Source organism: Lepidochelys olivacea (assembly GCF_965140295.1).
Source record: "Lepidochelys olivacea isolate rLepOli2 genome assembly, chromosome: 3".
NCBI lineage: Eukaryota > Metazoa > Chordata > Testudines > Cheloniidae > Lepidochelys > Lepidochelys olivacea.
Genome location: NC_140413.1, coordinates 161,275,354 through 161,347,126, shown reverse-complemented (window position 1 = coordinate 161,347,126; position 71,773 = coordinate 161,275,354). Strand labels below are relative to the sequence as shown.

The window sequence follows — 71,773 nt, the reverse complement described above, 5'->3', positions numbered from 1 at the left end:
TCATTATTATGCTGGACCAATATTCTTTACATCAGGTAAATGCTGCAGAGAGAGTTCATGAAACGTTACCTGTGGCTAAGTGGATCAAGCATTTTAACAAAGATTAACATTAAAAATTCAGTTTTCTACTGAAAAGACAAAATATGGAAGTAGGAAGTTGCAGCTCAGCTCAATAGATTTATACATTGCAACTGCTCCTAGGGGCAGCAACTGAAAATCATTCTGCTGGATCACACATATTACCAGAAACATAAGTTACTGCCACCCTTTATGCCTGGCACCCTGAAAGGTGGTTCTCAGCTCTTTTTGGGGGGGACTGACATTCTGCTCCTGAAAACTTTCAGTCCTGTCTGCACTTTTTCAGTATGACTGAGATTTTCTTTTTATGCTGAACAGCACAGATAGAAAAATGTAAGGAGTTAAAATCTGAAGCCTAGCAGCCAAGCCTAACACAGGCACATGGTAAACTTTCTGATCCTTAGGCCACAGTGCTGGACCTCGTTAAAAACTACTGGCGTATTCTGCAATAATGGCACCATATGGCAATCACCACCACATATGTGGTGTGTAGATAGATACTGCATACCTACGCTCATACGCCAAGCTTAGTTCCCAGAGTCATTTACATTTTATTAACTTAAGAGTGTGTCAACAAAATCCTTAAGGAACATAATTACACCCAGCTCTTATATTGTGCTTTCCATCAGTTGATATCAAAGCACTTTACAAAGATGATCAGTATCATTATCCCCATTTTACAGATGGGGAAACTGAGGCACAGAAAGGTTAAAATGACTTATCAAAGACAAAGTCAGCCAGGAGTAGAACCCCGGTCTTCTGAGGCCCACTCCAGTGCTCTATCCAGTAGGCAATACTGCCTCCCACATAAGATTTGCTATAAGATCATTTCACCAAGCCTGGTAGCCTGCCTTCAACAGTGGCCACTACGTGACGTTTCAGAGGAAAGCAAGTATTCCCCATAATGCATTTAGGCCCCAATCCAGTGCCTACTGGACTCCATAGAAAGACTTCTGTTGACTGCAATGGGTACTGGCCCTTTGCCATTTGTGCAATGTGATGCACAACACGGAATTCTTGAGATGCCTGGATGTTTTGTATTTTAGTGCCTCTGGACTGGAAAGCTGGGGAGCTGTATGTTTTCTTATCAGACAGGAACATATTCCCCATCCTCCTGTACATGACTTCAGATTACAGAGGTTCACTGGAAAAGCAGCAGTACAGTCATTAACTAAGTACATATTGCACAGTGTACTTAGCATATTGCTTTGCCTCTCCTGGAATTGACACCTCCTCATCAATTATTGGGAGTGGACTACCTCTACCCTGATCAAACTGGCCCTATCAACACTGGTTCTCCACTTGTGAGGTAACTCCCTTCTCTTCCTGTGTCAGTATATAATGCCTGCATCTGTAATGTTCATTCCATGCATCTGAAGAAGTGGGTTTTTACCCACGAAAGCTTATGCCCATATAAATCTGTTAGTCTTTAAGGTGCCACCGGACTCCTTGTTGTTTTTATTGCATGGGGTGTGCTTTTTCAAGCAAAGCTCCCACAAGAAGCTATTGGCTTACCTAAGGAGGAATTATAGCAAAGCTTTATGTCATAACATTCAAATCCCTCCTTAGCTCTCCAGCCGTAGTTCCCTCCTTTAACAATGATGTCAACTTCTTCAAACCTGTTCTGTCCAACATCACCACAGAATATTCTTCCTCGTCCCTTGTGAGTGACTGGGTCCCCTCTGTCAACAGCACAGCGCCACATATTCCTGACCCCGTATGCATAGACCTCAGGGAGAGCCTTGGGGTCAGAGACAAAGGGGTTATCTGGTGGGATGCGATAATGCTTTCCATCTGGACTTTTTCCATTCACATCTATCCGTAAAACTTTTCCTAGTAATGTACTCCTGAAAGTAAGGCAAGGCATGAACAATAGGTTAAGGAGACTGTCAGGTAAATCAAGGTTCATAAATGTTAATCTCAGAGTTGGTGGGAAAATGGGAACATTGTGAAAATTTTCATGAAAAATTTGTCCCTTTTTTCATCAAAAAATATTTAAAATTTTAAAAAATTTCAACCAGCTCTAATAAATATTGTAATGAACTGGATTAGGGGAGTGGAGGGAGTACACAAGCATCACTGCCCTCTCCTGAAGGGCATCAGAACTGCTTGGCTGTGTGCGATAGGCCCTCTGCTGCACCCAGCTAATGGAGTTTTTTCTTTAGCTCACAAAGAATCTGTGTTTTTCTGGCGAAGGGAGATATCAGGTCTCTCTTTGCTTTCCCTGTGAAGTTCCACGTGGCCACAGTGTGACAGCCAGGAAGCCCCATTACAATATTCTTCAATCAACACAAAAACTACCGCCATAAATGATACTCATTAGCACCCTTGTCTCAGCAGAGGGGCAAAAGAATGGATGGACCGTGGTAGCAAAACCAACCCTTAGATGTGGTTCCTGGTTTACAATGACTAGTACAACAAAAATGCTGCTTGATCAGTCCATTCTCTTGTTTTGTTAAAAGTCCAAGTTCTGTCTCATCATGCATTAAGCCAATGCATTGCACTAGCATGAGAGATGCATAAACCTGTCCTCCAGCTTACTTGTTCTGAGCATTCCCAAATTTTCCAAAAGGGTCCCCAGCTTTCCCTCCGTCCCCGACGAACAGATATAGATAGCCATCCATGCCAAAGAGGAGCTGCCCCCCGTTATGATTTGCAGCTGGTTCTTCAAGTTCCAAAAGACTCCTAAAAAGAAAGAAAAGAGAAATAACCACAGATGTAGCCCCTGGACAAGATTCAGTGTCTTGTTGGGTTAGAGAAACATGTTACTATTCAGTCCGCACAATAAGTGGAACCCCTTATCTGCAGAACATATCCTTCCAAGATATCTTACTGTTCCCAGGCTAAGCAAGGACCTTTCACGTCCATTGATAATCACATCCCTCCATTTATGGGTATGTCTACATTTGAGGTGTGATTCCCACCTTGCGTGGACATAAAAGGAGCATTGCCTCCATGGCAGCACAGGTGGCCTCTCGGGCTAGCCATCTCGAGTACAATCCTGCCTGCCCTGGGTATATGGCTAACCCAAGCTGCCGCCTGTGTGGCTGGGGACACATTGCTATTTTCAGGCACTAGCTTGAGCAGAGCTAATGCGGGTAAGTCTACGTGAGCTGGAAATGACACCTCCCAGCTCAAATGTAGAGACATACCCTAAGTCTATGATAAGTGCATAACCAGCAGGTGGGCACTGATTGTTCCCATTGATTTCATCTTGCCCTTTCAGCAAATGGTAAATTCAAATAACTCAGTGGATCTTGTTCTTTTCTTACTGTAAAGGCAGAGCTCTCAGAAAGTTTGACAGTCCAGAGGCACTTTTCAGCCATAATAAACTGTGAAATCTATATTTACAACTGGATTTTTAAAATCTAATTTTGTTGGGTGCATTTTCTAGCACTTGATGATGAAGGTGTCAGGGGTCTGTTAGTGCCCAGGGAAATGGGCCAGACATCAAGGCCTTGGGGCGGAAGTTCTCTGCTGATCCACAGAACACGTACAGCATGGCTGCACCCATGCTATGCCACCATTGTACTTTCATCTTAACACAGACGAGCCACCTCTAGAAGTGAAAGGACACTTCAGTCCCCAGTGTCCATTCAATCCTTGACCTCTCTCCTCACACTGCCAACAAGGACACTAACAAGTGCCTCAGTTTTCCCATCTGTAAAATGTGGACAATAGTACTTCCTTCAGAGGGTTCTTCGGAAACTTATTTCCTTTGGAAATTGCTTTGGGTTCCCTCTAGGAAAGGCATTATAGAAATGCCAAAACTTCATTAGTATTATTTATTAGAAGCAGAGTGCCCATTGTGCTGGGGGTTTCTGTAATATGGACACTTGCCACTGGGACTAGGAATGAGATCCATCAGCTTTATTTCACCTGAGCTGCTCTGCAGCTATCAGCCACTAACCGTATGGAATGGTTTCAGTCAGGTGACCTAACACCATTAGACTTTTTTAACCTGCTACTGGTGGGGGCTTAAAAATGTGATGTCATCTGTGCCCCTTGTGGCACAGAATCTACCACCAGCTGGGGCGCAACCAGAATTTTCCTAAGGAGGGGGCCTAGAGCTCTCCCTCCCCTGCACTCAGCCCCAGCTCTCTGTCCCACACTCTCCCCCTGTACCCAGTCCAACCCATCCACACCGCCTCTGCACCCAGCTCTGAGCTCCCTACCTGACACCCAGCTTCGTGGTCTCCACACCCCACACTCAGTCCGAGCTCTTACCCAGAGAGGTGATCAAGCTGAAGAGTAACATCCCCAGCAGGGCACAGGCTAATCCCCTCCTCCTGCTGCATCTCTGCTTCCCCAAGAAGCACCAAAAAAGCCCAGATCCAGTCCTCCCACCCTCCTGGGCACTGGGAGTTTCCACTCCCCCTGCTCTACTTCTCCTTAGGAGCTGGGCGTGCCCAGTGCTCGTGGGCACCAGATGGACTGCAGAGGTGGGGGGCCAAGCAGGCACAACACTACTCAGCTTTGGCCTGACCATCCCAAAGTGACTGAGCCAAATTTCCAGCTCCAGTCAGGGGCCCGGGGGGGGCCCTGGGTCCCCCCCAGCTCTCCCTTAATTGCACCCCTGACCACCAACCACCAGCACAGAAATAAAATACCAGTGCTCATTCAAAAACACAAATCTTCCAATACATTTCAAAGTTTATTCTGGGTGAAAACTGTTTCTTGCCTTTTAAATGTTCACTGTGAGAAACAGGCACTGGGTTTTTGTTTTATATCTGTCTTTCAGCAAGACTGTGAAGCTCACAAGTGACAAAATTATTACTAAATCCTTTTCTATGAGTGAAAGGGACAGAATCAGCCTCCCCAGAAAAGATGTTCTCGTTCTGAGCAGTTTAACTTTTATTAGAGGTGAGACCAAGCTGGTGCCACTAAGAACTTCTGTAGTTCCTTTAGCCCTGTGATGGGTGTATGATATTTATGTTATCATTGCAATAAAATGCCTTTGCAGTGGGCAATAAAAACACAGCCTATTTAATATTATTGTTTGTAAAGCAATTTCAGAGCAGGAGTTAATTCTCTACAGGGGTCACAGTTTGAAAAGTTGGTGTGTTTGAGGCTGCCACTGTACTGCTACATTTCACAGGGCACGGACAGGAGGCAGTGTGTCTAAAGGTTAGAGAAGGAGAATTTGGTGCTATTTTCCATTCTGGTGTGGGCTCACCGTGTGACGTTGAACCAGCACTCACAACACTTTCTGTCTCTGTTTAGCAATCTCCTTAATGGGCCCAGCCAAACACCTGGATCTGCGCAACTTAGAATGGTCATGAGCTCAGTATTCAGATCCAGATGTTGCAGTTGGGCAGGTTCCTGTGTGGTCATATGAGAAATTGATACAGTCAAAATGGCTCTGAATAAGCTTTACCTTTCTGAGCGTGGATCAGCTTTGTTGACATCAGACGTTAAAACTTTGAATTCACTGATCCGGATCTTCTCCGCTTTCTTCTTGTCCATGTATGAATAATAGATGTAAAATTTTCTGTTGTGTTTGTGCTTGGGGTGAAAAGCCATCCCTAGGAAACCCCTCTCATCCCCTATCCATGGGGTAGCTAGCACTATTTTCTTAATATCTAGAAAGGGCTCCTCCAGTCGGCTCCCATCGGGCAAGTAGACCCAGATGATCCCCACCTGTTCAGCTACAAACATGCGGTGGGTGTTGTCATTAGCATGGAGCATCAGTACCGGATTCCTCAGCCCATTAGCAATCTCTGTCAGGCACAGCTGAAGGCAGCCCTTGCGGTCCTCCACTACTGACCCCAGGTTGCGATTGAGGTCTGTGTTTTTCAGCACATTGGGGTAGCAATAGTCTTGGTCCTGTATGTTAAGGAGGTTACAGAAGCGGGTTTTGTTCCTCTCACAGCATTCTTGAATGTGTTTATCATTAGTCAGCAGTGTAATAGCAGAGCGGCAATTGAAATGGAACTCAGAGCAGTAGTCAAAGCAAAGTCCTGGGAGGTTCCTAAGAGGTGTCTGGGGGTTTTCTGCATCATAGAGATGTGCAGCATATGGGGAGCACTCCTATGAAAATAAATACAAACTAATTACATGTCTGTCTGTGTATACAGATTCCTGATGCACTGAGTAGCCTTCATCCAAGCAAATAGGTCAGTAACATGCAAATAATTAGTAAGACAAAATAGCCCCAATTAAACAATCTTGGAAGAATATTTCCACTGCATTTTTCAGAGATATTTAAGGTCTTGATTCAACAAAGCATTTAAGAAAAGCCTTAAGCATGTGTGGAGTCCCATTTAAGTCAGTGCATAACCTTGAATTATGATCAAATTTAGCATGAACTGGGATTTAAAACTTTTGGGTTCTATTCCAGGATCCCCCACTGACTCTCTGTGTGATCACAGACAAATCATTGAGGTCACCATTTTCACTCTTGCATGCCTAAAGATTGCATGCCTTAATCAGATTTTTAGATGTGCAAGATTTAGGTTAAGTGCCTAACATTAGGCAACCAAGTTTGAACATTTGGGTGCTCACAGCTCTGTGCCTCATTTTCCCCATCTGTATAATGGAGGTATTAACACTTACCTACCCAATCTTGCAAAATTCCACTAGTCTTTCACCCAGCTGGGTTTCTGTGTTACACCCTTCAGGAAATAATGTTTCTATTAATACTTGACCTGTATATTTGTTGGTGCAAGCTCTATAGAAACTAAAATACAATCAGTTAAATCCTGATGCTCCTCTCACCCTGGTTTTGCGCTGGTGTCATTCCATCGGCTTCAGGAGTTCACTCTGCTGTACCTGTGTGAGGTGTTCAGGAGGCTAAGAACTATGGCAACTGCTATAGTATCCAAATGCGCTTACATGTGAGCATAGCCACTGACTTTTCCCAGCGCTGGTGGGTGCTCCATGCCCCTGCCCTCGGCCCCACCCTGACTCCACCCCTGCCACACCCCCTCCCTGCCCCTATTGGACTTCTTCCCCAAATCCCTGCCCCGGCCCTGCCTCTTTCCCAAGCACACCGCTTGCCTGCTCCTCCCCCCTCCCTCCCAACGCTTGCCCGCGCGAAACAGCTGTTTTGTGGTGGCAAGTGCTGGGAGCTAGGGGGAGAAGTGGGGATGCGGCGCACTCAGGGGAGGAGGCGGAGATGGAGATGAGCTGGGGTGTGGGGGCAGGGCGGGGAGGTTGGCTGCTGGTGGGAGCAGAGCACCCACCAATTTTTCCCCATGGGTGCTCCAGCCCCAGAGCACCCACAGAGTCAGCGCCTATGCATGTGGGGGAGATATGCATTTCTCACTGGAGCAAGAAGCAACCTTAGTACCTCTAATCTTAATGAACTCCCTCCAGCCTCTACTCCTTATCACTGTAGTGCAAGGTCTTCTGCAGTTTAAGGTATTGAACAAAGTGTACCCTCTAAGTAGGGGACATTCTTTTCCAGCCATTCACTTAGTAGCCTTTGCTGTTTCTAAACTATTCACATTTCCAACTCATTGTCAGTGTTGCAAGGAATGCAGACAACCGCCATTGTTTTGGCTAAATGTCTGAGGTGAAGGCATTCCTTGGGGTCTATGTAAAACCACCATGATTAAGCAATCTCATACTAATCACTAGTCATTTCCCATCTCTGTGGAAGGAGGGGACAGTGGGGGATGAGGAAAGGGAATGAATTATTATTTCAATTAATTAATAGAGCTGAAGATCCTCATATCCAGATGTCACTTGTCTATCATTTTCCCTTCACGACAAATGACTGATTTCTCACTAAGTGTAACAAATTGTAATTGTGAGCATAACACAATTACATTAATTGTGACAAATCTGGGGCCATTTAGCATATCACAGTTGTCTCACTCATGTCACACAGACCTTCCTGGAGACAGTGGGGATAGAACTCTAATGCTTCTGCTTCAAAAAGCACAGGCCCTTACCACTTGAACTAAAGGAGAATCTCTATTAGCTATTAACAGACAGGCCCTGTGACACTCACATCTCATTCACAAATCATGAGTCAGCCCCCACCTCAATCATGATACTGGCTTAAGGGTTGGGAGGGGAGTTACAAAAAGAATAAATATTGTGTCCTTTGTAGTCATATTCTGGTTTTGAGCCTTTAGGATTCCTCCTAGCACATGCCAAGTTACTGTGCCTCATCTGTATACAAACCTTAAAACATGCCAATTATGACATTAGCTAGCACATGCTAATATCACATCTTTCAATCCTAGTCTAAACAAGGTTTTATTCACCTTTCCCCTGCACCAGCCAGCTGAACAGGGAAACCTTACATCCTCTCAAAGGATGATGAAGCTGCCATTCTAGTGTGTGCTACCAGGGATTGCCTCCTGGGGCATCAGCTGCCACACAACCTCCACATACCTTTTTTCAGTGCTCTTTCTTAAGGACATCAAGGGCAGGTCTTGACCAGGGCTTCACATGGACTGTATGGACCAGATCCTCAGGTGGCATATCTCAGACTAGCTACCCTTTTACAGCCTCTGAGAATCTAGCCCTAAGTGTTTTCAATCAGTCAATCAAATAATTAGCAAATATGGCCCAGACTGTCAGCGGGTGTAAATCGGAGCAGCTCCAGTGATGTCAGTGGAGTCATGTCACTTTATACAAGTTGATGAGTTGATCTTTTGCTTTCACTTCAGCTAAAATTATAAAGAGAAATGCAGGTGATCTAGGTTGTGACAGAGGCAAAGCTGTTCAGAAAAATACTTTTTAAACCACTCCTTACAAGAGTGCTCTCTGTCTGTATATATGTAAACAGATATCGATAAGGTGCCAGGAGATGGCACTCAGGAACGTGTAGCATGGCTCCTGGGTTTTGTAGGACCAATAAAAGGTGTTGTGCACTACAAATAGCTTCCTCTTTGCAGTGCATTACATCAGCTCTTAACACCAACTTGCTACCAAAGCAGGCCTGTTTGTTCTCCACTATTTCTAGCATAGAATGGATGCATTGGCTTCCACGCACCTGACTGAAAGGGCTTTGGCCATGTCTCTACTACAAGTGATACAATGGCATAGCTATGGTGCCATAGCTGTGCTGCTCTAGCCCCGTAGTGTAGATGCAGACTATACTGATGCAAACATTTTTTCCATCGCTGTAGGAACTTCACCTTGGGGAGGCAGACGCATTCTTCCATCGACTTAGCTGTGTGCAAGATTGGATCCTGACATTGTAAGCGTCTCAGAGTCTGTTTTGTATCGTGTGCAGCACTCATCATGTGTTAACATTTAACAATCATTACTAATTATTAATATGTCCTTGATTTGGTGGAATGATGATCTGTCCTTACTACTTATTGGATCAAAGAGCTAGGGCTGACTTCACTTGAGGGGAAAAAAGCATTATGCAGAAGAACCTTGCTGACTGTGCTAATCCAATAAACAGTTGAATCTCAGGAAGTAGCCTAGCCTGTTCCCAGTGTGTTGACATTAACAGCAATAGAAGCAGAGGCAGGTCATTAAAAACTAGCAGTCACTAATCACTTTTCATCAAAGAGTTAATAGATAAGTCATTATTTTAGGATCTCAAGTTACTGAGACAATTATTTTTAAAAATATACACCAATATTTTTATAATATGCTATGAAATATGATTACAATGAATTCACACTAAGCTACACATATCAGGACTTATGATCAAAGTATAAAGATGCAACAGTCTTAATTGTTATTATTATCGTGTGTGCTTATTTTCTAACCGTCACATACAGGAAATCCTCCACAGGCCACTCAGTCATTAAACGTTAGTGTGAATTATCTCTGCCATGGCCAGATTCAATTTTTTCTTAGTTTATTGGTTGTAAGTGACTGATGAAATGTTGCTGTTGTTTTTCTGAAAGCTGGTTTCTCCAAGGTGACTCCAGACTCTTACCAATGAGACTATAAAAGTGGAAGTATTTAGTAAACATGGATAATATTTGAAAGCTAAGAAGGATTAGCTGGAAGAATTTTATACCTTTGTGATAAGCAAAAATATGTTTTTTGGCTGCTTTGTGTTGGCATACAGTAAATCATGACCAGCATGATTAGCATACCTGTTAAAAAGTCAAGTCCTTTCTGCCCACAAATCATTGTACACACAGGAACCCAAGAGCAGCTTTTACTACTGAACTGCCTGCTTCCATGAGCCAGATGGGCAGTGGGAAGAAAAGTAGAGGGGAAAGGCAACAGCTGAAGCTTCCGGATCTTTCAGCTGCATGAATCTTCTAGCTGTTTCTTAATGTTGTTCTACTTTAATAACCACAGCGTTTGCAGTGTACTAGGCAGGAGCACAATCTAAACACATCCGTCATGAGACCTGGGAATGCAAACACTGTGCTTCATGTCCTGTATAATCTGCCATCCAAGTCACCCTATATTTATGAGCAGAATGAAAAATAAATATTGATCTTTTTAATCCTCCCTTAGTTACAAAGGGGCTAGTATTGTCCCCCTCCCAACAGCGGGATACACTCCTCCTTCATTTCATCAGCACTTACAGCTATCAAAAAATAGTAATTCATTATTAACTATTGTTCCTGATGTTGTCACGTGCAGTTACAGAACATCTATCCCTGTGGTAACTGGCCACACTTTGATCCCAATGCAAACTATGCAATAACCATTGTCTAGTAACATTACCCCCACTGTCCCCTCTCCCCCAAATCCACACATCCCCACAGCATCACAAATGTAAAAGGGATGACAAGGAGAAATCACCTTTTAATGAAAACCTATAGCACATGAGCGTGCACACATGCACAAACATACTGTAAACTTCAGGTTGAAACCCTCTGCCCTACCTGACACAGGATATCCTTGATATATCCTCCACACAGCTGGTGGCCCTGGGGATCAATGTAATCCATGATCTCCCAGTATTTAGCTGCAATGCTGTTGTCCTTATCCTGGTCACAGCAGCCAAAGGTCTCATAGGCAGAGCAGAACTCCAGGTGGAAAGGGGGCTGGAAAGGGGGTCCGTAGTCCAGGCACTGGGGGTGCCCCCAGAGCATGCCTGCTTGGCACAGCAAGGAGACAGAGAGGCAAAAGAAAAAGTTGGGGGACAAGTTGGTAACTCCAAACCTGCTGCTGTGTGGCCAAACATTAACCTTCTCCAATGGAGGTTTCTTGAGGTCAGATGTATAGGAATCCTGGCCATCTTTAAGATAAGGCCCATTCATCCTCTGAGCTTTACAAATTGCCAGCTGCAGAACTCAGTGTTTGCTAAGGTTTTTGCTTGCTCACTCGCCCTCTCCCAAGCTCTCTCTCTCTCTCCCCCTCTGAAGTTTACTATTTGTGGGCTGAGGAGAAACCCTGAAGGCTGTTTCTTTGGTATTTCACACGGCACATTGCAAGAATCTTTCCCCTCCCCTCTGCACATTTCTCATGCCCCCAAGAGCACTCACAGATCTAGTCCCTACAACTTAGTTTAAACAGGTTCCAAAATCATTCATTGAATATGTATAACAGGTAAACAGTACAATGCATGATCCAAATATATCCAACCTGATCTGCTCTCCCTATTTAGAATGCAAAGCATGCTGCAGCTGTGAAAATATTAGGGAAGGAAAATGAATGAATCACTTTCAGTCAGTACCTACCCTCTATTTAATTTTCAAGAGCTGGGTCAAACCTGGATCAGATTCTACAGGGATGGAAGCAGGGGGTCTTCCACCCTGTTTAAGATTCACTTAATAATCCCATCTTGAATTAATATTGAGTGTATGTGAGGATAAAAATCTTTACAGGGATGCTATTGCCATGTGAGGCATTCTACAAATTCAGAGCTAGAGTTAAACTTAAAAGAAATCCAAACATGTGAAGGTAGGAAATACAAAGTAAGGCACACAAACAACTTTAACTCTACCCTGTAATGATGCCATGTAACAACCACACTTTTAGGACTGTGTGAGCTCAGATTAGTTTAAATTGTTTTTTAAAGACCCATTAGATTTTTGCATTTTTCCCTCCCAGTGTCCACTGCTAGACTGTGGCCTTTTGAGACTATACTTCTTAAAAAAAACTAGTTCTCATAGCCACCGAGGATGTGCTAGGTTCTGTGTGCTGTGCTCACTGCTGATGACTCAAGTCATTTGTCCCAGACTCCAGTGCACGAGCAAACATGGCAAACAGATTGAGGCTACCTCAGCCACACTCCAGCTTTGTCATAGCTTCTCCTGCAAAGTTTTCCTTGCTCATTTGCTGCCAATCAGAAATTGGTACAGTAATATTCATGCAGCATATCTGCTTTGTAACAATAACAAATCCATGGCCTCTCAGAACTCAATTGCCACTATGCTAGATGCCACAGCCCACTCAGAACATCAGACCAACACCATGCAAATGTACTGTTTCAAACTACAGGCCCCTATCACTTGAGGTAAAAGAGAATCTCTCTTAACCTATTAGCAGTGTAGGGCCAATGACACAGGGCTGAGCAGTTCTGATTCCACCCCAGACAGCAGTGTTTACATGTATGTCCACACCCACCCACCAGTTCATTACAATGCAAAGCTGGCTGAAAAAAAATAAACATTTGTGGAAAATATTTAAAGTTGTTTCCATGACCTATCACATAACATGGGGAAGTGTTAGTAGAGAGCAGGAGAGTTCCCATATCTCAGCCGGGGACAGTTTTTTTAGAGATGGCGCCAGCTGAAATGACACCCCCTTCCAAAGAGCCCATTGAAGTTGGTAAAGTGCTTTGAGCTTCTTAGGTAGAAGATGCTGATGGAGGACAGAGTATTATCAACAGACCAGGTCGAAATTTTTGTCATCAGAAATTTTTTTTTATGAAAAATGGCTTTTCAAATGCTAATGTTTTGTAGATTTTCATATAATTTAAGATGCTTTGATTTTTCTTCAAAATTAAAAATTTAATTTCAAATTGAAATGAAAAATTGAACTGATTCTTTGGGTAAACCCTCAAATATCTACATCCCGGAACAAATGTTTGTGGAGCATCCAGGTTAGCTTTTACAAAGGGGTTAACTCCCTCAAGTCCATTGGCAACCAACCAACTCAAGTGAAAATCTCTTGTAGTTGTACTTCATGGCCCCAGTTGTTCTTCTACATAGAAAAACTCGTGCAGGGGACAGGAAACTCCAAAAAGTTCCCTTGAGAACAGATCATCTTTGGGAGGCAATTTATGCCCTGCAGAATAGGCGGGAGTTCAGACCCCCACAGATCTCGGGGAATCCACCTCAGCTTCCTGTGTTAAGGTCTTTGGTTCCGTGCTGCCCTGACCCACTGCAGCTCTTCCACAATTTGCTGTGACTCTCCCTGAGCCTCCACTGACCTCTGCCTCTGTGTGAAGGAAGAGTTCTTGGTCTCTGCCCTTGGGATATCTTCAACTTCCTCCCTTCAAAAAACCCCATTTACTATCTGCTTCCACAATCTGTTTTCGTGTGTCTCACCCTGAAAATATTGTAACTCTGGCCGTACAGCCAAAGTTTGTTGTCTGCACAGTACCTCTGCAAAGTGACAAATGTAAGCACCAGATGAAACAATGCACAGCTGCACTGTGATGGTCACTGATACCATATCCGTACTAGGTAACTATTCAGCCCAGAGATGTTAAATAGTGACAAACTTTTGTTGCTACCACAGGTTGGAGAGCTTTGACTGCATCAGCCAGCTGCTCAGTACCCACAATCTACCAGCTTTGGTTAGGCTGCCAACAAACTGCAAGTACAGCAGAACCAGAAGATTCAATGCTGGCATGGACTAAAGCAGGGGTTCTCAAACTGGGGGTCGGGACCCCTCAGGGGGTCACGAGGTTATTACGGGCAAGCTGTCAGCCTCCACCCCAAAGCCCGCTTTTCCTCCAGCATTTATAATGGTGTTAAATATATAAAAATGTGTTTTTAATTTATAAAATGCCTCAGTGGCTTGCTATGTGAAAGGGGTCACCAGTACAAAAGTTTGAGAACCACTGGACTAAAGTACCTTCAACAGATTTAAATACTCAAGGCTCAGTTTTCAGCCAGGCCTCACCCTGGCCTGCCCTTCCCTAACATACCTATTATCTTTGTGTAGCACCAGTCACTGCAACATCACGATGTTGCTTTTGCATCTACAAATAATTTCATCCTCATTTTTGCATCCACAGTGAACTGCAGGCACAAATATTAATGGACACCTAATTATTCAATTTGCAGGTGCCAACACAACTGTCTCTGAAAATCAGGCCCTACAAGGGGTTTTCGGTGGCTTTTGTTCTTTTAGTGCTACTGGGTTCTTCGATGTGTGGTATCCTTCCTCCTCACGCACTCTCCTCTTTCTAAGTGGCAAGAGCATTTCAATTCAAGCCCATCTCTGCCGTTATGCAAGAAGTGCTGCATCCAGCCTCACAAATTCAAATGCTACAGAGTCAGCTGTGTAGAAAATTGCAACTACTGAGTTACTTGATATCTCTACTTGTAGACAAGAGCATTCCCTGTCTCTCCTTTGAGTAGGGAAAAGCTAGTATGGCTTTACGCAAGTTTGGGCTGAGAGAATGAGAATGTTGGGTGCTCAGAGACTGCACAATACACCACAGAGAACACTAGTAAGCAAATCCTCACCCCCATGGCCCAACCACCAAAGACTTTTTAAACTAGGCTTTTTTTCTTAACCAAAAAAAAGGCGAACGTTGTCTGAAGGCAACAAAACAGGACCAAAAGCAGATGCACCAACTGTTTATATTATGAAAATGAGACTCTGGTAATGAAAAGCATTAAAAGGAAAACCGCAACTGTGGAATCAGATCTTAGCTGGGATTTCTTCAGATTTATTGAATATCTTTCTTTGTTTAGTGCTCACAATGTGCTGAGAGCTGCACCAGATGTCAAAAATAAAGACAGGCTCTGCCTTAGACCGTTTACAATGTGACAGACGGACACTCAGAAGATGGCTACACTGAGGCCCCATCGACACTGGCAAGTTTGTGCGCAGTAAAGCGGCTTTGAGCGCTGTAACTCCCACGGTGTACACACTGCCAAGCCACTTAGTGCTCAGAAACTGCCCCGCTGTAGTGCTCTAAAAAACCACCCCGACGAGAGGCATACAGCTTTCTGCGCCGGGGCTACAGCGCTGCAGTACCAGCGTAGACACCATGGTGATTACAGCACTGCGATTGGCCTCCGGGAGGTGTCCCACAATGCCTGTTCTCACCTCTCTGGTCATCAGTTTGAACTCTACTGCCCTGCCCTTGGGTGACCATCCGTCATCTCCACCCCGTAGAAACCTTTGCAAATTTGAAAGTCCCCTTCCCGTTTGCTCGGTGATGCGTGCAGTGGTCTCAGCGCATCTTTCCAGGTGGCCAGGCCTGCTCCACGCATCAGGCGATCCCCCGCTTGGAGCAGTGCCGAGCTGCTGAACCTCAACGGCATCTGGGGAGAGGAAGCTGTGCAGTCCCAGCTGCACTCCAGCCATTGGAATTATGATACCTATGGACAGAATTCATGACGCATGACAGAAACGGGCCATGACCGGGACACACTGCAGTGCAGGGTCAAAGTGAAGGAGCTGTGGAACACCTACCACAAGGCGCAGGAGACAAACCGCTGCTCCGGTGCTGCGCCCATGAGCTGCCGGTTCTACAAAGAGTGGATGTGATACTCGGTGGCAGCCCCACCTCCACTGCGAAGGCCCCTGTGGATACTTCATTGGTTCACGTGCCAGTCGAGAGTGGATCAAGCCAGGAGGAGGAAATCTTGGACAAAGAGGGGGAGGGGGACCGAGAGGCAGAGGATGTCTCGGAGGCCAGAGATGCTTGCAGTCAGGAGCTCTTTTCTACCCAGGAGAAGCCTAGCCAGTCACAGCAGTTGGATCTTAGCAAGAGCAAACAGGAGAGGAGGCCTCTGGTAAGTGGATCTGATGTTGGGAATTCCTGAAGCAAGTTGTTGGGGGCAGGATGGTTGCAGAAAGCAGGCTTGTCTCCCGCCGCATGCCTATTCTGTGCGGCGGAACAGGCTGTTGATAGACTCCCTCACTTCAAGGGAATCTCCCTCAGAGATTTCCGGGGAACTCTCATGGAGATACTGGGCAATCCGCTGCCACTGGTTCCTTGGCAGAGCTGCTTTGTTTCTTCCCCCATTAATGGTAACTTTCCCGTGCCACTGTGCCATCACAGGGAGGTGGGAGAATGAGCTGCATAGGGGCCAGGGCGGAAACTGCAGGCTTGGAGAAGACCCTCCCTTGATTCCCTGCTTACCCTCAGTGCGATATCTTCCATAATGATCACAACCTGTGGAAAGTGTGGGGACAGGAATGATTATCAAGCCACCCCCTACAGTGCTGGCTCTCCCCAAGAGCCACGTGCGCAGTGTACATCAGGATCCGGGAAGAGTGATTCACCCTGCCCCTGTGGCTACTTACCATTTTGGGGGTCTTGTGGCTCATATGTGCTTGCCTGGGGTCAGCCAGTTAGTGACAGGTGTGTGAGTACTGGCTGTGTTTTAAAACACTGTCAGCATTGTCTGTGTTGCAAACAATACTGCTTCTGTAAAATGCTTTTAAACTTCACAGAGATGACCTTGGGAGGCCAGCCTCCCTTATCAGTGGCACAATGGCTGAGCAGAATTAGAAAGCATCCAAGAAGAACTAAGGAGGACTTTCTGTGTGAGGTAATGATGCACTCCGCCCCTGAGAAACAAGAATTGAAGGAGTGGCAGGACAGCAAAAAGAGGGACTGAAAGGAAGATGCAGCACGCCAGAATAAAGCCATGGAGTGGCTCTTAAATGTTATAGAGCACCAAGTGGACATACTCTTCAAACCGAGCAGCTCCACACCCACCCTCCCCAGCAGCCGCTGTCACAAAATTCTTGCCCATGTGCCCCCACCAACCCAGCCAACACACTCTTATTAACCTCCTGGCTCCAGGCTCTACCCACAGTATTCCAGTCTTCCCTCCTCACAGTCCAGCACTGTGGACTCCCACTACCCACTGCACTCAACACCCGTCTCTCTGCAGTTTGGCCCTGCTGAAGTACAGCACCTGCTGCATTGTACTCCAAAGGAGAAGGTTGGGTATGATCCCTGGACATATACAAGTCTTTAGCTGTCCTGGGACCCCTCCTCCTCCTCTGGAGACCTTCCCTTCCCCATCCCTGCTGATGTATTTTTGTCGTTTGACTCTCTCCTCTGGTTGTTGTCTCTTAATAAAAGAATTGTGTTGGTTTGAAAGCAATCTTTATTCTATTAAGTGAAAGCAAAATACAATTATATTAAGGCCCCTTCTTGCATCATGTGAACCAATCACCTCCTAGCATTACAAGCACTGCAATCCCAAGCATAGCAACAAATATTAGTGGCTTTCAGCCTCAAATTGCTGCCTCAAGGCATCCCTGATCCTTATGGCCCTGCACTGCGCCCCTCTAATAGCCCTGATCTCTGGCTGTTCAAACTCAGCCTCCAGGCGCTGAGCCTCTGTGGTCCAGCCCTCAGTGAATCTTTCACCCTTCCCTTCACAAATATTACGGAGCGTACAGCACGCGGCTATAAGCATAGGAATATTGTCATGGGCCGGGTCCAGCTTCCCATACAGGCATCGCCAATGGGCTTTTAAACGGCCAACTGCACACTCAACAGTCATTCTGCACTTGCTCAGCCTGTTGTTGAACCGCTCCTTGCTGCTGTCAAGTTGCCCTGTGTATGGCTTCATAAGCCATGGCATTAAGGGGTAGGCGGGGTATTCCAGGATCACAGTGGGCATTTTGACTTCCCCTACAGTGATCTTCTGGTCTGGGAAGAAAGTATGTGCAGCTTTTAGAGTAACAGCCGTGTTAGTCTGTATTCGCAAAAAGAAAAGGAGTACTTGTGGCACCTTAGAGACTAACCAATTTATTTGAGCATGAGCTTTCGTGAGCTACAGCTCACTTCATCGGATGCATACCGTGGAAACTGCAGTAGACTTTATATATACACAGAGAATATGAAACAATATCTCCTCCCACCCCACTGTCCTGCTGGTAATAGCTTATCTAAAGTGATCATCAGGTGGGCCATTTCCAGCACAAATCCAGGTTTTCTCACCCTCCACCCCCCCACACAAATTCACTCTCCTGCTGGTGATAGCCCATCCAAAGTGACAACTCTTTACACAATGTGCATGATAATCAAGTTGGGCTATTTCCTGCACAAATCCAGGTTTTCTCACATCCCCCCCACCCCCATACACACACAAACTCACTCTCCTGCTGGTAATAGCTCATCCAAACTGACCACTCTCCAAGTTTAAATCCAAGTTAAACCAGAACATCTGGGGGGGGGGTAGGAAAAAACAAGAGGAAACAGGCTACCTTGCATAATGACTTAGCCACTCCCAGTCTCTATTTAAGCCTAAATTAATAGTATCCAATTTGCAAATGAATTCCAATTCAGCAGTTTCTCGCTGGAGTCTGGATTTGAAGTTTTTTTGTTTTAAGATAGCGACCTTCATGTCTGTGATTGCGTGACCAGAGAGATTGAAGTGTTTCATAGATTCATAGATTCATAGATATTTAGGTCAGAAGGGACCATTATGATCATCTAGTCTGACCTCCTGCACAATGCAGGCCACAGAATTTCACCCACCACTCCTAAAAAAGACCTCACACCTATATCTGTGCTATTGAAGTCCTCAAATTGTAGTTTGAAGACCTCAAGGAGCAGAGAATCCTCCAGCAAGTGACCCGTGCCCCATGCTACAGAGGAAGGCGAAAAACCTCCGACTGGTTTATGAATGTTATAATTCTTGACATCTGATTTGTGTCCATTTATTCTTTTACGTAGAGACTGTCCAGTTTGACCAATGTACATGGCAGAGGGGCATTGCTGGCACATGATGGCATATATCACATTGGTGGATGTGCAGGTGAACGAGCCTCTGATAGTGTGGCTGATGTTATTAGGCCCTGTGATGGTGTCCCCTGAATAGATATGTGGACACAGTTGGCAACGGGCTTTGTTGCAAGGATAAATTCCTGGGTTAGTGGTTCTGTTGTGTGGTATGTGGTTGTTGGTGAGTATTTGCTTCAGGTTGCGGGGCTGTCTGTAGGCAAGGACTGGCCTGTCTCCCAAGATTTGTGAGAGTGCTGGGTCATCCTTTAGGATAGGTTGTAGATCCTTAATAATGCGTTGGAGGGGTTTTAGTTGGGGGCTGAAGGTGACGGCTAGTGGCGTTCTGTTATTTTCTTTGTTAGGCCTGTCCTGTAGTAGGTAACTTCTGGGAACTCTTCTGGCTCTATCAATCTGTTTCTTTACTTCTGCAGGTGGGTATTGTAGTTGTAAGAAATCTTGACAGAGATCTTGTAGGTGTTTGTCTCTGTCTGAGGGGTTGGAGCAAATGCGGTTGTATCGCAGAGCTTGGCTGTAGACGATGGATCGTGTGGTGTGGTCAGGGTGAAAGCTGGAGGCATGCAGGTAGGAATAGCGGTCAGTAGGTTTCCGGTATAGGGTGGTGTTTATGTGACCATTGTTTATTAGCACTGTAGTGTCCAGGAAGTGGATCTCTTGTGTGGACTGGACCAGGCTGAGGTTGGTGGTGGGATGGAAAAGAGGCCAGTGTTCCGAAAGATGCCTGCATCATGCACCTTTCCAGACCAGCCTGCGTTAATGTCCGTGAAACTTCCATGGTGATCCACAAGCGCCTGGAAAACCATTGAGAAATACCCCTTGTGATTAATGTACTCAGTGGCTAGGTGGTCTGGTGCCAGAATTGGAATGTGCATGCCACCTAGTGCCCCTCTGCAGTTAGGGAAGCCCATTTGTGCAAAGCCATCCACATTGTCACGCACGTTACCCAGAGTTATGGTCTTTCAGAGCAGGATGCAATTAATGGCCCTGCACATGTCCATTAACATGAGTCCAATGGTCAACTTTCCCACTCCAAACTGGTTAGCGACCGATCAGTAGTAGTCTGGAGTAGCCAGCTTCCACAGTGCAATTGCCACATGCTTCTCCAGTGACAGGGCAGCTCTCATTCTCATGTCCTTACGCTGCAGGGCTGGAGCGAGTTCACCTCACAGTCCCATGAATGTGGCTTTCCTCATGCAAAAGTTCTGCAGCCACTGCTCATCATCCCAGACATGCATCATGATGTGATCTCACCACTCAGTGCTTGTTTCCAGACAGACAAACACAAGCTCAGCACACAGCAAGTAACCCCCAAACACAAACATACACTACAGACAGCCATTTACCAAGGGTCCCGTATTTGTTCCTCCTTCACCTGGAGAACTCGCTCTCGAAACTCCCTGTTAGCGGTCCCTGTATGCAAGGAGTAGAAAGGAGCAGTTCAGCTATAGGCTGAGCAAGTGCAGAATGGTGGTAGAATATGCCTTTGGATGTTTAAAAGCTCGCTGGCGCTGTTTGCTGACTAGGTTAGACCTCAACGCAACCAACATTCCCATTGTTATTGCTGCTTGCTGAGTGCTCCATAATATCTGTGAGAGTACGGGGGAGAAGTTTATGGTGGGGTGGGAGATTGAGACAAATCGCCTGGTGGCTGATTTTGAGCAGCCAGACACCAGGGCCATTAGAAGAGCACAGCTAGGCGCACTGTGCATCAGAGAGGCTTTGAAAACCAGTTTCATGACTGGCCAGGCTACGGTGTGACAGTTGTGTGTGTTTCTCCTTGCTGCAAACCCACCCCCTTTGTTGATTTAAATTCCCTTGTAAGCCAAACACCCTCCCCCCTTTGATCGCAGCTGGCAAAGGAAAAAAAGCAATTATTGTCTTGAAACCATGCATTCTTTCTTTGTTAATTAAAAAAAAAAGAGATAACTGACAAGGTAGCCCTGGTGGGGTGGGGTGTGGGAGGAGGGAAGGACAAGGCCACATTGCTTATTGTAGCCACACTACAAATCAAAACTGTTTGAATGACAGCCTTCTGTTATTTGGGCCATCCTCTGGAGTGGAGTGGCTGGGTACCCGGAGCCTCCCCGCCCCACGTTCTTGATTGAGCATCTGGGTGAGGAGGATATGGAACTTGGGGAGGAGGACAGGCGGTTAAATAATGGATGCAGCGGGGGGCTGTGCTCTTGTTGGCTTTCCTGTAGCTCCAACAGATGCTTCATCATGTCCGTTTTCTCCCCCATCAGCCTCAGCATCGCTTCCTGCCTCTGCTCTTCGCGCTCACTTAATGCTTTCCTGGCCTCTGCCACTGAATGTCTCCATGCATTAACCTGTGCCCTGTCAGTGTGGGAGGACTGCAAAAGCTCGGATAACATGTCATCACGAGTGCGTTTTTTTCGCCTTCTAATCTGCGATAACCTCAGGGACGGAGATGATAGGGGGAGCATAGAAACATTTGCACCTGGGGGGAGATAAAAAGGGAGAGTAAAATTTAAGATGATACATTTCTGAGAACAAAAGGGAGACTCTTTCACAATGAATCAAGCAATTCACAGCAGACAGCACATGTGCTTTAGGTACAAGGTCGCATTTTGCCTTTTATATTGAGCGCGTGTCGGTATGGTGACACATCACAAATGGCTGGGCAACAGAATTCGGTTTCCAGGCAGCCATGGTAAGCCTTTTGGTATGTGGTGTTGGCTTCTTACGCCTTCATAACAGGTGGGAATGGTTTCAAACTGCAGCACCATCCTTTCCCAAAGCAAGCAATGCCGGCTGGGTTTCACATTTAAAAGGAGGGGCTGCGGTTTTTGGGTGGATGTGCAGCACACACCTCCCCCCACACCACCGCATGGCTATTCTCTGGGATGATCCCTTCACCCCTCCTCCTGCCACGTGGCTATTCTCCGAGATGATCCCTTTTAGCCAAGTGCAAACAATCCAGCATGAACAGGGTCATGTTCCCTTACAAAAATTCCCCTATTTCAACCAGGTGACCATGAACAATATCATTCTCCTGAGGCTAACACTGAAACGTAAAGACCAAATGTTGCTTGAATGCAACCAAAACCCAGGACCATTTGCTGCCATGCTTTGTGCTGCAGTGATTCCAGACTACTTGCTACTGGCTTGGCATGGTAAAGTGTCCTACCATGGAGGATGAAATAAGGCAGCCCTCCCCAGAAACCTTCTGCAAAGGCTTTCAGAGTACCTCCAGGAGAGCTTCATGGAGATGTCCCTGGAGGATTCTCGCTCCATCCCCAGACACGTTAACAGACTTTTCCAGTAGCTGTACTGGCCACAAATGCATCCCAATTCTTCAGGGCAAATCAAACATTAAACACTATTGCTTTTAAACCCTGTACTGTAGTTACAAATGTGCACTCACCAGAGCTGCCTTCTCCGGCTTCAGGGTCGGGGATCCCACCTTGGGAGGGTATTGGCTCCAGGGTGATGAAAAGGTCCTGGCTGCCGGGGAGAACGGATTCACTGCTTGCCTGCTGTGCATTCTCCTCCTCCTCCTCTTCCTCATCCACAAAATCCTCCTCCCTGTTGCGTGAGACTCCCTCCTTGCAGGTGTCCACGAACAGTGGTGGGGTAGTGGTAGGGCCCCCCCCAGAATGCCATGCAGCTGATCATAGAAGCAGCGTGTATGGGGCTCTGACCCGGAGCGACCGTTTGCCTCCTCTGTCTTTTGGAAGCTTGCCTGAGCTCCTTGACTTTCACGTGGTACTGCTGTGTGTCCCTGTTGTAGCCTCTCTCCACCATGCCCTGTGCAATTTTGAATATGTATAATATATATAATATTAGTATATGAATATATACTATTCATATATATTAGCATGTCTTCTTTTTGATCAGAGTTCGGCCTGCACAGATTCTTCTCCCCATACAGCAATCAGATCCAGTGTCTCCCTTTTGGTCCATGCTGGAGCTTGTTTGCGATTGTGCGGGGACTACATGGTCACCTGTGCTGATGAGCTCACCATGCTGACCAAACAGGAAATGAAATTCAAAATTTCCCGGGGCTTTTCCTGTGTACCTGACTAGTGCATTGGAGTTCAAAGTGCTGTCCAGAGCAGTCACATTGGAGCACTCTGGGATAGCTTCCGGAGGCCAATACCGTCCAATTGCGTCTGCATTACCCCAAATTTGACCCAGCAAGGTCAATTTTAGTGCTACTCCCCTCACCAGGGAGGAATACAGAAGTCGATTTTAAGAGCCCTTTAGGTCGACGGAACAGGGCTGGTTGTGTAGACTCATTCATTTTAAATTTGACCTAACCACGTAGTGTAGACCAGGGCTAACTAAACCATACAACAAAAACTAAAAGGGCCTAATTTGTAATGCATATGGGAAACAGGATCCCATAGTCCCAGAGGGTCATTCCTTTCTGCTTATTCAAAAAGGGTGTCCGGCAGGATGGAATCAAATTATACATTAATTCTTATAGTACAATTATAAAATCCTGCTCCTATACTAGCCCCTTAAGAATCTGTAGTTTGCTTGTATCATCTCTTAGGGTGACGATCTGCTGTTCATATCCAGTAGTATATTAAGCTTGGATTGTGTTTTTGTTTATTTGTTAGGTAATCTTCTTTGATCTGTTTGCTTATAATCACTTAAAATCTATCTTTTGTAGTTTATAAACTTGTTTTTGCTGTGTCTAAAACCAGTGTATGGGAGTCATAACTTGGGGCAGAAGCTGTTGTGTATTCTTCTCCATATTGAGGGAGGGGATGAATTTCATGAGCTTAAGCTGTGCAGCGCAAGACGGTATAATTTTAGGTTTACACTCCAGAGGGGGTGCGTGCCTGAGTAGCTGGGAAGTTCCCTATCTGGAACTTCCCTATGCAGGGCTGGTCACAGCATCTGCATGTAACTGCAGCTGGATGTGTCCCTACCTGTATGTGGGCTGGGCAGCTCGTCACAGCAGTACACTGGAAAGGGATCCCAGGTTGGTGGGTCAGGGGAGCTTAGTGGTACCCCAGTTCCAGGTGGCACCCTAGGGGGAACCTGTCCCAGGTCCAGGTTGCAAATTTTCAACACTTCCCCTGTGTTCTTGAACATAGTGTTCAGATTCACCATTTATTCTGTTTATCATTGATCTGAATATCCCCATCATTTGGTAAGATCTGCTCCAGATCTGAAATTGGCAGTGTAGTCTTATCTGTAATTATTCTAATGATGATATTTTGACAATGGTATAAGATTCCTAGCAGAAAAGGCCAGATAAAACATGATCCAAGAAAGAGATATCCCCATATTTTCTTCTCAGGACATGGGCATTCTTCACACCACTTGTCAGTTGCTGGCTGTGTGTGTGTTCTGTCTGGGTACTGCACCAGCTCTGTGCAGATAGCTGAGGCAGCAAACCTCAATCAAACTGCCCAAGATGACCCCAGACTCAGGTCAGTGGCGGCAAAGGTGCTCGGCCCGGTTTACTACCGACAAGGCACGGTATTAGTGCCCTATACGTGCATCAGGTACACTTAATACATGTATGCCCATGACAATGGACCCAGCTCAGTGAGTGGCAGGACTTTCCAATCCTCCCCAGGGCGGACAAAGGGTTAAGGCGAGGCATCCCACCATTTACAGATTGAGATAAACAATCTGGGATAAACAACTTATGTATCTCCTAACATGACATATTTGTTACCTCCCCTTGTAACTCTCTCCTGGTGCTTCAGACCAACCATCCCATTTCAGCACCTGTCTTTGTACTTTTTCTCCTCATGTTTCAGGCAAAACATCACTATTCATCACTTCTATCAAATTGTCTGATCCTCTGCTAGGTTGGGGTGTTCTTGTCCTAGCTTGCTGGAATGTGTTTACACATTGTGTTTTAGCAATGTTAGCAATACCAGTGCCAAGTTCATATATCGGACAGTGAACTTGCAGGCAAGCATCTGCTTTATGACAAGGCCTAACTCTTGCTCATAGCATAACTTTTGCCAACTTTGGTTCAGGCCTTAGGTCTTGCACCAGGCCCAGGCTTTCTACTACAGCACTCAGAAACAGCAAGATCTCTTCTAAAAGAAATTCTGTCCTCTCCCCCAACCCCCCAAAATGCAGTCTTTCCAAAACTTGAGCTAGGAGCAGCTAGTGATTAGAGTTTTTATTAGGAAAAAACATTCTAAATACCTTAGAAAACCTGAGGACGGACAGATACAAGGGTGGTGGTTGCAACAGTGAGAGTTATTACTGAAGGCAAAAAGGATGAATTCTGATTTCATTTATATAATGTGTATTCACTGAAGTAAATTGTACTTGGACTTTCAGAAAGCCTTTGACAATCCCTCACCAAAGGTGCTTAAGCAAAGTAAGCGGTCATGGGATAAGAGGAAAGGTCCTCTCATTTATCAATACCTGGTTAAAAGATAGGAAACGAAGTGTAGGAATAAATGGTCAGTTTTCACAGTAGACAGAGGTAAATAGTGAGGTCCCCCAAAGATCTGCACAGGGACCTGTGCTGTTCAACATATTCATAAACTATCAGAAAAATGGGTAAACAGTGAGGAGCTAATGTTTGCAGATGATACAAAAATAGTTAAGTCCAAAGCTGACTGTGAAGAGTTACAAAGAGATCTCACAAAACTGGGTGGCTGGGCAACAAAACGACAGATGCAATTCCGTGTTGATAAATGCAAAGTAATGCACATTGAAAAATGTAATCCCATCTATACATACAAAATGAAGGGGTCTCAATTAGCTGTTACTACTCAAGAAAGATCTTGGAGTCATTATGGATAATTCCTTGAAAAATATCTGCTCAAGGTGCAGGAGCAGTCAAAAAAGCTAAGAGAACGTTAGGACTGTTAGAAAAGGGACAGATAATAAGACAGTAAGTATCACAATGCCACTATATAAATCCATTGTACGCCCCATCTCAAAAAGAGATATATTAGGATTGGAAAAGGTACAGAGACGGGCAACAAAAGTGATTAGGGGTATGGAACAGCTTCCATACAAGGAAAGATTAAAAAGACTGGGACCATTCAGCTTGGAAAAGAGATGAGTAAGGGGGGAATATGATAACTGTCTTTTAAATCATGAATGGTGTGGAGAAAAGGTGTTATTTATCCTTTCCCGTAACACAAGAACCAGGGGTCACCTGATTAACTTAATAGGCAGCAGGTTTAAAACAAACAAAAGAAAAGTACTTCACACATCGCAGAGTCAACCTGTGGAACTTATGGCCAGCAGATGTTGTGGATGCTAAAAGTATAACTGGGTTAAAAAAAGAATTAGGTAAGTTCATGGAGGATAAGTCCACCAATGGCTATTAGCCAAAATGGCTAAGTCTCTAACTGCCAGATGCTGGGATCGATCACTTGATAATTGCACTGTTCTGCTCATTCCTTCTGAAGCATCTGGCATTTGCCACTGTCCGAAGACAGGATGTTGGGCTAGATGGGCCATTGGTCTGACCCAGTATGGCCGTTCATATGAGTTACTCTGGATTTGCATTGTTGTAACTGAGATGAAAATCAGGCCTAAATAATGTGAGGACGGAGATAGGGCCAAATTCTCCTCTCAATTAGCCTGGTTTCACACTGGTGTAACTAATTACTTTAGTGCAGAGATACTTCAAAGCCATCAAGCTGTTCCCTACCCTCTTATTTCCCTCACCTGCACCCCACTCCTTGCTGCTTTGTTTCATGTTTCTTTTTCCTAAATTAAATAGATGGAGTCTCAGCTACTGTAAGCTTTAATATGTAGTGCACATATTTCCTCCCAGGTGGCTGATGCTAGAGCTTTGAAGGGTTTGTGATTCTTAGTTAAGGACTCCATCACTTGCCAAGCAGGTCAGACAGCAGGGTCTACAGGAACTGACTTTTTAAAAATATTCTAGAAAGGTTTAGCAATTGTTTTTAGATGAGCCTAAAATCAAATACCATTTTTCCTTTTCTTTGGAAGTTACTGGGCTTAAGTTGTTTAACATCTCTGTTCTTTAACCTCCCCCTCACTTCCCCGATTAATACTTTTAATTTCAGGAGACAATTACGATTCAGAAGGATTATTGGAAACCCCTTCTCTTCCAAGGGGTGATATGCACCTCTCAATTCTTGTCGAGTCAAAGAAAGATGGAGCCATCCTGAAGTGCAAGACCCCAGAAGAAAGCACAGACCAGAAAAAGAACAGGCTGACAAACTAGCCTTAAGGGAAGCAAGTACCTTTGTGTGGACCATTCCAGAAACATGCTAAACCTGAAAGAGAATAGTAATGAGATCTGTAGAGAGAAATAACATCAGGGGGTATCCATGTTAGTCCATATCCACAAAAACAACAAGGAGTCTGGTGGCACCTTAAAGACTAACAGACTTATTTGGGCATAAGCTTTCATGGGTAAAAAACCCTGCTTCTTCAGATGCATGGAGTGAAAATTACAGATGCAGGCATATATTGACACAAGAAGAGAATGTGTCAGTACCTGCATCTGCAATTTTCACTCCATGCATCTGAAGAAGTGGGTTTTTTACCCATGAAAGCTTATGCCCAAATAAATCTGTTAGTCTTTAAGGTGCCACTGGACTCCTTGTTTTTGCGGGAGAAAGAAACCCTCCCTAAACACAGGGAATTTTGCAAACCCTCTCTTCAAGTCTATCTAGCTTGACTACTGGTACCTGTGATTTCTAAAGAAAAATCAAGCATAACTTCTATGAATCTTGTACATTAAGAAGTTCATCCTAGCTAGGATATGTAGAATGAACCTAAACTTTGTCTCTCAGAAGTTCTGTTCTTCTGATGAAAGTCTAATGCTAGCAATCATATAACTTTGTCTTGTAATCTTGTCAGATTTCACAAATAAGGCCTGATCAAATCTTGATTTAGAGACTGCCAAGAAAAAACAAAACCCCAGGGTATTGCAAAAAGTGGTGTTACCATTCTTATTACTAAGTCCCAATTGAATTAATGTCCACTTTAGTGCTGGATTTGGCAGGGATGGAATGTCTTTCAGTTTAGTTTTACATTTAAGGTCCTGACCACTTGATGTTATTAAAGATCAGCTAGCACATTTCCCATGAGCCAATATTACTCCTGGCCAAATTCCCACTTGGATAATTACAGTCTGCCTATCTACACTTACCATGCAGTTTCAGTTGGACATGCTGTTCTATCGTTATTCACTTGCTATTGCGTTGTTGAAGAACTTCTTCATTCCACTCCAGTGGCAATTCACCAAAACATGCTTTACAGGTTCTGTACAGAGGAAAGACCCTATATACCGGTAAGTTGTAAGAACTGGTTGTTAGCAGTAACAGTTCTAAGTAACTACTGTGTGAAAGGTAGTTGTATGAGCTTTATTTTAATATAAACAATATGTGAACCTAACACCTTTACCAAGTTTGTAACCAGGTTGCATCATGACTGATTTCACATATAGTTCATGACCATATGATATTAACACCTGAATCCTAAGAAGAGTGGGGGCTGTGAAGGATCCCCAAGGTGCAGCCTGGGACTGTGGGACCACTGTGCCCCCTGAACTTTCCCCAGCTTGGGCTGTCTCTCACATTGCCTTGCTAGTGACCAGCAGCAAACCCCTCCAGGTGCTGTGATCACTCAGGACAACAGCATGTGGAGCCCCACACCCAGCTAGATTGCATGAATGCTCCCAGAGCCACTCATGAATCAGGCAGAGAAAGGCACCAGCCAAATCCCCCCAGCTCCCAGCACTGCACCTCAGGAATATACCGTCTTGCACTGTTCGAGACAAGCAATGCAGATTTATTAATAGGTTCACCACTTCATCAATGGAAAGTGGCTATACACCAGCTTTTGCAAAACCCGAGCAGATTTGCCACACACATCATACAAACTTATTGGTAAAGATAAACAGTTAAACAAATTTATTGACTACAAAAGATAGATTTTTAAGTGATAGGCAAAGAGTCAGAGTTAGTTACCAAAAGAAATAAAAAATAAGCATGCAGTCTAAACTCTCATCCCTATTAGACTGGGCAACAACTAGATTAAGCAATTTTTCTCACCCCACTGGATATTGCAGTTCATAGTACACAGATTTCACCCTTGAAATCTGGGCCAGTCCCTTCCGTTCAAGTCTTCAGAGCGTCCTTCTTGCTTGCAGCATAGATGGGTGAAGGAGAAAGGCCCAGCATGTGGGCACTGTGTCTGTTTTATACCCTCGGTCCTGTGTGCTTGGGGAGCACAAGTCTGGGCATGCCTTGGGGCATTTCTGAGACTCCAGGCAAGGTTGAGCAATTCCCCTGGGGTGGCCTCATGCAGGTGACAGGTTTCAGAGTAACAGCCATGTTAGTCTGTATTCGCAAAAAGAAAAGGAGTACTTGTGGCACCTTAGAGACTAACCAATTTATTTGAGCATGAGCTTTCGTGAAGCATCCGATGAAGTGAGCTGTAGCTCACGAAAGCTCATGCTCAAATAAATTGGTTAGTCTCCAAGTACTCCTTTTCTTCATGCAGGTGAGTCATTGCATTGTAGCTCCCTTGCTAGACAATGGCTGTTGATGGGTTGTTTGATACCACGCCTGGGCATTAGTTACTTTCCTTGCTGTTGCCTCTGGGGAGCTAATATCTGGCTGATTCCCCAATTTGCAGCATATTTTAGTGACAACCATACAACACAATTCTCATAACTTCATATGCATTAATGATATACATATATGGGTAAAGAAATGACTTTCAGAAGATCATAGCCTTTCTCCTGATACCTTACAAGGCATGCTTTATATGTAAGATCACAATGATATAAAAATGAGGAATATGGAAGTTACAAGACGCTCCCCCAAGGTACAGTATGTCACACCTCCCCCCTTAGTCAGTGGCTATCTCGAAGGCAGTTTGTGTTATACTTCTTTTGGCATCCAGCCATCAAGGCCATGAGGCGACATGCCTCAGTTTCCCCTTTACACAGCAAACCAGGTTTATTATGGTTTCTCTGCTGTGATAAGCTTTAAGTCTGTTTACAGATATTAACTGAGAAGTAGCGTTAGTATAAGGTTTAACATCAGTATCAAAATTCTTATCCCAATACTTAACATTAATACCAAAATTTTTATCACAGATGGGTGTTTACAAGTATCATACCACACCCTTTGTTCAGAGAGTCTGGTTTGAGGTTGGTTTGTTCATTACCCATGGTGTCCTTTGACTCTCTCCCATGTAATCAATTACTGACTTTTCTTTCCCGCCAGTGTCCCCCTCTGCCAGGTTTCTTACTTTAATCATGTTTCTGGGATTTTGGTACCTCAGGGTCTGATAAGACAGGAGTTTAGGGGGATCCTGCATATAGGCTGGCTCTTTGGGGAGCTGTCTTTCAAGCCCAGGACTGTACATATGCAAAAAATCCAGTTCCTTTTTGAGGTTACTCTGTGTTTTCCCTTCCCAGCACTGAGTTCTTCCCTGCCCCCTAGAGGGCTGTGATCTGTGCTAGGTTTGTTTACCCTTTGATCAGATGCACCTTTTTACAGCAGCTTTCCCATAACCGCTCTCTGTGTCTCACCAGCCTGGGGGAAGACACCCCCTTTTCTGCCAGTTGGGTCATTTGCATTCTCACAAACCACCACCTGGCAATTTCCTGGTCTCAACTCCTCTGCTATCACAGGCATCGGAGCTGCACTGCTGGCAGCTAACAGCTGGGACAATTCTCTCCCTGACAGGCACTACACCCCTCATCCCTTGCCTGATGTGGTGTTGCCTCCGGATACAGTGCAGGAGCTGGGCTCAACCACACCCACACCTGGAAGCATGTGGCTTCCCCCTGTTGTAGAGGAATCAAAAAGGCTCTCCCCCATTCCCTCAGCAGTTTGAAACCTTATCCTTTCACTCGGAGGTCCCAGCATAAGACTCCCTCCCGCTGCAGGCAAATACTTTAACCTGAGCTACACAAAATAAAATCATTACCAAAAAACAGGGACACTTCCTAGTTGACAATTACCCCCCCCCCCAGTCAAAACACTTTCCAAACTTTCCCACACCACATGGATTTAGCTAGTGGTTCGAGAAATCCGCTTTTGCCCACCCCCACAATCTCGGCCATTTGGCCAGGTAATATACTAGCCTTTGGGACCACGCTCTTCTTAACCAGAGAAATCCGGGGCCCTGTATCCTTCTGCCCCAAGTACTCCCTGCCATTAATTCTGACAACCTTAACGTGCGCCATATCTGGTTCTGCAGAGGCTAATCTCACAAAACCAGTATGATAGGTTTCAATTGCTTGAGGGGGGTGGGGGGTTCTGTGTTGAGGACAGCAGAACTAACATGAGCTATTCATTGCCTGCTTCCTCTGAGCACAGGGCATTTATTCCTCAGATGATCAGTGAATTACACTGATTGCACATTTTGGGCTCTTCTGCTTTTACAGGAGATTTGGGATGAGGGTTAGAGGAATGATTTGGGAGAGGTGAGTACCCAGCATCCCAGCCACCCTCTTTGTTGCTAGGAATAAAATGGGATCTTCCCATCTCACCAGCTTTAAACACCTCTTTCAGTGGTTTGTTTTCAATAGATGGCTGGGTCTGTTCAAAGGCAACAGCTAGAGATGCCATCTCATCCACAGACTTTACATCTTTGTCCCATAGATACTGCTTTACATCCACCTTACATATACCTAGGAAATGCTCTTGAGCAGCAAGATACAAGCTTTGAGGGAATGTTGGAACACGTTTGCCCCTCACCCATTTTCCCATCCATTCTTTTATTTTGTTCACATATTCCCCATTACTCCATACCAATATCCCTCTTAAGGTCCCTAAAATTTAACTCTGTGTTTCAGGTGTAATCTGAAACCTTTGTAAAACTGTTTTTGAATTTACAGTAGTCTAAAGCATCCTCAATAGGCATTTCACTGAATACACTCAGAGCTTTACCAGGGATTTCGTGCACTGCATACAACCTTTCAAAGGTGACCAGATATTCAGCAATATCATCTGCCTCATTGTATGCAGGACATAAATGGTCCCAACTGTGGATTTTTGGCATGATGGAAATCGCTGGGGTTGGTGGATTCTCGTTCTGCTTCTCTAGCAGATTCAGTTGGTGTTTTTGCTTTCTTTCTTTCCGCTTCTCGTTTATCTCCCGTTATTTCAGTTCCAATGGTCTCTGGTGCTCTCTCTCTTTCTGCAACCTGCAGTCTAAAAAGCTCCAACTTTGAATGACTTCACTGCTTTCAGTCATTTTCCTGCTTTTCTGCCTACTTCCCTTTCCCAAAATAAGCAAACAGAAAACAACAAACTGGTAGCCTCCTCCTGATTGTCCTTAGCCACCACACTTAAAATCTTTATAGCAGTGTATGAAACGCAAATCTTGTTCAATACAAGCAGCTGTGTATTTCACCCTGCTTGCTGCACCACTGAGATGGGATCCTGGGGTGCAGACTGTGACTGTGGGACTGTTGTGCCTCCTTAACTCTCCCCAGCCTGGGCTGTCTCACACAACACCGGATACCTTACAAGGCATGCTTTATATGCAAGATCACAATTATATAAAAATGAGGAATATGGGGGTTGTTCGAGTGATTGTTCATGTCCATTCCATATTAGGAGTGTGTGCTCGCCCCATGCACTGGTGCCGGATGTTTTTCCCTTAGCAGTATCTGTAAGGGACCAGCTCTGGTGCCCTCTGGAGTGGCGCCCACCTGGTGTGGTATAAAGGGCGCCACCAGCTCCCCCCACCCTCAGTTCCTTTTTGCCACCAGTGACGGTGCTGCAACTTCTGCTTCGCCTAGCTTGTGCTTAGTTCACGGTCTCATGAACATTTCTTTGTAAAATAGTTGTATATAGTTTAGTATTTACCCTTAGTATTAGTTCTAGTTAGTTGGCCCCGGATGGGACTCAGCCTAGGGATGGGGCATGCCCCGATCGCCAGGCTTTGAAACCATGCGATCGTTGTAAGCAGCCTATGCCCATCAGCAACCCACACGTTAGCAATTTAAGGGGTCTAGGAGAAGGACACGTAAGCGACAAGTTTCGCATCTGCAAGTCGTTCAAACCCAGAACGAAAAACGAGAGACATCCATCTCAGGGCACTCCTGATGGAGTGGGCGCTGATCCCAGGACCAGAGCAAAGGTCTGACTCGGCCCCGAGCACCACAGTATCAGTATGGAGCGCCCCGCCGGTGCTGTTTACGAGCCGGCACTGATTCTCTCTCCCCCCCCTGCTCCCCGTCCAAGAAGCCCAAGAGATAGACGAGGGGAAGATCTTCCACTTCCCGTAAGGGAAAGGAGGGGCCAGAGGAGAGCCAAGATCCGCGCTGGGTTGCTCGACACCTCCGTCAGGGAGTTGGGCCCCAGCTCATGTTGAGCAGTCAAGCCCCTCCCTTACTATGCCTGCCCCAGCGGACAGCGACAAGGGGCTCTGTCAACTCAAAGTCCCGTCGATGCCCAAGGCCCTGCAAGAAGTGCAGGAGATCCTGATGGTGAACCTGCCTTGGGACCATTCTGAGTGTCCCTGCCTCAGCAGCACCACTCCCCATTGCGGGGGACATCCCGCTAGCGCTTGCCTACATGGAGCCGTCAAGCCTCGGACTTTGGGAGGCAGACTCAGAGAAGCCCTCTTCGGACTCCAGACCCTGGGCACCGACAGCGGGATTCAAGGTGGCGCAGACCTGCAGAGGCATGCGTCCCTGGTATGAGCATCGAGACCGACCCATCGGGTCTCCAATGTCTCAGCACCAGTCGTGCAACTAATCGACAAAATGGGGTCACCAGTCACTCGCCCCCCTGCACCCATCACCAACACATGAATCCCCTCGATCAGGGAGATTCTATCGACAACCAGCCTGCTCCGACTCCTGGTCCCGCTCTAGGGGATACAGGTCAAGCAGCATGAGGTGTAGATCGCCAGTCTACCAACGCAGATCGGCCCAACGCTGAAGATCCCCAGGGTCCCACAGGAGGAACTCGTTCCAGACAGGTCGGCATCGAAGCACAGCGACTGGCACTGCAGTGAGGCGTCTGTTCCACTTACGACTCCGGTGCGGATCAGGAGTCCCTGGTAGCAGGATAGGCCCCATCAACCTCATCGGCGCTGCAACTGACCCCATGGCCTCCAGGCCAATAGTAGGCAGCGTAGTACCCTGGAATCCATGGGAGTTTACCCAGCCTTCCCAGGCTGCCCGATCAGTGGCGGGGACCTCAGATAGGCCATCAGCTGCACATCCCCCCCCTTCTGCCAGAGGTGGAGGTCCCAGAGGGGAAGACCCCCCAGGCCCATGTGGACCTAGGGGAGCAGCCAGTTGGACCATCAGGGGAAGTGGTGGAACCCTTGGTGCTGGTTTCATCCTCATCATCGCCAGACAAAGCGATTATGGGTCCCCCTCACCCAGTTCTGCAAGATGACGCCAAGGCTCATCAGGAGTTTTGAAGAGGGTCGCCTCTAACCTAGGACTCCAGGCAAAGGAACTTGAGAATCCATCAGATACACTGTTTGACATCCTTTGCTTCATGGCACCTGTTAGGGTGGCTTTACCCCTACGTGAGGGTGTATCGAAAGTAATTAATGCCCTATGGCAAGCCCCCTCCTCCCTGCCACCCATCTCAAAAAGGGCTGAGAGCAAATATTTTGTGCCAGCTAAAGGCCATGAGTATCTCTATACTCACCCGGCCCCAAACTCCCTCGTAGTGGAGGCCGTTAACCAGAGGGAGAGGCAGGGTCAACCTGGGGCTATGCCCAAGAATAAATACTCTAAGAGACTGGATCTGTTTGGGCGAAAAATGTATTAGTCTTCCAGCCTTCATTTGAGAGTGGCCAACCACCAAGCCCTCCTTGGCTGCTATGACTACAATATGTGGCAGTCTATGGCCAAATTTGAGGTCTTGCTACCTGAAGGGTCCAAGCAAGAGTCCTTCCTGGCGCACATCCCTATCCAGGACATCTGTAGAGCTGCAACATGGTCCTCGATTCACAAGCTTTCCTCTCATTATGCCATCACCCAACAGGCCAGAGACAGACACTGGGTTCAGCAGGGCTGTGTTGCAATCTACACATCCGTGAACTCCTACCCACCTCCAGGTGCACTGGTTTTGAGTCACCTAATATGGAATGGACGTGAACAAGTATTCCAAGAACAGAGTGTTACTGTTTCCGTAACTGGTGTTCTTCAAGATGTGTGGCTCATGTCCATTCCACAAACCGCCCGCCTTCCTCACTGTCAGAGTTTCCGGCAAGAAGGAACTGAGGGTGGGGGGAGCCAGCGCCACTCCAGAGGGCACCAGAGCTGGTCCCTTACAGATACTGCTTAGAGAAAAACTTCCAGCACCGGTGCATGTGGCGAGCACACACACCTAATATGAAATGGACATGAGCAACACATCTCAAAGAACACCAGTTACAGAAAAGGTAACTGTCTTTTACAAGACACTCCCACAACGTATTGTATGTAACAGGGTGTTCCATGTTCAGTCTTGCCCATGAACAGGACTGCAAACAAGTTCTATAAGGTTTCTTCTGCAGAGTGGAGAAATCTTACACAGTCCTATGTCCTTTGTTTCTCCAAAGATGTCGTCTCCAAGAGCACAGCATCACATGAAAAAATATCCACAATCCTCTGTCTATAGCACCGGCCACTGAAGGAATATGGAAAGACTTTCCCAGTCTCTATTGATGCAACCATGCAGTGTAGTATGGTGGGTGTGGATGAGTCAACAACATACAGACAGATGCCCTAGGAAAATGATGTTTGGATATGCTGAACTTTAGTGGTTTTTACACTAAATACATAGCAACCATGTTCAGTGCGACCAGATTCTGATATGCTACAGTTCAACACATGGTCCACAGTGGCAAACAGTTATTGATTTTCCATGTTCCTGACTCTGATTCAATTTTCTAAATGCTTCACAGAGTCTGCTACCAAGCCAACCTTCATAGCTTTTGTCTAGATGAGTGTGTTCTGCAATGTACTGTAAGTAGGTTTGGAAGGACCAGATTTTTATTGGTAAATGTCTGTAAAAGTCATACACACAATTCGATGAGAAAATATTTCCATAGATAACTAAGTGTACAATTTAGTCACAGAGGTCACAGATTCCGTGACTTTACTGGACCTCTGGTGACTTCTTCCACTTCAGCTGTCACCAACTGAAACCAGGGCTGGAGGCGGGAATGAGCACCCCTGCCCTACAACTGGGCTTGGATGGCTGGAACCAGGACCCTGCAGTCACTGCCCTGCCGTTTGAGGGTGGAGAGGGGATGGACACACACTACAGCAGGGCTGTGTGACCCTGTCCAGCAGCTGCGGCCAACTCTAGAGTGGGGGCTGTGTGCACCCCCGCTGGCTCCAGCCAGAGCTTGGCAGGGGCTACAGCAAGGGCCACAAACCCCTGTCCTGCAGCTGCGGCCAGCTCCGGAGCAGGGACGGCACGCCGCCCATGGCTGTGCCCCAGCCCTACGACTTCAGCTGAGGTCTGGAGCGTGGACCGTGCACCCCCACCCAGTGGCTGCAGCAGGGGCCATGTGCCCCCCTTGCGGCTTCCCAAGGCTGCGGCTGTGAGGTGGCAGGGGCTGCAGCCGGGGCCGTATACCCCTGTTCTGCAACTGCGGCCAGCTCCAGAGTGGGGGGGGACATGAGCCCCCCCGTGGCTGTGCCCCCCACTGGAGCCACGGCTGTGCCCCCACCATGGTGGGGGGGCTCAGCCTGTCAGTCCTCCCTTCCCCCATGAGACTTCACTCCTCCCTGCTGCCCCCCTGGTTATTTTTAGTAAAGTCACGGACAGGTCACGGGCTCTGTGAATTTTTGTTTATTGCCTGTGACCTGTTCGTGACTTTTACTAAAAATAACTGACAAAATCTTAGCCTTAATGATAACAGAAACTTATAAATGGGCAAAGTAAGAAAAATGCTGCTTGAAAACCTATTGGAGTTTGATTTATGGTTATTTATTTTGTATATTTTGACTATTTGTATTTTCATGGTTATAAAGCTTTAACTTTTTAAATCTGTTTTTAATCATTAAATAATCACTGTCTGACCTGCCTCCTATTGTCCAACCCCCCCATCCCCACAAATTTCCTGCAACTGTGAAAATTTAAATAGAAAAAAATGCTTAAAAATAGATATTGGCCAGTGACGTTACTTAAATATATATACATCAAATTCTGCCAAGTCTAACCATAAGCCACTATTAAGACTATGTACTCCACACACTTTTTTCACAGTAATTGATTTCACAGATTTCTCAGCATAGAAGATAATTCCTAGATGGAGTCAACTAGCAACATGTCTTGCTTACTTGTTTAAGTATTTCTCAGACAGCATTTCTTGCAACATAACAAGTGAGAGGGTGGGAAGTTCCCCTATGGGGGCACATGACTTGGAAAACTCCAGCTGCAGCCAGACATTAACTATTTTATGTCACTGTCAATTTGACTGGATTTGAAACATGGCCTTCCTCCTCTCCCATTTAAGGCAATGTCAAAACTCATTTGGACTTAAATGGGAGCAGGATCAGTCCCAATATCAGCAAGCCATAGGTACATTGCTCCACAATTACTAAATACCTCTCAAATATGTTCTGAGGCATCAGCTCTGCTTATTAAATCTCACACAAACAAATATGGAATAAAATATTAAAGAAAGCAGATTCCCTTACCAATGGATTTACTTCCCTTTTATTACAAATAAGAATACAAACCAAAGAATGTGGCCAGCAATATACTGAGTCTAGTACTGAGCTAGCAATCCACTCTCAAAGTTCTTTGTAGTGAGAACCTGTAAAGAAAAGCCTCACAGAAAAACTGGGAAAATAATTTAGCATTTTTAATAAGAGGACTTTAAAGACATCTTGTATACATCAAAGATGCGTGCAGGAATCCAAAACACCAGATGCTCTCAAATGGGTAGAGCTGTGTTTCTTCACAAATTTCTTCATTGTCCGAAACTTTTCCTTCTTGGCTTTGCAGCCTTCATGTGAAACATATTTGAAGTATTTGCAATCTAAAACAAAATGAAATGACGTTATAAACCACAATGTGATACAAACTGAAGAACACAAAATGCTTTTAATTTGCACAAGAGGCATTTCCCTGAGCACAAATGTTCCCTTAAAAGAAAAAAGTTTCTATAATAGAAGTCACTGGTATAAGAGGTGCATGCATAAGGTATATCACCACCACCAAATAAGCAGGTATAATATTTAGACCAAGAAAGTCTCCCACACATCCTCAAAACACAGTGATAAGTTAGGTGTAGATAATTATACAATTCATTGGGTTTTTCTGGCAAGTCTAATTTTGTAATGCCCTTCAGATATATTAGGACTTAAGAGTGCAAAAAAAGTTTATTTAGCCCCAGAAGAGTAAGTATATATACACAAGTCCCAATATTTAGTAAAACTAATGTGACCTATTCTCTCTTCAACATGTGCATATCGCTTCCTTAGCTTAATGGGCTTCAAGAAAGTCATCCTACATCTGGAACTAAATTAGTTAACTGCCCACTTACTGGAAACAGACAGGTGTTCAGTGGCTGCTTGTTGGAAGTAAAACTGGGCTCCTGATATTAAAAATAAGTCTGGAAGGTGTTAGTAATGGAAAAGCTGACCCATTAAAAGATGAATGACACTGCCTTTTGTTGGAAAATCCCAGCAACTTCACAAACTTCAGACTAATGCCTCAACCATCTACTCTACTACCATGGGGAGAAGGGACCTTACTCAGACAGGTCTCACTCTGGGGGGCAAGGAAGAAGGTGCAGTGCAGCCTCCATGGCATTGTGCAGCCCTCCTTGGGAATCCACAGGAAGTCCTCTGCCAGAGTTCTGGTCAGAGTGCTCTGCAGGAGCAAGGGACCAGCCATTTTCCACTACAGTCATCCCCCTCCTGATGGCATGGATTTTTACCTGGAAGTCTGATTAAGAGCTTATGCCGTTTGCAACTCCTCACAGTCACATGAGGACTCTGCGCCTCTTGAATACAGGCCTATTTGTGGGGACGATGAGAAGTGGGACTTGAACTGGAAGAACCTGGGGCTAGTGAAGCAAATCAGAGCTGTGCGCTGGTGAGCCACAAGTGATTCACCCAAATACAGCTCCACTCCACATCTCTATCCTCCCTGTTTCAATTCCACTTCTCCCACGTGGGCTCCATGAGCTGCCATCAAGCTACCCACCTCCCATAACTCCGCTTGCCTGGGCTCGACAGACAGAGGACTGCTATACTCCAGTGTCAAGGCTTATAAATCAAATCATTCTCCTGTATGCAAGTTTGGACACACAACATTAAGCAGGAAAGCACTAAATGCACAGCGTATATTCAAGCACTAGGAAATTTGTTCGAATGATGACATGATAGTATCTCTCAAGCGTACACATCTTTCTATATGGGGGACCTTATTGATATCCGAGTGGTCACCGCAGATCTGTTCTCAGAGTCAGCCACCCAACTAAACAACCATGCCCCTAAAGACAGTTTCCAGGCAAACCGCACCCAACACAGGCCTAGCTTTCTTGGGGTCATTCATTCATTCAAAACAGGATGAATGTAGCTCTGTGTCCTTTCAAGGGACCCATAGCTGCAGCAAGACCTGTGAGATGTGAACTACACCTCAATGGCAAATACCAAGCATTTTAGAGCCTCTCTTGTATTCACCCTTGCAGGATCAAGCCAGCCTCTTTTTTCAAATCACAAGGCTGAAAATTCTTCCAGAACACAAATTAGACACGTCCCCTGCCATTAAAGCTTGAACTAGCCAATATTTCTATTCCACAGAGTAAAGAAGAAGATTTAAAATTACCTTTTCCCAACAAGATTCCAGCCACCAATGCTTTTTCACAAGCAAGACTTTCATTTTCCTGCCAATTTCTTTTCGCCAAGTAGTGGCTAAAGTGGAAGGCTGGCCACCAGTCCTTTCTGGAGTTCCACTCCTCCCTGACCCAGTCAAGATGCTTGCTAGAGCTGGAGAGAGTCAATAGGTTACAGCTAAACTTGAGTTTGGTGGGAGGCATCCCTTTTTTTTTTCTTCTTCTTCTTCTTCTTTTTTTTTTTAAATAAAGTGGAAGTTACCAAAGCACTGCTCTGAGTGCTGCACCTTTCATATGTTGCTTACAGGGACCTGGACTGTGTGTGGTACTCAATCCACCACATATTTGATAGCCCTGCGGTGGCCACTACCACATTTTTTCTGAGTGGCACTGTCAGCTGAAAAGAAAGCATTACACTGCAGAATGCAGCACCACCTCATTTAAAGTCTGCATGCTGGCACTAATTAGGGTTTGAAATGAGAACTAAATTTTATACAAAAAATGGAGTGACATTTTAGCTGGCGTGCCAGTTTAGTACAATAGTATGAAGCAAATTTAATGACTAGGTTTGCAAGAAATCAGATAGTGAAGTTGTTTCAGTTTAAAAGGGTGTGTAAATTTGAAGTCTAATTTAAGATGCCAGGGATGAATTTGTCCCAGTTGCCACCTAAGGGATGACAAACTGGCTGTTTTATGGAGGTAATTTTTCAATAAAATTAGAACTGTTACCAGGTCATTTGGATATACTCTGGGGTTGGCTCACAGACCAGGAGATTGCAGATAAGGCTGGTCTTTTGAACAGATTTCACTAAACAGAAACACCACTAAGACATTCCTGGTTTAATAGGTCAACAGTGAAAATATCTTAATTGACCAGCCACAAGCCTAGGAACATTGGTTGATCTTTAAATAAAGGCTGTATTAAATCATTGAACATTGGCCTATATGCTTTTCAAACAAACACTTTTACTCAACACCAGATCTATTTGTAAAAAAGCATTACATTTACAGGGTATTTTACACAGTGAGATATAATCCTGGCCTCATAGAGCTTACTATTTGAGAAGTGTTTTTTAAAGATGGGAGCTAGAAACAACCTGGAGCACCTTTTACATACAAAATGTACATACCATGTTAAAGGGCACCACTGACACACTCAGCCAATCTTATGAATGGTTCAAGTGCACAGTTTGCCTTTGACAGAGTAGAGAAGCCTCCAGGAGCACCCCTTTGAATGCCTTCATTCACCACTCCTCTCAAGTCTACTCATCACAGTAAACTTCTAACCAGGGTGGCTGCTTGGAGATGGCTTCCTTTGGAGTTGTAGTTAATGTCACTCAGTGCTAGCCAAAGAAGATAATCCCTAGTGGCTCCGAAACTCACTATCCACACGATGATCACCTTTTTAAAATTTTTTTTGCAGTATTCTAACAGTAGCAGACCAAACAGTGTAGTGTAGCCACTGAAAGGACTTGCCAGTTTACTCTTCTGTTCAGTAACATGGCAAGCATGTGAGAGGATATAAGAGGACAATTTTCTTGCTACCAAAGTGCATATATCCTAGTTTCCATGTGGACTGACACTGTAACGTTTAATTCTCCTAGTATGGCAATAGAAGATATACTATACTTACTTCTCCAAGATCTGTTTTGCTAAACAGCTCCAAGCTTTTACATGCTCCTTCCACCCAGCAAAATCCAGGAGCGTGAAAATAATCTCCAGCCCCAGTCTATGGTGTTTTCTTTTTTCTGGAATTAGAATAGGTCAAGTTAATGAACAATCCTGCATTTGTTCATAAGACAAGCAGCAACAAGAAGTAGTTTGCCTTCATTCTACTGGCCGTGGTGATGCCCTCTTCACAATTCCAGACCCAGTTCTTCCTCCTCCTACTGGAAACCTGGCAAGGTATATCTGTACTCAAGGACAGCTGCTTAGTTTTTGGAACACAGCTTATATTGGAGCTGCTCTCTGTTCTTTTAATCCTGCTCAATGACTGCTGAGTGAAGAGGCTGCAAGACCAACCATGCAGCAGAACCAAGTTCACTCATCCCAGACTGACTGTCTTAAAGTGTGGCTGCTGCCTCTGATCAGCAGATCCCTAGAGCTCAATAATGATGCTCCTGACTGGTCAGTAATGGTTGCTACCAAAGATCATCTGCCCTTCCTGAGGGGCCTGAACACACTGCTTCTGGTTTGTTCCAAGTTCCCTCAAGCCCATAGAGAAAAAACTGAGTCAATCACAAATCCCTACAGCAACCCACAGTGTTAGTCCACAGACCTCCAGGATAGTCCAACAAGACAACATTTACTACTGTTTACTAGATACAATGATACTTTTCTCTTATAGTCAGACCCGTGCTATGAATACAGTTCTTAAATTTCACTTGCAGCATGTCAGAGTAAGAGATCAAGGAAGCTATGTTTGTTCCTCATTTGAAGTGACTCAGCACTACACACAGTAAAATACAATAATGAACAATAAATCTTAACACACATGGAGGCCAGGTAGCACACTAATTTAAAAGCATCTGAAAAATTATCCTAATATATGAGATGTTCCCTGCCAAACTGATCATTCAAAACAGCTAAATGGATTTTCCAAAAATATCATGTGTGCGCGGATAACACAAGAGATACTTCAGCCTAAAGGGGAACTTTATAAGGAAGACAAGTGAGGCAGGGGGAAAAGGAAGAAAAGAACTTGGAATTAAAGAACCATCACCACACTGCCTACATGCTACACTATACTACATTTCAGAGGATCAATTCAAGAGAAAAGAGTCTGACTTACATTGTAAGTGATTAGCACATCAAGATGGGGGCTAGGCCAATTCTGGAGATTATTTTCAGATAGACAAAGATCAGATCCATTTGGAGGAGATGTGGGTTTTGTTCTTGGATTTAATGAATAATACATACTGAATTCAGGCAGAGTGCTGCACATCAATCCTTTCTGAAAGTCAGAGGCCTCATTAAGGTATCACGTTGGGCACCTGACACTAAGGTACCCCAAATCACTAGTCAATATTGAGATCTTGGTTGTTTGCCTACATACTGACAATTAGTGTCTGCATATTTTTATTTAGACAAGCATTTGGTTGCAGGGGTTTGTAACTATCTGTCAATGCAACTGTCTTCTAGACTCCTGTTCTCCTTACACCTTAGTTTTAGTATGTTTAAAATACAATTTTTTTTTTTTTAAATAGGAAAAAGCCAACAGCCATTCTAGGAAACTTGTATTTAGAATAACCTAAAGGAAAAGAACACAGGTATCCAAAGACTTACTTGATTTTTGAAGCATGGCATTATAGTCTAACATTAATTCATGAGAGGGAACAATCTCGTGCAAAATCTGGAAAAAAAAAAAAGTTTATGTTATAGAATCTTCAAAAAGATTTGAAGAGTCCACACTTCTGCTTCACCCAGATATCAGTTTATTAAAACAAACAATTTGGTCCTTTAATTTGGTCATACAGAACAACTTCAACAAACAACACTTAGGGCTAGATTGCAGTTTTAAGACACTTCGTATGATGGGGAGGAGCAGTATCTCGGTGGCAGGCAGTTCACAGAGACATTGTGCCCAATGCAGACAACATTTATCAGGAGCTGTGGGAGGCAGCATATAATACACCCTTCAGCAAAGTGCTGTGCGCGCTCCTCTTGGAGAGACCCAATTCCATTGGCTGGTGATGCACTAGTGCTGGTCTCATTTTCTCCCACACTCATTCTCTCTGGAGTTTCTAATGCAACAGTTGGTGCTAGTCCACAATCCTTGCATAGCAGGAGCGCGCAGACTGAGAATTCACTGCAGAGGGGAAAGGTGTGTTCCTTGTGCCTGCCCTCCCTTTTGTGCACCCACATAGGACTAGGCACAACCTAGCTCATAGTGTTCATTACTTCCCTCTTTTGCATTAATTTCACTCTTCCCCCAGGGTTTCTTTAGTACACTAGCTCTGCACAGTCTTTTCCATTTTGACTGACCCAGTCAGATGTTCCATTTATTTATTTTAATGACTGGAGTAAAGAAATCTACTAAGACCAGAAAAGAGATCATCCAACAGCTGGAGAGAACTAGATTAAACAAACGTTTATCCAGATGGTGAGCTTTAAGAGGTATATCTTGTACTTATTTGATCATTAGACTATAGAAAAATGCATTAGTTAGTAGAAAGAATAGTATATGGAAATAGTCTAAATCAAAGACTTAAGGTACAGTGGTAAACAGCATTCCCCTCATTAGGTACTTTTATGGCCCTTGGTACCATAGTATCTCAGCATCTCAAAACACATGGTGAACAGAAATAAACTTCAAAATACAAAAAAAGACAAAGAACAGCCACTGACTAATTGGGGAATTCTGGACAAGTAACTTCATCTTACTGAGTTTCACCTTACCTCGCTATAAAAGTGTCTATAAACCATTGCCCTCAAAGGGGCATTGTGATTACTAGACCACATTGCCTTTTAGTTAGCGAGGAACTGGGAAGAGATACCTGGTTTCTACGTCCTAACCCAGTCACTGACTATGGGCCCTTGGATAAGTCACTCAATCTGAGTGAACTCATGGAGTTTTGCTATTGTCTACAATGGTGTCAGGATTGCACACTCTGTGCCTACTTTCCCCATCTCGAAGATTAGGCTATTGGCTTTTTAAAAGCACTGAACCTCATTATTTATATCGCTAGGTCTGTGCCTTATAAATACTGTGATATGCACACTGCGTACACATGTATCGTTATTGGTAAAATGGTCTGTTTTCCCATTTTCAAACAACTTATATAAAGTCAATATTGTATATATTATTTAAGATACTACAAGTGAAAATCAGCTATATTGAAAGAGAAGAGAGCTTTCTTAATTGCCAAATAGTTTGTAAGATTTTTCTTTAGAAAAATTGTGACAAACTGGTAAAAATCATCCTTGTCTCCTCCCTCAAGAAATTTCAGTGCAATTTTTTGTTTTGACTCCAATTTGTAGAAAGAGGTTAATTTGCAGAACTATTGTTTAGTTCATCCCAAACTCCTGGGTGAGATGAAAATCACAATAGTACTGGGTATATGCAATTTTGTAAAATATAGGAACATTTGGTGCACCAACGTTTAAGTTAAAAACAAGTCAAACTTATGAAGCAATGTTAGAACATACACATTAATGGAAGTGTTTTGGTGCCACCAAGTGGTTAAAAATATTATAAACACAGTAAGCAAAAAAATTTACTGAAGTTTGGGGAGCAAGGGCAAATCAATTCATAATTACCTAAAGGGAACAAAATTAGCTTAGCGTAGAGAGGGCACAACTACCAATGGACAACAGTAATAGGAAGTTTTACTGTATCTTAGTTCCACAGTTCACTGAAAATGTCAGAGAAACCAACTGCTAGGCAGGATGACTGAAATCAGTGTGCAGAAAGAGCAAACACCAAATTGTTTTCTTCAGTAAATTAAATGTAAAGATAAAACTAGGACAACAGCAATGTATGTTGTATGCAAGCCTATTTACGTGGGTCCAGAAAACTATACCAAACACCTTTTCTGAACTAACTGGAAACTGTTAACATATAAAATGGAAATCAGTCCCAAAACTGATCAAGACTAAACAGACAGATTTGAATTTAGACATGCCGTGTGAAAGTAAGACAGTAGAAGACGTTATTTGCTCTGCACTCTACCAATTCCAAGTTTGAGTCTGCATTTTGGTGTCCTGTCAATCTCACCTAGGCATCCCACTTCCTTTATGATCAGTGTACACTGCAGACTGCAAAATACGACTTACCAAAATGGTTGGATAAGTTCTACTTTGCAGCAACACCATGTGCACACTATACAAAGAAATGAAACAAGATAGCCAAGAGTTCTCATGTGCTGCAAGCTATACAATATGAAACTTACTGAGTTAACTGTGTGATTGGCTGAACATAATGGGAGTGAAACAGTAGAGAGAAAGAACAGAACAAGAAGCGGATGATGCTCTGGGCTGTAAAAACCAAAAGAAAAAGATAAGTTTTTTCAGAGACTAAGATTGTGATCCTGCAAAGCCCTTAAGCATATATGTAAAGTTAAGCACATGCTTGAGTGTTTTACTGCATCAGGGCCTACATGGGCATGCCTATACTGCAGCTGGAGGTGTAATTTCTAGCTTGGGCTAGCGCACTAAAAACTGCAGTGTAGCTGCCCTGGCACGAGCAGTGGCGTAGGTTAGCTGCCTGAGTATAATCACACCCAGGACCACAGTTTTGTACTCAGCCAGTTAGCCTGAGCTGCCAGCCATGCTGCCACAGCTACACTGCTATTTTTAGCACAGTAGCTCGATCAAAGCTAGAGTACATACATCTACCGGATCTGAAAATTACAGCTCCACGGTGAGAGAATCTGTAAGAGCATTAACAAAGGGAAAAGAACGTGTATGTGTTGAGCTTATTGTGCGCAAGTACATCCCATCAACCTTCCTCTTCTGTCTGCAGACAGATACCTATCTTTCACCCTCAAATACTTTGCAAACTGACACGACCCTTAACCCCCCCCCTTTTTCTTCTGACAACCTTTGTTAAGTCACAGGCAGATCAACATTAGTGCTAGAGAAGTAGAGAGTTTCTTTCCCCAACAACTCTCTGTGTTTACAATGGCAGGTACTCTATTCTTCAGAAATAATTTGTATGTTTAATCTCAGAGGAATACCTGTTATTGTTATATGGTAAATACAAATAATCTAAAAAGGAGAACTACCATGAGACAAATTCTCAATCCAACATGGTGCCTAAGTAATTGCCTGTGTGCTTTTTAAAACTAACAAAGCAGACCATAACTATGGCATACGTTAAATGAAACATCAACCTCTCCTTCCCTGGAACAGGTTGATCCAGAAATTTCCTGACATTTCAGTTAAACACAAATATAAAACTTACAGGGCTGTAGAAGGTGATACCAAACATATGTGTGTGTGTGTGGGGGGGGGGGGGAATTCAAGGGTTTATTTTAAACTTCACACGATTTGCTATGTGGTGTCAGGAGGCTCGCAATATTTTGAGGGTAGAATTTGGTTTCTCTTCTGTCCAAGTGTGTTAAAAATTTTGGACAAAATCTGTAATAGCTGATACAGGTCATCAGCATAAAGCTGAGACAGACTTTTGAAAAACAATTTTTAATTTAATTTATGTTCTGTAAATAAAGTTATAAAACCATCTATTAAAACAGTCCAAAACTTGTACCTTGAGCACAGACATCAGTGTCTTCTTTGATTCACCACGTCTCTTTAGGAAAAGATAGTAATAAACATGAGCATTGGGATTGGGAGGAAACTTCGAGTTGTAAGCATACTCGCTTAACACCTGCCGGACTTCATCATAATCCTCATAGAATTCCAATAGCTATGGAAAAGAAAATGTGAGCACATTGTTGGTGCCTGATAGCGTAATAATGATCAGAAATATCCACAACTAGTTTTAGATTGTCAAACTGTACAGTTATGACAATCCTGTTCATACCACCACTAGGATGGAAAGGAGCCTTTTGCTATCGTTACACAAAGTAGTTCAAAATGTTACTCTTAAACCCATTTTAGTGTTTGAGAGGTCCTTGTTTGACAACCCTGAAGAATTAAGTCCTCTACAGGTCAGATAGAAGTAACTGCACTGCAAGCTTCCCCATACAACCTCTAATGCATTCCAACTTTAACCTGGAGAGATCCTCTCTGAGCACCAAGTTAGTGCTCCCAATGACTAATTCTATCCTGGACGTCTTTGCAGCTCTGAAAACAAAGACTCTGATCCAAATCCTACTGGAGTCAAAGGAAATACTCCCTTAGATTTAAATAGGAATTGGACTAAGACTAGCGAAAATTAAGGAAAAATGCGGTGAAGCTTTTCTGTAACCATGTGAGGCACCAAATGTTTGATTTTACAGTGCACAATACAGTAAGCCCAGCAACACTAGATGCTTCTGGACTAGTACTTAACAATGCTAATAGATTTCCATTTAAATCTAATGGATCTTAATAATGCTCCTCTTACATGCAATTCACTTTCCACTACATATATGAAAATATTCATATCTAGAAGTCATTAAAAGCACTGCAAATACATTAAACAGCTAAATATTTATATATTAAATAATTGCTCTCACTGTTTCAGTATTTCTTTTCAGTGAACAGGACTGCTGTCTCTCTTAATGAGACAGCATAGCCCCAGGAGGAGGTAGAATCATGTGAGGCAGGCAAGCACTAAAGAAAATCAAGTGCCATTAGCAACTCTAGAAAAATCAAACTGTTTCAAAGCTATTTTAAGTTTAATTCAATTTTAAAAGTTAGTTGATTTAGTGGTTATAATCAGAAAATCAGACTGTGGGATTCCATATTTGTTCTGTGACTTCAATATCCAACTACAATCAGCTGATAATTAAAAGAGGATTGTTCCGTTTGTGCAGTAGATACAACCTGTGATCTGAAAAAAAAAAAAAAAAATCAAGCCATACTCTAATTCTGGCACCATCACCAGTAACAAAAAAGTCTGCAATCAGTTTACCTCGTGATTTTACTAGTAAACTCCTTGCTTGTATTCTCATAGTTATGTTGGACTTGCAGTGCCACCAGGAATAAAAACTTGCTTTCATAAGTAATGTAAGCAGATCTGACATGAAAACACTACATATATTGTTTTAAAAAGGTAGCATTTTCACAGTGTCCCTTTCCTAACTGTAACATAATTGCAAGTGATGAAACATCAGAAAACGTTACACTTTGATCTAAGCATTTTGTCTAAGATTAGACAAAGGAGCATTTAAGTAATATTTGCAAAAAAAAAGTGCTCTTACGTCCACATAGCACTTCACAAAAGGGTCCCAAACTCCAGGTATTTTAATTATCTCCTTGAGATTCACTGCTGCCTGCCGAAAGAAACTGTGCATTTCCTGTTCAACAGAGTCTGCAAAATCACCATCTGCCAAAAGATAGAAGGTTTTTTAAAAATTTACATGAGTGATAGTCTCACAAAGTCAGGACTCAAGCCATGGTGGGCTTTACAGAAAAAAAGTCAACATCTTGAATCCAACTTCAAAGAAAGCACCTTAACCCAAAAGAATGGAGCTCAGTGAGAGCTAAAAATGAGAAGGACAAAGGAAGAGTTAGTATATTTATAAAACAAGTGCAGAAGGTAAGAAATAAATATTTTTATACTGAATAGAGATTTAAGGAGCTCGGTTTGGGAGGATTAGATCTTAGCTGAAAAATATTAGTAACCATCTTCCTGCCTCACCTCCCCCCACCCACCCACAGTTAAATGAACTGTGGAGCTAACTAGTCTTGTGGTGTTGGTGTTTTGGCAATTAAGTTAATTATCAAATAATAACTTATACAAATTATACAAATCGTACGGATCTTGCCTTATAGACATGACAGTCTGACTAAATTATCTGAAGCTTCATTTTCTGTTACAGCAAAATAGGTAAATAAAATAAATGTCCATTTTATTCAAATAATACATGTAATCCTGTCAGCTCTACAAAGGTAATAAACTAAAGAATTAACAATTAAATATGAAAGTCAGCTTCTAAATATGCATATATGGCAGGCAGCTGACATGCAGAAAAGACTACCTATAAACAAAAAAGTTTTCTGATGGAACTCCTTTGATTAAGTATTCTCCATTAGGAACCAAAGATCTTTGAGACTCATTTCTGCTGTTGCCAAGTTATCTGAACTCAGTAATTGACAAGTCTCTTTAGTAGTATAGTTTTAGAATATTTTCAAGGACACGGAGCTTCAGGTAGGTGGTTTTTTAATGTCTACTTGCAAAAATCTAAAATAAATGGTGTTTCTCTTAAGAAGAAAGTATTTTTATAGGTAATATTTATAATTTTCATTCAGATAAAACTCTCAGTTGCTGAATGTAAGAGGAATTAAGGGCTCACACAACCTTTTTAGATGACCAGGATCCTGAGCTTGGATTTTCATCTAACTTTAATTTTAAATTTGGCTTATAATAAATATGACTTCTTGCAAAAGTTTCAGGGCACATAGATACAACAAATGACTTTTTAAACAAATGTCAAACAAGATTCCAGTGTGACTTTCCACCTCCTCCCCCAACTATCTGGCATGAAAAAGCATGAGAAAGGAATTCCAGAGTCAAGGGCTTGCCCTTGTGAACACGAGCCAGCTTCCCCTTTTCCTCATTTAAATGTGGGGACTGTTAGCTCCTATGTCCCAGCTGATCTCCACTCCCATGGTGGTACACGGAGGTGATTTCTCAGGAAGCCAAGACACTGCCACTATAAACCTGGCCTCAATCAGATCGAGTTTATCATGAAGTAAATAGAAAATTACACCCAGAAATTCAGATTTTTCTCACTGAGAAGGCAGCCAAGGTTCTTGTCCTCCACTCAGAACAGTTCTTCTGGAGGAGACCTTGCAGATCCAATGGATGAACGCATTTTATTTTTAAATAAAAAGCGTGCATCAGAATTTTAAAAGTTCTCTGCTGCAAGCAATCAGACTGAATGCAGCGTTCACCACCAATGTTTCCTCCTTTAAGAATCATCTGCAAGCCACAGTGACTTATGAGAATGACTAAGCTGAACAGCTCCTTTTATCTAAAGAATGCAGCACTGGTACTCACCAAGCTCTAACACGGCTTTTCTTTTTTTGGCCCAGTTATAGTAGTCCAGCAGCCCCTTGTAAGCTTGAATGAGTTTCAATTCTTTATCCTGAGCAATTGTTTGTTCTCCATACCTCCAGCCTTCTGCCAGGGACAGGTTTTGGTAGGCATCATCTATCAGTCCATTACACAGGAGGTGAAAGACATGCTCTAAACAGACCTACAACAATTTACACAATTTATAATACTGAATTTTATGTCATACAGATCAGACTGTCCTGACAGCACACTGCAATTTTACCTCCTAACCGTACACCTGAAAAAAAGGGCCATATTATTGGCATCAATACAACATAGTCTAAATACATTTTAATTAGAACTGTGACTGAATTGGAATATTTTAATTAGAAGTTATTTTTAGGGCTGTCAAGCAATTAAAAAAATTAATCGCAATTAACCACGCTGTTAAACAAATTACAAGTATTTGCACTGTAAAAAACAAAAATAGTATTTTTCAATTCACCTCATACAAATACTGTAGTGCAATCTCTTTATCACAAAAGTTGAACTTACAAATGTAGAATTATGTACAAAAAAACTGCATTCAAAAATAAACCATGTAAAATTTTAGAGCCTACAAGTACACTCAGTCCTACTCTTTGGTCAGCCAATCACTCAGAAAAACAAGGCTGGTTACAATTTGCAGGAGAGAATGCTGCCTGCTTCTTGTTTACAATGTCACCTGAAAGTGAGAATAGGCATTCACATGGCACTGTTGTAGCTGGCATTGCAAGATATTTACATGCCAGATGCACTACAGAGTCATATGTCCTTTCATGCTTCCACCACCATTCCAGAGAACATGTTTCCATGCTGCTGATGGGTTCAGCTTGATAATGATCCAAAGCAGTGAGGACTGACTCATGTTCATTTTCATCTGTCAGATGCCACCAACAAACATTCATTTTCTTTTTTGGTGGTTTGGGTTCTGTAGTTTCTGCATCAGAGTGTTGCTATTTTAAGACTTCTAAAAGCATGCTCCACACCTCGTCCCTCTCAGATTTTCAACGGCACTTCAGATTCTTAAACCTTGGGTCTATAGCTATTTTTAGAAATCTCACACTGGTACCTTCTTTGCATTTTGTCAAATCTGCTGTGAAAGTGTTCTTTCTCTGAGACTGCTAGAACATGAAATATATGCAGAATGCAGGTAAAACAGAGGAGACATACAATTCTCCACCCATGGAGTACAGTCACAAATTTAATTGATGCATTATTATTATTATTTTTAAGGAGCATTATCAGCATGGAAGCATGTCCTCTGGAATGGTGGCGAAAGGATGGGAGGGGCACACAAATGTTCAGCATATCTGGCACTTAAATACCTTACAACGCCAGCTACAAAAGTGCCATGTGAATGCCTGTTCTCACTTTCAGGTGACATTCTAAATAAGAAGCAGGCAGCATTATCTCCTGCAAATTGTAACCAACCTTGTTTGTCCAAGTGATTGGCTGACCAAAAAAGTAGGACTGAGTGGACTTGTAGGCGCTAAAGTTTTACATGGTTTTGTTTTTGAGTGGAGTTACATAACCAAAAAAAAAAAAATCTGTATTTGTAAGTTACACTTTCACAATAGATTGCACTGCAGTACTTGTATGAGGTGAACTGAAAAATACTATTTCTTTTATCATTTTTACAGTGCAAATATTTGTAATCAAAAATATAAAGTGAGCACTGTGCACTTTGTGTTCTGTGTTGTAACTGAAATCAATATTGAAAATGTAGAAAAACCATCCAAAAATATTTAGTAAATTTCAATTGGTATTCTATCGTAAAAGCGCGATTAATTTTTTTTAGTTAATCACGTGAGTTAACTGTGACTAACAGCCCTAGTTATTTTGCATAGATTCTTTCATTCACATAATGTATCTGGAGAACGTGTTAGAGATAAATACAATATTAGGAAAAGGAGAGAGAAAAATGTATGGATATAGGTAAGTGTGGACATTGCTGAGAAACTAAATGATTTTTTGCATCAGTCTTCACCATAGAGGATGATGCTGGGGAGACATATCCCAGACCTGCTCTTTTGTGGTAATAAATACGAGGTACTGTCAGCAATGGAGGTGTCAAAAGAAGTAGTGCTAGGACAAGCAGTTTATAAAGCAATAAGTCACAAGCCAGATGGTATACATCCAACACCTCTGAAGGAGCTTAAGTATGAAGTGGTTGAGCTGTTAGCAAAAATATCCAATCTCTCACTAAAAACAGCCACTATTCCAGAGAATTATAAAAGGCCCTTCATTTTCAGTTTACTGATTTTTACCAAAAGTTTCCCAGGTTTTATAAATGCTTTTTTTTTTTTTTTTAATTAAACTGCTTTTCACCTGAATTTTGAACAAATACATGAAAATACTAATTATGTTAAACAAATCCAACACGTTACATTAGGTCGATGTGTTTTTGTTAATAAATTTGTCTAAGTGTAAATGAGAAGCTGTCTGTTAAAGTAAGGCAGCGTTGGGGAAGATACAGACAGACAGAGACACACACGTTTATGTACTGGTAATGTACAGTTCACAAAATAAGTCACAGCATTAAACTGCTTTTACTTACAATACCCTGATGATTCTCTATTGGTTGATTTTTTTTTCTGTCCTCCCATCCCAATATTAACTCTGATATTTCCCCAGAAAACTGAGGTTAATTTTTGCACTGATTTTCACCCACTTTTTAATTTCTGTAATAAACTCTGGGAAATTTTGAACAAAATAAAATCCTGAAAACACAGGAGATTGCAAGTGCTGTAATTTAAAAAATACAGAGGGTTTGTTTTTTTGTTTGTTTGTTTTTTTCTTAAAAGGAAATGGTGGCCATCTGGTGAATCATACCAGTAAACCTTGCATCTGTAAATGTCAAATTGGTTTAACACAATAAACTAGAACAAGAAAACATCTGTAAGATCACAATATGATGGTGCCCTAACCAGCACAGATTCAACAAAGGAAAATCGTGTCTCACTAATCTATTACAATTCTTTTAACAGGTTGATAAAGTAGTATATAGAGGAGAATCAGATGATTATTTATTCAGACTTTGAAAAGGCCTTTGAAAAGGTCCTTAACGAAAGTCTAGTAAAGAAACTAATTAGACATGGCATGGGAGTCGAACCAAACCTTTGGGGGCAGGGATTCTCTTCAAGTTCTCTGTTTGTACAGCACTTAACATAATTGGGTCCTGTTCCATGACTAGGGCTCCTCAGTGGTATAGCAATAAAAAATAATATTGTCATGAATCACAAATTGGCAAGGAGATAAAGCAAAGAGTAGGATTAAATGGAAAAATTTAATCATAACAAAAGACTTACAGAAAAGTATCTCAAAGTTCCTGACTAGTCTTGTGTTTTGTATATGTATTATGAATCTGGAAAGGGGGGAAAGGAATTAGGCAGCAAAATTTGTAGATGACCAAGTTATTTAGATTAACCAGGATCAAGGCAGATTGTGAGGAGCTACAACAAGACCTGACTAAGCCAGGTGAACAGGTAACATGATGGTAACGGAACCTCAATATTGATAACTGCAAAGTAATACACATTGGAAGGGAAAAAATTACAGGCTATCCATATACATGACATGGTTCTAAATTAACTATCAACTTAGGAAAGGGACCTGTGGACAGCTCAATGAAGACTTCAGCAGAATGTGCAGCTACAGTCAAAAAAAGCAAACAAGACGTTAGGCTATATAAGGAATGGGATGAAAAAATAATGCCATTACATAAATCTGAGGTGCGGTCTCTTGATTCTATAATCAGTGATACTAACTATCAGAGATAATATTGTTAAGAGTTTCTTAAGAGTTGCTTGTAATACCAGAAGGTAAAATTTTCAGAGAGAAGCATGATTTAAGTCTGTAGTGTCCCTTTAAGGCTATCCTCACCCCTAAATACTTTTTCACTCCTAGATTTTTCATCTGCTCAGCAAAATAGTTGAACTCTTCAACGCTGCTCTTGGAATGATGGCACAAAATTTCAGTTCCTATTCTCCAAATCACCTGCCAACGGAGAAAAAAAAAATCCCAAAAGAATTAAAATTTCAGAAGTGAAAACACACTGCGCACAGCAGCCAGAACAGCATTAGTCTCTCATCACTGCACTATGGCCGTTATATTTAACCATATTATGTGTGGTTTAAATTGCAAATAGAAAATATTGTGTATTATTTGCTGCTATAGTAAAATATACCGACATGTAGTAAAAGTGAAAATAAAGTTTAAATGCAATGGAAACTTCACAAGTGGTCATCAAAATCCCATACTTCAACAAAACACACCAAAACGATATATAGAAGCCAGAAGGTGCCTGCCATGGACTGACAACAACTCAAGCAAACAAGAAATTTTCCTTTCATGTTACCCCACTAAAATATAGGGTGTAGGTAGCTCATGTTACCTTGATACAACAAATGTAAGGATAATTAGATGAATTGTAAATTGAAATACATCCCCTCCATCCGGACACACCCTCCCCTCCCCCAAATATCTCTGTGATCAAGATTTGTCTACAGAATTAGATCAGCAATTCCAACAAACTGGCAGCATCCAATGATCTCTGCATTGAATTTATTTTTTTAAATGGCTGTTTGTCAATGTAATTTACTACCCTTTCCATCTGTTGAGATGCACAGAGGAAGCTGTGAAGGGACTAGCAAAAAGGTTCATGCAGTACTGGAGAAAGATGGTGGAGAACTAAAAACAAGATGCAGTTTTCAAATGGACACCAATATGTAGGGGAACCCAGTGGCAAATGTGCTTATTTCTCTGTTTCAGAATGAGATTATGAAAACCTGTATTTTAAGTTTCAGAGTAACAGCTGTGTTAGTCTGTATTCGCAAAAAGAAAAGGAGTACTTGTGGCACCTTAGAGACTAACCAATTTATCTGAGCATAAGCTTTCGTGAGCTACAGCTCACTTCATCAGATGCATACTGTGGAAAGTGTAGAAGATCTTTTTATATAGACACACAAAGCATGAAAAAATACCTCCTCCCACCCCACTCTCCTGCTGGTAATAGCTTATCTAAAGTGTGTGTGTGTGTGTGGGGGGGGGGGGGTTAGGGTTAGGGTGAGAAAACCTGGATTTGTGCTGGAAATGGCCCAACTTGATCATCATACACATTGTAAGGAGAGTGATCACTTTAGATAAGCTATTACCAGCAGGAGAGTGGGGTGGGAGGAGGTATTTTTTCATGCTTTGTGTGTATATAAAAAGATCTTCTACACTTTCCACAGTATGCATCCGATGAAGTGAGCTGTAGCTCACGAAAGCTTATGCTCAAATAAATTGGTTAGTCTCTAAGGTGCCACAAGTACTTCTTTTTGTATTTTAAGTGGAACATGCTACTGGTGTGACATGTGGCCTATTTATTCATATTTGGGCCCATGTTCTTATCTGTTGTGCAAACAGATGAGAGGTGACACCTGAAAATTATGAAAACATCTTTGACACAATTAGACTTTTGTGAAGTTTTAGGGATTTATATTTTACATAAACAAAGCATCAGTATGGGTCCTGGATTATCTCAGATACCCCTTTAAATTATTTCCATCAACTAAGGAAAAGCGTACTGATTTTTCCTTTGTACTTGCCTCTGGGGCAGCCATCCGTTGTTCAGCAGAAGTATTCTCCAATGTTTCCAAATAGTTAGTCATGAATTCCGCAGCCCTCTGCCACTGGTGTTGTAGCAGGGCATCCTGAATGTAATTTAAACAAGCTTTCTTAGTCTCCTGAAATTCTGTTGACTTTCGACCTCTGGTTGCTGAAAAAATAAGGTTAGTGGCTAACTACTGACTGTGATCTTTAAAAAACAAAACAAAACAAAAACAAAACAGCACAGCTGTTACTTTAGTATCTATATCTTTGCCAATAACAAGGCTCTAGTCTTCCATCCTTTGATCCTTAATCCCTTTCGGATCCCTTGACAAGGGGGTAGGAAAAACTCAGGTAGAACAGGGATTTAAAAAACCAGCTCCTAAATGAACAGAGAAGCTAGTGAACAGAAGCAGCAAACACAGGAGTTTAGAGAAGGAGCATAAAAGCCAGATACACCTAACATACGCTAAACGGAGATCAGCACTCCCCCCATCCCAAAACAATCAAAAACCCTGAAAGAGTAGAAATAATGCTGACAGAAGTCCAGCAGCAGAGTGGGGGTATCCACTATACTGCACTGATTGCAGCATTTATGATTACCTGCCTTATGGACTGGTGGCATATACGTCTATTCAGAGCAAGCAGCTCATGGCCCTCAGAGACTGAATACGGACTCTTGAGACTAGCATGGCTGAACTGAAAGAGCTAAGGGAGACAGGGAGATACACAGGTGAGAATTTCAGGGACCCAATAAAGCAGTCCCACCCCTAGTCTGACAGCCTCTGTGCTGAGGATGAAAGTCTTGAGGAAGGAGAACATCAAGGTGGAGTGGAGAGAAACAATCCCATCGTTGGGATCCTCCTTCCAGATGATGTCATGTTATCCTCTCACACGGAGGATACATCTCCAAGGACAGGGAACCCCAGTTATAGGGAGAGGCAGGTAACAGTCATGGGGAATTCAGTTATTAGAAACATAGATGGGTTTGATTTGCACCAGGAGAACTGCAAGGTGAAATGCCTGCCAGGGGCATAGGTTGTGGACCTCTACATAGATATAAGAGCAGCGCTAGGGAGGAGCCAGTGGTCAGGTACCACTGACATAAGGAAGGTAGGAGAGAGGTCCTGGAAACCAAATTTAGTCTGATAGGTAAGAGATTAAAGTCCAAGACCTTCAAGGTACCATTCTCTGAAATGCTTCCAATTCCACATGCAGGGCCAGTTAGACAGGCAGAACTGCAGGGTCTTAATGCGTGGATGAGACACTGGTGTTCAGAGGAGGGATTTCAGTTTATTAGGAACAGGGGAACCTTTTGGGAAAGGAGAAGCCTACACAGGAAGGATGGGCTCCATCTAAACTAAAATGGAACCAGATTGCTGGCATGTAAAATTAAAAAGGTTACGAAGGAGTTTTCAAACTAAGAGCTGGGGAAAAACCAACAGGTGCAGAGGTGTGGAGCACCCGGTTCGAACAGAAACATACCTTAGGGGAGGATTAATTAAAGGGGATGGTCTATATCTTAATAAAGAGGAGAGAATAGAAGTTGATAAAGAACAGGTGGGAAATGAAGAGAAACAGTCAAAGACACCATCCCTTTCAATTATGTCACATGAAGGCAGACAACTAAACACTGACAAATTTTATAAGTGCTTGTATACAAATGCTAGAAGTCTAAATACTAGGATGGGCGAAACTGAATGCCCAGCTGTAAAGAAGGATATTGATATAAGGCGGGGGTGGGCAACTATGGCCCACGGGCTGGATCTGCCCTTTGGGTCTTTGGATCTGGCCCACGGGATTGCCCCCCGTGGTGCCACAGGCCCCGCGCCACTCTCAGAAGCGGCCGGCACCACGTCCCTGGGGCCCTGGGAGGCGCCAGAGGTGTTTGTGCATTGCCCTTGCCTCCAGGCACCGTCCCCCCCTGCAGCTCCTGTTGGCCGGGAAAGGGGAACTGCGGCCAATGGGAGCTTCGGGGGAGGTACCTGGAGGCGTGGCAAGGGCAGGGTGCAGAGCCCTGTGCCCCTACTTCTCCAAGGGGCCGTGCAGGGACGTGGTTCCGGCTGCTTCCCAGAGCGGCGCAGCGTGGGGCCAGGGCAAGCATTCAGGGAGCCTGCCCTGACCCCAGTGTGCGCCACTGCCACCCTGGAGCCGCTTTTGGTAAGCGGCTCCGGGCCAGAACCCAAACCCCTCCTGCACCCCGCCCCCCAACTCCCTGCCCTGAGCCCCATGCACCCCAACTCCCTGCCCTGAGCCCCGTCACACTCCGCACCCCTCCTGCACCCCAACCCCCTGCCCTGAGCTCCCTAGCACAGTCCACGCCCCTGAGCCTCCTCCTGCACTCTGCACCCCAACCCCCTGCCCTGAGCTCCCTCCCGCAGTCCGCACCCCTGAGCCTCCTCCTGCACTCTGCACCCCAACCCCCTGCCCTGAGCTCCCTCCCGCAGTCCGCACCCCTGAGCCTCCTCCTGCACTCTGCACCCCTCCTGCACCCCAACCCCCTTCCCTGAGCCCACTCATACACTCCGCACCCCTCCTCTGCCCCAGTCCCTTGCCCTGAGCCCGTTCCTGCACACTGCACCCCCTCCCACAACCCACACTCCCTCCTGCACCCCAGCCCCCTGCCTTGGCCCTGCATACAATTTCCCCACCCAGATGTGGCCCTCAACCCAAAAAGTTTGCCCACCTCTGATATAAGGTATCAAAGAAACTTGGTGGAATGATGATAATCAATGGGACATGGTGATACCAGGGTACAAAACATACGGGAATGACATAGCAGATCATACTGGTGTGGGAGTGGCACTATCCCATGAAATAAAGCATAGAGTCAAATACAGTAAAAATCTAAAATGAATCAAACACTACCATAGAATCTCTGTGGATAACAATTGCATGCTTAAATAATGAGAGTATAGTAGAAATATACTACGGACCATCTGATCGTGATGGCGATTGTGAAATGCTCAGGGAGATTAGAGAGGCTACAAAAAACAGAAAAACCAATAGTAATGGGGGATTTCAACTAAAGAAACCCATCACAGTAGCAAGTAACTTCAAAAAGTGAAATGACACAAAAATAAGGAAGCTAGTTAAACAGAAATTAAAAGGAACAGTCACAAGAACGAAATGCCTACAAGCTGCATGGAAACTATTTAAAAACACCATAATAGAGGCTCAAACTAAATGTATATCCCAAATAAAAAAAAAGTCATCATTGCTAAACAACAAAGTAAAAGAGGCAGTTACAGGCAAAAAGACATCCTTTAAAAATTGGTTTCAGAGTAACAGCCGTGTTAGTCTGTATTCGCAAAAAGAAAAGGAGTACTTGTGGCACTCCTAGAGACTAACCAATTTATTTGAGCATAAGCTTTCGTGACACTTCACTTCATCGGAAGCTCACAAAAGCTTATGCTCAAATAAATTGGTTAGTCTCTAAGGTGCCACAAGTACTCCTTTTCTTTTTTTAAAAATTGGGAGTCAAATCCTACTGAGGAAAATATAAAGGAGCATAAACGCGGTTAAGTCAAGTATAAAAATATAATTAGGCAGGCCAAAAAAACCTTTGAAGAGCAACTAGGATAGACAAAAACTTAACAGCAAAATTTGTTTTAAGTCCATCAGAAGCAGAAAGCCTGCCAAACAATCAGTGGGGCCACCGGATGTTGGAGGTGCTAAGGGAGCACTCAAGGTAAACAAGACTGTTGCAACAAATTCTTTGCACCAAGAAAAGGAGTACTTATGGCACCTTAGAGACTAACCAACTTCTCTGAAACCTGTCATTCTTTGCACTGGTCTTCACTGCAGAGGATGCGAGGGAGATTCCCACACCTAAGCCTTTTTTTTAGGTGATGAATCTGAGGAATTGATCCAGACTGACACATCAGTAGAGGAGGTTTTGGAACTAATTGATCAATTAAACTGTAATAAGTCACCAGGACCAGATGGTATTCACCCAAGAGTTCCAAAGGAACTCAAATATGAAATTTAAGAACTAGTAACTCTAGTATGTAACATATGGCTTAAATCAGTCGCTGTACCTGCTGCCTGGTGGTGAGCTAATGTAATGTTGATTTTTAAAAAAAGGCTCCAGAGGCAATCCTGGAAATTACAATGTAGCAAGCCTAACTTCAGTACCATGCAAATTTGTTAAAAGTATGGTAAAGACCAGAATTCTCAGACACATAGATGAACTCACTATGCTGGGAAAGAGTCAATACAGCTTTTGTAAGAGAAATCATGTCTCACCAATCTATTAGAATTCTTTCAGTGGGTCAACAAACACGTTGAGCCACTGTACTTGGACTTTCAGAAAGACTTTGACAAGGTCCCACACCAAAGTAAGCAGCCACGGGATAAGATGAAAGATCTTCTCGTGGATCAGTAACCAGTTAAAAGACAGGAAACAAAGGGTAGGAATAAATAGTCAGTTTTAACAGTGGAGAGAGGTAAACAGCAGGGTCCCCAAAGATTTGTACTGCAACCATTGCTGTTCAACATACTCATAAATTATCTGGAAAAGGGGGTAAACAGTGAGGTGACAAATTTTCCAATGATTCAAAATTACTGAAGATGGGTTAAAGTCCAAAGCTGACTGTGAAGTGTTACAAAAGGGATCTCACAAAACTGGGTGACTGGGCAACAAAATGGCAGATAAAATCCAATGCTGATAAGTACAAAGTAATGCACATCAGAAAATATAATCCCAACTACACACACAATGAAGGAGTCTAAATTAGCTGTTACCACTCAAGAAACAGATCTTGGAGTCATCGTGGATAGTACTCCGAAAACATCTGTTCTATATGCAGCAGCAGTTAAAAAAACTAACAGAATGTTAGGAATCATTAGGAAAGGGATAGATAAGGCAAAAAATATTATAATGCAACTACAAAAATCCGTCAGTCATCCACACCTGGAATACTGCATTCAATTCTGGTTCTCCTATCTCAAAAAAGATATATCAGAATTGGAAAAAGTGCAAAGAAGGGAAATAAAAAATGACTAGGGGTATGGAATAGCTTCCATGTAAGGAGAGATTAATAAGACTGGCACTGTTCATTTTAGAAAAGAAATGACTTAAGGGGGATACAGTAGAAGTCTATAAAATCATGAAGGGAGCGGAGAAAGCGAATAGGGAAGTGTTATTTACCCCTGCCCATAATACAAGAACCAGAGGCCACCCACTGAAATCAACATGCAGCAGGTTTAAAACAAAAATAAGGAAGTACTTCTTCACACAATGATCAACCAACCTGTGGAACTCGTTGCCAGGGAGCACAGTGAAGGCCAAGAGCATAACTGGGTTCAAAAAAGAAGTTCATGGACGATAGGTCCATCAATGGTTATTGGCCAAGATGATCAGGGACTCAACCCTGCAAGCTGCAAGCTCTTAAAACTGCTCACCAGTATGAATGCAGCTCACCTAAACAAACATGCTCTGGGTGTTCCAATACCTTTTACTGGATGACAGGGGATGGATCACTCAATTTAACAGGATTCACCTGTTCTGTTTGCTCCCTCTGAACTATCTAGCACCTGCCACTGTCAGAAGACAGGCTACTGGGTTGAATGGAACATTGGTCTGACCCAGTATGGCCACCCAGTATGTTTTGTTCTTAAACTATATCTGCCTTGGAAGCTATGGAAAGCTATCTTCACCTATGTGGATCTGAAGTTATTCAGAGAAACATATTGTCTGAAAAATAGCAGAGGAGCAAAAGACCATAGCAAGGGCTATAAATGCAAAGTTAAATGGCACTCTCACCTGTTTGAGTTAAGGAAATTTTGGAATTACACAAGGGTCATTCATTGTACACTACTGCCCTTGAGATGGGTCCATGCTGCAAAATTCAGATCCAGACTCTCTCAAAATATAGAAGATTTCTGTTCTAAAGTTTTGGTTTTGACCCATTCTCTATTTTTACTAAGTATTTGTATTAGAAGCTAATAGAGGCCTCAATCCTGGCTAAGGAGCCAGGTACTGTATACTATTAACATAGTAGCATTAAAGATGTTAGAAGTTCGCAACGTGGCATTTTTTTTTAAATTGGGTACAGTCAGGTCTGTGTCAAGACACAGAAAGCAGTGATAGCATCTTTATGGCACTCCCACCTCCCAGTCCTGTACTGTGGGAGAGCCCTCAACTCCCAGTGAGTTCAGCGGCAGTGACATCTCTTATACTACTATGTTATTTACCAGCATGTGCTAGTAAGGATAAGCAGTCAACAGAGAATTACACTTACTTGGATGCAGAAGGTACCGTGGGAGTAAAGGTAAATAGATAGCCGGAAGTGAACTGCTTGTGGTGTTTACTGCAGACCCATCCCATGCAGACTCTTCTGTAAACTCTTCCTCTGTCCCCCTTTTCAGTTGTTCAACAAAACTGTCCATGTCTTTAAAGTGCGAGGAAAACTTTTACATCTGAAAAAAATTGACACACATGAAATAATGAAGATATGTACCGTTTCTTTATAAGAGAAAGTCTTATAAGTCTTTATAAGTCTTATAAGAGAGGGGATAGGGAAGCAGAGTAGTTTTATTACAAGAGCATCACTTTACAAATGGGAAACTGAGGCACAGAGACTGGCTTACCCAAATCACACAGGGGGCCCCTGTCAGAGCCAGTAGCTAAATCGAGAACTCTTGAGGCCCAGGTCAGTGCCTAATGCCCAAGGCCACCCCAGGGTTGCCAACTCATGGTTTTTTCACTGGCCTTAACTCCCCAGCTCCGGGAGTCACGGGATTCTCCGCTTTCAGCCCAGGGCTGTGCAGAGCCACTGCAGCTAAGCCCACTAAACAGGAGCCAGGGATCCGCCCAAGCCCGGCCCTTTCACCCCTGGCCCCGCAGGGAAAGGGCCCGAAGCGCCCCACCCTCCCTCCTGGTTGGGCCGCTCCCAACGGACGTTTCCGCAAGGCTCCAGGGAGGCGGCCACGGGGGATTTGCGCAACCGAGTCTATCCGGGGTCTACTCACATGGCCGCGCGCCGTTTCGGCGACATTGCGGTTTAAAAGCGGGTGCCGAGAGGCCGGTCTGAACACGCGCTAACGCGTGACTTTGACCCACGGGGCGGAGCCGCCGAATTGATGCGCACGCGCGGTGTTGGGGCCGGCGGCGGAGTCGGGAGTGGGGAAGCTGCCTGTGACTGACGGAGGGATCGGCGCGTGCGCCTGGGTGTTCGCGCGCGCTGAGAGCCGCGGCCGGTGCGGTGCGTGCGGGCCCCTCCCGCCGCCTCCCTTGTGGCGGCGCCCGCTCCCTCAGTGAATGGGGGAGGGGCCAGTAGGCAGGAGCCGCAGCCGAGCCAGGCTGCGGGGCGGCTCTAGCGGGGGAGGCGCCGGCAGCCCGGGCAGGCTGAAGCTGGGCTCAGCTCAGCCCCGGCCCCAGCCGCGCGGGGCGTGTCCGGTCCTCGCTGGCGTGTCCAGCGCAACCCCGCTGGGCGCGGCCCTCTGACGCGGGACCGGGCTCCCGTGTGACTCCGGGCTGCGGGGCTTTGATGTGATTCGGGGCCTGCTGTGACCGCAGACGCTGGCACTGGGTAACGCAGAGCCAGCCCTGGACTCCTGCCTGAGCCTGGATCTGTTGCCTCGTACAGCGCTAGGGCCGGGGCCCGGCTTGTGAGATAAGGAAAAAGCCCCACTTTTTTACTGCTGACGGTGGGGGAGAGAGGGGACAAGGGTTACAGCAAGGTTATGTGTGGCGTTGTTTGTAGCCATGTCCGTCTCAGGACATGAGAGAGGCAAGGTGGGTGAGGTAACAGCTTTAATTGGACCGGCTGTTGTTGGTGAGAGAGGCAAGCTTTCGAGCTACACAGAGCTCCTCTTCAGGTTAGGTGGCTGTTTTCATGTGCTATGATATAACTCTGTAATTTCTGTAAAAAATAGGTATACACCTCCTTTATTTATTAACAGGGAGCTATTCAGTGGCTTGGATTTGCAAAGTAGGGTTACTCTGATCACTTAGATAAGTGATTGTCCTATAAGTATGATGAGATTTAATATAAAACCAAATTAAATGCTAAAAAGCCAAGATACAGTAGCAGCATGTAGTTAAACTGGAGTGTGTACAGTACAGGATAAGGGCTAGTCTACACTGAGAACTTATATTGGCATAGCTAAGTCTGTCAGAGGTCCATACCCCTGTGAGATATAGCTAAGATGACCTAACTTTGTGTAGCCAGTACTAGGTCAACTTATGACTTTGTCCATCAACCTAGCTACCACCTCTCAGGGCGGTGGATTGCCTACGAGGATGGGAGGGATTCTCCTGTTGGTGTTGTAGGTAGTGTCTGTACTAAAGCACTTGTAGCTATGCTGCTGTGACATTGTGTGAATAAGTCTTAAGTGTGGACTTACCTGGACACCGTATTGATGGGAGAGAGCTCTCCCATCAACATAATAAATCCAGCTCAATGAGCAGCAGTAGCTTTGTTGGTGGGAGAGCATCTCCCGGTGACATAGTGCTGTGGAGGTGAGTGCTTATGCTGGCAAAATTTGTTACTCGGGCTGTTTTTTTTCACACCTCTGAATGACAAAAGTTTTGCTTTCATAAGTGCTAGTGTAGACATGGCCTAAGTGAGGCCCCAATACTGAAAATGTACATGCACTTAACTTTACACGTGAATAATTTCATTAACTGTGGAAAAAGATGCATTAAGTATATAGAATCATTGGGTTAAAAGGGACTGCAAGGGTCATATAGCTCAGGGGTTCTCAAACAGGGGGTTGGGACCTCTCAGGGGGCTGCGAACTTATTACATGGGGGTCATGAGCTGTCAGTCTCCACCTCAAACCTTGCTTTGCCTCCAGCATTTATAATGGTGTTAAATATATTAAAAAGTGTTTTAAATTTATAGTGGGGGGGGGTGCACTCAGAGGCTTGCTGTCTGAAAGGGGTCAGCAGTACAAAAGTTTGAGAACCACTGATTTAGTCTAACCCCCTTCCAAGATGCAGGATTTGTTGTGTCTAAACCAGCAGTTCTCAAACTGTACGTCGGGACCCCATTTTAATGGGATTGCCAAGGGCTGGAATTAGCCTTGCTGGGGCCCAAGGCTGAAGCCCAAGCCCCACTGCTCGGGGCCAACGCCCAAGGACTTCAGCTCTGAGTGTGTGTGTGGTGGGGGGGCTCAGGTTACAGGCTCCCCACCTGAGGCTAAAGCTGTTGGGATTTGGCTTTCCCCCCACCAAGAGCAGTGGGGCTTTGGCGGGGGGAAAGCCGCCTGCTGCCCCAGGTCCCCCTGCCTGGGGCGGCAGGGCTCAGGCGGGCTCAGGCTTCAATTCCCCCTCCTGGGGTTGTAGACTAATTTTTGTTGTCAGAAGCAGGTTGTCATGCAAAGAAGTTTGAGAACCCCTGCTCTAAACCATCCAAGACAGATGGCTATCCAGACACGTTTTGAAAACCTCCAGAGAAGAAGCCTCAACCTCCCTAGGCAGTCTGTTCCATTGTCCTACTGCTCTTACAGTTAGGAAGTTTTTCCTGAGATCTAATCTAAATCTGCTATGCTGTAGTTTGGACCCATTGCTTCTTGTCCTGCACTCTGTGGCAAGAGAGAACAACTTTTCTCCATCTTTTTGTGGCAGCCTTTCATGTACTAAAGACTGTTATGTCCCCCCCCTTAATCTCCTCTCTTCCAAACTAAATATACCCAGTTCCTTCAGCCTTTGCTCCTATGTCTTGCATTCTATCACTTTGCTCATCTTTGTTGCTCGCCTCTGGATCCTTCCTGGTTTCTTCATATCCTTTCTATACATTGGTGACCAAAATTAGACCTCAGCTAGAGTACTGTGTCCAATCAGTGCCAAGCAGAGCGGTACTGTCCCCTCCCCTGACTTGCATGCCTTGTCTGTTAATGCAACCTAATATTGCATTTGCTTTTTTTGCAACAGCATTGCATTGCTGACTCATGTTGTGGTTGTAATACACCACAACTCCCAGATGCTTTTCAGCAGTGATGCTGCAGTGCTAGTTATCCCCCATTTTGTATTTGTTTTTTGCCTAAGTGTAACAACTTATATTTGTCTTTGTTGAATTTCATTGTTCTCCAATTTATCAAGATTCCTCTGAATTTTCTAGCTGTATCCTCCAAAGTGTTGACAACCCCCCCACCCCAGCTTTGTGTCATCTGCAAATTTGATCAGTACCTGGATGTAGGAAGATAGCACATAATTAATAAAGATGTTAAACAACACCGGACCCAGAACAGTTCCTTGTGGAACACCACTTGAGACCGCCTTCCAATCTGACATCATTCCATTAATAGTTACTCTTTGTTTGCGATTATTTAACCAATGATGTATCCACTTAATGGTAGTTCTGCAGAGCCCACATTTCTTCAGCTTACTTATGAGAATGTGATGTAGGACTGTGTCAAAAGCCTTGACAAAGTCCAGGTATATTATGTCCACTGTATCCCTCATCCACCAAACCAGTTACCCTGTCAAGAAGGAAAGCAAAACGGTTTGGCATGATTTGTACTTTGTAATCCATGCTGGCTGCTAGTGATTACCCCTTCACTCTCCAGGTATTTGCAAATTGAATATTTTATACATTGCTCTAGTAGCTTCCCAAGTATTGAAGTCAGACTGACAATAGTTTCCCCAGCTCCTCCTTTTTCAAAGATGGGCACTACATTAGCCCTTCTCCAGTCTTCTGGGACCTCTCTTGTCATCCAAGAGTTTGTAAATATTGCCAGTGATGCCAAGATTTATTCAGCCAATTCTGTTAGTACCCTTGGGTGAATCACATCAGGCTCTGCTGATTGGAATTCTTTCAACTTGTTCAGAAGATCTCTGACGTGTTCTTTACTTATCCCAATCTGCATCCCCTCCCCTTCGTTGTCTCTGATATCTTTGCTAGTCGTCCGGTCGCTTTATTTTTTGTGAGAAGACTGAAGCAAAGTAGGCACTGAGCAGCTCTGCCTTCCTATCATCTTCTGTTACCAGCTCACTGTCTCCATTGAGGAGTGGACCCACACTGTCCCTGATCTTTCTTTTTTGTCTGACATATTTGAAGAACCCCTTCTTGTTGTCTCTAACATTGGTCAGCTATAATTCATTCTTTGCTTAGACTTTCCTGATTTTTGTCCCGACACACTTGCACTAACCCCATATATACTTTCCTTGGTGATGTGCCTCTCCTTCCATTCCCTGTATGTGTCCCTTTTGGTTTTTAGATGGCTTAAAAGCTCCTTGTTCAGCCATGGCCTCCTGTGGCTCTTCTTTCCTTCCCACTGCGTTGGAATAGCTTGATATAGAGTATCTAGTATTACATAAGAATAAATTTCACTCCAGGTGTATTAGATGATAAACAGAATGGTTGACAAAATAGAGATTACAAACTCTTGAGAAGATTAGATAAGTTAAAGATTTTAACAAAATTAAGCTTTATTTGAGAGCATTGGGCAGGGCTGAATTGGGGGGACAGGTCAGGATTTTAATGGGATGGTACAAGTGTGTAGATGGAATGGGCTTCCTTTTAAAAGTGTCTAATCATATTTCAGTAAAAAGCAAATTCTACAAATGTAACATTTTACCTTGAGGAGTCCAGTAGTCCTTTTTAAAGACAGAAATAATAGTTTAAAAAAAGAGGGGGGCAGGGGTGAGCTCGTTTAAAGGCTCGTTCTATTACTAGAGTACAACACTAAAAACTTTCAGAGCTTCATTGTCCATCCCACAGGAAGTGAGTGGGGCTGTTTACTAGACAGTGTTTTGTTAGTGCCTGCAGCTGTAGATTAAATGTGTTTGTCCTTGTTTGGAGGTGAAAGTGGGGAAGGGGCAGTGTGGGGGACAGACAAGGAAGCGGAAAAGGATAAGAATGAGAGTGAAAGGTTTGGTGGGCTTTTGTATGAATGCTGTGGAGGACTGAAATGATGGGGGGCAGGGGGGGACCATGTATGGCTGGAATGGGATGGGGTAGTGCATAGGAGAACGCAGGTAGGGAAAAGGGAGAACAGTTTCTGGATATATGTAAGGGGAAGAACAGGAGTGCAGCAGACTGGAAGTGGGGGAGTTCTCTGAAGTGTGGATAGGTAGTCTATGCAGGGATATAGCAGAGGATGTTGAAGTCAGGGATAGGTTTGTATGCACAGTTTAAGGAAAGAGGGTTAGGTAAGTGTCATTGGATTTGTAGGGATTAGTAATGCATTTGAGGATTGGAAACAGAGGGTCTTTGGTTGTAGGAACAGGTGTGTATATATGGGGACAGGCAGGGAAGCAGAGTTTGGAGGTAAGGGATTGTGACCCTAAGAACTCCTGAATGGCAACTGGTAAAGGGGGTTACAAGAATCTTGTGATTCTGGTGTGTACATCCTGGTTCACCAGAGAATATTGTATAAGGAATCAAAGGAAAACCAGTGTCACCCTGGTTATAAATATTGTTGAAAAATATATGTATTGCTACTATATAAGGAGTGATGTATATGTACTGAAAATGTTCCTACAGTTTGTATCAAGGTGTTACTCCACAGTAGAGGTGAAAAACTGGCTTCCTGCCAGACCAGAGGTATATGTTTATCTGATATGAATGAGACATTACTCAATTTTCATTTCAATCAGCAGTTTGAGCTAAATGCGGATGAAGAATTGTGAGATTTAACAGAAAGAAGAACAGCAGGGGGAAAAGAGCATAATCTGAGGCTGCACCTCAAAGATTTACTGGACTTTACCTGGGGAACAAGGAAAGCACCCTGTAATCCTGCACCTAGGAAGTAAATGGACAGTATGTTTACCTTTACAAAAACTGGACTCTAGGCAGCCTTGATTGGAAGCGTTGCAAAAAGGGCTGTGTGTGAGATAAGACTCTAGACAGGAGGTTAGCTTATTAAAGGTCCCTAGAAAGCATGTATTGATTTTGTTGTATATGTAAACCCTTCTGTTTCCATTATCCTTAATCACTGCTCACATGAATCTTTGAATCTCTGTTCTTTGTTAATAAACCTATTCTTGTTTTCACTAAAAATTATATCTAAGTATTGTGGTATTGTACAAGGAGCTAAACCAGAGCTGAATCATTCAAGCTAATGTGTATCCTATTCCCTTGGGGCAGCATACTTGGTATTACTCGTAGCGTTCAGCTCCTCATACACTGAACACTCAAAGGAAATGCTTCAAAGGGCTTGGGTACTGGGGTGCCCCCGTTAACCTGCAAGGCAACGTAAGGGCTGGCAAAGCCCAGAGATTGTTAGGGTGCTGACAGGACACCCAGTTAAGCACAAGCAAGTCTCCTTCTCACTGGAGACAGGAGGGTAACAAGGTGACTCTCAGTCCTGGGCACCCTGTGAACAGTTACACTGGTGTGTGGAGGGGACAGTCAGGTGTTAATCCCCACCTTTTGAAAAACTAATAATCTTTTATTTTGAAATGGTGCTAATCTTTTATTGTGAGATTATAGTACAATTTGATCATTTTATAACAAAATGATGTACCACAATGAACTTGAGCTCTTAGAGCTGGACTTTCTCGCTTTCTGTATTTTTGGTTTGTTGCCTGATTAATTTTAACCAATTAATTGATAATTACACATGTGTTTCTTGTGGCCATGTGAAGATTACTACTGTTGTATTTTTTTGTAGATGGTTTTTCTAAGTAAAAGAAAAGTTGAATACAAGATCTCATAAAATGGATGAAGTACTTCGTCTGGTTACCAAGTCTCATTTTGATACTTGTTGATTTGAGTTAACTTGAAATATTGGGCAAAGTCTGAGAATTGAAACAGAAGCAGTGCTGGAAAGCTACTATAACCCATTTGCTAAGCTACACAGCTCTGTTGGGCTGTGTGTTTGTCCAAGTGCTAAAACATTTTTTATCTCAGAAATATTTGACACTGGGCAATGTGCTTGTGTACAGAATGCCAAAAGGGAAGAGGCTGGCAAAATCAGACTTGTGTGCGTGCCACCATGGTGAAGAAGCTGGAGGAATAAGTCAGAATGGCTTTTCTAGTACCAAAGACTACATTCAGAGAAGCCCAGTCATGTGGGAAGAACAAACAGCAAAATCAGATAAAATACAAAACATCACTGATGAAAAAATTGACGTTCTGGACACATAGCATTTGCCATACTGGATCAGACGCCTGGTTCATCTAATCCAAGGATCCCATCTTTGACAATGGCCAGCACCAGATGCTTCAGAGGAAGGTGTAAGAAATGCCACAATAAGATGTAAGATAATCTACCTCCCAAAAGAGTATCTCCCTAACCTCATAATAGTTAGAGATTGTCTTAAAACCTGAAATGTAGTGTTATTCCTTCTGACTTTTTTTTTTTTTTTTTTTAGTAGTGTGATTGTGGATATTTGTATCCATAACACACAAATTTAAATACTTGGATCTCCGCTACATGATAAACCTAAAGTCAGGAAAAGAGAGAGGCACAGAGAAGGAAAAAGACTTCTGGGTTAGATTCACAGTTGACCGTGTAGATTTCAGTAAAGAACTTACAAAGCAGCAGTTTTTTTCTGACCAGAGAATAGAAAACCACATCAGAACTAGAAACGCACCCTGTGGTTTCCAGTTGACAATGAGATATCTGAACCAGTAGCCTGGATTGAAATAAAGTCTGTTTTATTGGAGCTGCAGTAAAGGACTATGTATACACTACAGTATTCCATAGAGAGAGAACCAGAAGCAATCGGAATAGAGAGCATTGTGACTGCTACAAGATAATAAGACAGGCTATACAGATTTTTCACTGCTGTCTGTAACAAAAGTGACTTAGTAATAGATGGATGCTCTCTGCTGAATTTTCCCAGACCTGAGCCCAAGTAAAACAGTAATAACTACAGAACATTAACAGAGAAGGTACAAAAAGGTCCATAGATGCTGTAGTCCGATATTTAGATGCCATTGGCATTCACAATACCCCTGCTCAGGTGCTGCTGTCTAACCAATGGAAGCTTCACTAGGAGAGGCTGAGAGAGACCTGCATCAGAATATCCCACAGCCTAGTGCATAGGGCACTCTTGTGATAGGATTTGAAAAAGTGTCTCCCATCTTTCTCCCCATCAAGTAGAGGAGAGAATTGAACCCAGCTCTCTCACATGCCTGGTGAGTGCTCTAACCACTGGGCTAAAAGTTGTAAGATGGGCATCACTGGTACCTCCACCACCTCCTCAGCATTTCTTGCAAGAAATGCCTAAACTACTTGTTTCCAGAAATTTTGAGAAACCTATTACTAATAAAAGTACATCTGTAGGTATTTATATAGCCCTCAGCACTGTAGTAGACCTACCTGTAACTATTTTATATGATCAGTATTAATTAAAACAAAAAAATTTAGAGACAAGGATGTTACCAAACTCATGGAGGCTCAACTGACAAAGATTTTGTTGCCTGAACTTGGTTCGTATGCCCTTTGCTTTATTCAGGCTTTCAAACCTGCAAGCTGCTGCCCCTTAAATTGTAAACTCCTTGATGCTACAGTTGTCTTTTCCTGTTCTAGTCAGGGTACGTTGTGGGTGCTGTGTATACTTTAAATATTTGAAGCTGATTATTTATTCTCCTATCCTATCTGGTCGTCATTTCAGCAGACCGGCACATGGTGGTGGTTTTAAGTGTTGAGGGGTTTTTTCCCCAATGGAAATAAAATATGAAGTTGGGGATTCACCTCAGTATTGCACTCCTGGGCCACATCTATACTCTTGCAAGAACTATGTTTATATGCAATTCTAGCTAGCAGGGTGGGAATGTGTTTTCCATAGAGAAGGGCTGAACCATGTCATGACCTGTGTTTTAAGAATCACTATAGCCTAAGTCCTTGTATTAAAGTTTCTCCTGTGGATGTTTCAATACTTCTTGTCTTGGCCATTCATTTAGAATATAAGCTCCTCCACTTAGAGTCTGGCTTCTGCGTCTTATGTAGTACAAAGCAATACTAAAAAGCCATCCAGCTCCCCACAGCAATAGCCAGTTTCTTGAGGTCCAAACACACCAAGCAACAATGAGGAGTATATAAACGAGGGATGG

General features: G+C 43.7%; 2 protein-coding genes and 1 long non-coding RNA gene across 5 annotated transcripts in view; all 3 read right to left on the bottom strand.

Annotated features, from left to right (window-relative positions):
- HHIPL2 (HHIP like 2) overlaps positions 1-11,320 on the bottom strand; it is a 21,033-nt gene extending 9,713 nt beyond the window's left edge. Inside the window, exons 1-4 of the mRNA XM_084625312.1 lie at positions 10,845-11,320; positions 5,456-6,108; positions 2,620-2,763; positions 1,594-1,925 (exon numbers count right to left, since the gene is read on the bottom strand). Coding sequence (XP_084481438.1) covers positions 1,594-1,925; positions 2,620-2,763; positions 5,456-6,108; positions 10,845-11,222 — 1,507 coding nt within the window. The 5' untranslated portion in view covers positions 11,223-11,320. The remainder of the gene's footprint in view (positions 1-1,593; positions 1,926-2,619; positions 2,764-5,455; positions 6,109-10,844) is intronic.
- A 9,643-nt stretch (positions 11,321-20,963) lies between these two features.
- Positions 20,964-28,008, bottom strand: LOC311518833. Its single transcript, XR_014711132.1, has 3 exons — positions 27,954-28,008; positions 22,248-22,630; positions 20,964-21,320 (listed from the first exon to the last, which is right to left on the bottom strand). It is a non-coding gene; the product is annotated as an uncharacterized lncRNA (long non-coding RNA).
- A 9,428-nt stretch (positions 28,009-37,436) lies between these two features.
- On the bottom strand, positions 37,437-63,201 carry TAF1A (TATA-box binding protein associated factor, RNA polymerase I subunit A). 3 transcript variants are annotated; one of them, XM_084624656.1, is made up of 11 exons: positions 62,793-63,201; positions 62,063-62,240; positions 55,817-55,986; positions 54,111-54,224; positions 50,190-50,388; positions 48,388-48,512; positions 46,788-46,829; positions 42,866-42,932; positions 41,214-41,328; positions 39,574-39,734; positions 37,437-37,777 (listed from the first exon to the last, which is right to left on the bottom strand). In XM_084624656.1, the coding sequence occupies exons 2-11, from the start codon at positions 62,208-62,210 to the stop codon at positions 37,635-37,637; spliced, it is 1,284 nt and encodes a 427-aa protein (XP_084480782.1). In that variant the 5' UTR covers positions 62,211-62,240; positions 62,793-63,201; the 3' UTR covers positions 37,437-37,634. The 3 variants fall into 3 exon arrangements, with proteins under 3 accessions (XP_084480782.1, XP_084480781.1, XP_084480783.1); XM_084624655.1 differs by having other exon boundaries at positions 46,788-46,946; positions 62,793-63,196; XM_084624657.1 differs by lacking the exon at positions 62,793-63,201 and having other exon boundaries at positions 46,788-46,946; positions 55,817-55,921; positions 62,063-62,199.
- Between the last annotated feature and the right edge of the window lie 8,572 nt (positions 63,202-71,773).

Bases quoted from the DNA above. Each gene is read 5' to 3' on its own strand.
- TAF1A (XM_084624655.1), bottom strand. From the start codon at position 62,210: ATGGACAGTTTTGTTGAACAACTGAAAAGGGGGACAGAGGAAGAGTTT. The intron at 39,735-41,213 runs GTAAGTATAGTA...GACTCTCTCCAG, and splicing joins GCAAAACAGATCTTGGAGAA to CTCTAGCAAGCATCTTGACT. The intron at 37,778-39,573 runs GTAATTTTAAAT...ATTTTGTTTTAG, and splicing joins TGGAATCTTGTTGGGAAAAG to ATTGCAAATACTTCAAATAT.